The 71,168-nt window shown below is 51.9% G+C and overlaps 4 protein-coding genes and 1 long non-coding RNA gene across 8 annotated transcripts; 3 read left to right on the forward strand and 2 right to left on the reverse strand.

Moving 5' to 3' along the window:
- Positions 1-13,805: 13,805 nt before the first annotated feature.
- LOC131590047 (gap junction delta-2 protein-like) lies at positions 13,806-24,337 on the reverse strand. The gene is made up of 3 exons (XM_058859888.1): positions 24,219-24,337; positions 16,670-17,087; positions 13,806-14,252 (listed from the first exon to the last, which is right to left on the reverse strand). Exons 1-3 carry the CDS (start codon positions 24,287-24,289, stop codon positions 13,896-13,898), a joined length of 846 nt encoding a protein of 281 aa, XP_058715871.1. The 5' UTR covers positions 24,290-24,337; the 3' UTR covers positions 13,806-13,895.
- Positions 24,338-28,206: 3,869 nt separating this feature from the next.
- SELENOW (selenoprotein W) lies at positions 28,207-35,182 on the forward strand. The gene is made up of 5 exons (XM_058859892.1): positions 28,207-28,262; positions 28,924-28,948; positions 29,523-29,576; positions 32,749-32,823; positions 34,393-35,182. The coding sequence occupies exons 1-5, from the start codon at positions 28,231-28,233 to the stop codon at positions 34,465-34,467; spliced, it is 261 nt and encodes an 86-aa protein (XP_058715875.1). The 5' UTR covers positions 28,207-28,230; the 3' UTR covers positions 34,468-35,182.
- A 167-nt stretch (positions 35,183-35,349) lies between these two features.
- On the reverse strand, positions 35,350-36,267 carry LOC131590051 (uncharacterized). Of its 2 annotated transcripts, none has more exons than XR_009279941.1 (2): positions 36,237-36,267; positions 35,350-35,586 (listed from the first exon to the last, which is right to left on the reverse strand). It is a non-coding gene; the product is annotated as an uncharacterized LOC131590051 (long non-coding RNA). The 2 variants fall into 2 exon arrangements; XR_009279940.1 differs by lacking the exon at positions 36,237-36,267 and adding an exon at positions 36,083-36,105.
- A 2,006-nt stretch (positions 36,268-38,273) lies between these two features.
- Positions 38,274-45,648, forward strand: LOC131590048 (histone H3.3A). 3 transcript variants are annotated; one of them, XM_058859891.1, is made up of 5 exons: positions 38,309-38,439; positions 38,892-39,035; positions 41,433-41,586; positions 45,403-45,547; positions 45,605-45,648. In XM_058859891.1, exons 2-4 carry the CDS (start codon positions 38,908-38,910, stop codon positions 45,529-45,531), a joined length of 411 nt encoding a protein of 136 aa, XP_058715874.1. In that variant the 5' UTR covers positions 38,309-38,439; positions 38,892-38,907; the 3' UTR covers positions 45,532-45,547; positions 45,605-45,648. The 3 variants fall into 3 exon arrangements, with proteins under 3 accessions (XP_058715872.1, XP_058715874.1, XP_058715873.1); XM_058859889.1 differs by lacking the exon at positions 45,605-45,648 and having other exon boundaries at positions 38,274-38,412; positions 45,403-45,562; XM_058859890.1 differs by lacking the exon at positions 45,605-45,648 and having other exon boundaries at positions 45,403-45,562.
- Positions 45,649-66,335: 20,687 nt separating this feature from the next.
- On the forward strand, positions 66,336-68,819 carry LOC131590012 (homeobox protein otx5-like). The gene is given in 4 exon segments (XM_058859803.1): positions 66,336-66,417; positions 67,510-67,661; positions 68,315-68,436; positions 68,438-68,819. Coding segments are annotated over 4 exon segments (738 nt in total).
- The last annotated feature ends 2,349 nt before the right edge of the window (positions 68,820-71,168 follow it).

A 71,168-nucleotide genomic window follows, 5' to 3' on the forward strand; every position in this document is an offset into this window, starting at 1 on the left:
AAATCCATTTTTGGGGGGATTAAAGCCATTTTTGGGGGGGTTAAATCCATTTCTGGGGGGTTTAAACTCATTTTTGGGGGGTTTAAAGCCATTTTTGGGGGGGGGTTAAATGCATTTTTGGGGGATTAAATCCATTTTTGGGGGGGTTAAACTCATTTTTGGCGTTAAATCCATTTTTGGGGGGTTTAAATCCATTTTTGGGGGATTAAATCCATTTTTGGGGGATTAAATCCATTTTTGGGGGGTCTGAACCCATATTTTATGGGGTTTGAACCAATTTTTGGGGGTTTAAACCCATTTTTTGGGGTTTAAATCCATTTTTGGGGGGTTTAAAGCCATTTTTGGGGGGGTTTAAATCCATTTTTGGAGGGTTTAAAGCCAATTTTGGGGTTTAAAGCCATTTTTGGGGGGTTAAGTCCATTTTTGGGGGGTTAAATTCATTTTTGGGGGAATAAATCCATTTTTGGGGAATTAAATCCATTTTTGGGGGGGTTAAACTCATTTTTGGGGGGTTTAAATCCGTTTTTGGGGGGATTAAATCCATTTTTGGGTAGTTAAATCCATTTTGGGGGGGTTAAACTCATATTTTATGGGGTTTAAACTCATTTTTGGGGGGATTAAATCCATTTTTGGGGGATTAAATCCATTTTTGGGTCTTTAAACCCATTTTTTGGGGTTTTAATCCCATTTTTTGGGTTTTAAACCCATTTTTTGGGTGTTTTAACCCATTTTGGGGTGTTTTAACCCATTTTGGGGGGGTTTAAATCAATTTTGGGGGGTTTAAATCCATATTTTATGGGATTTGAACCAATTTTTGTGGGTTTAAACCCATTTTTTGGGGGTTAAATCCCATTTTTGGGGAGTTTAAATCCATTTTTGGGGGTTTTAAACCCATTTTTTGGGGTTTTAATCCCATTTTTGGGGTGTTTTAACCCATTTTTGGGGTTTTAAACCCATTTTTGGGGTGTTTTAAACCCTTTTTTTGGGGGTTTAATCCCATTTTTTGGGGTTTTAATCCCATTTTTGGGGGTGTTTTAACCCATTTTGGGGTGTTTTAACCCATTTTTGGGGGTTTAAATCCATATTTTATGGGGTTTGAACCAATTTTGGGGTGTTTTAATCCATTTTTTAGGGGTTAAATCCCATTTTTTGGGGTTTTAATCCCATTTTTGGTGGTTAAATCCCATTTTTGGGGTTTTAATCCCATTTTTGAGTGTTTTAAACCCATTTTGGGGTGTTTTAACCCATTTTTGAGTGTTTTAAACCCATTTTTTTGGGTTTTAAACCCATTTTTGGGGTGTTTTAACCCATTTTTGAGTGTTTTAAACCCATTTTGGGGTGTTTTAACCCATTTTGGGGGTTTTAAATCAATTTTGGGGGTTTAAATCCATATTTTATGGGGTTTAAACCAATTTTTGTGGGTTTAAACCCATTTTTGGGGGGTTAAATCCCATTTTTGGGGGTTAAATCCCATTTTTTGGGGTTTTAACCCATTTTGGGGGTGTTTTAACCCATTTTTGGGGGGTTAAATCCCATTTTTTGGGGTTTTAAATCCATTTTTGAGTGTTTTAAACCCATTTTTGAGTGTTTTAAACCCATTTTTTGGGGTTTTAACCCATTTTTGGGGTTTTAAACCCATTTTTGGGGTGTTTTAAACCCATTTTTGGGGTGTTTTAACCCATTTTTGAGTGTTTTAAACCCATTTTGGGGTGTTTTAAACCCATTTTTTGGGGGGTTAAATCCCATTTTTTGGGGTTTTAATCCCATTTTTGGGGGTTTTAACCCTTTTTTTGGGGTTTTAAACCCATTTTTGGGGGTTTTAATCCCATTTTTTGGGGGTTTTAAACCCATTTTTGGGGGTTTAAATCAATTTTTGAGGTCTTTTAAACCCATTTTTTGGGGGTTAAATCCCATTTTTGGGGTTTTAATCCCATTTTTGAGTGTTTTAAACCCATTTTTTTGGGTTTTAATCCCATTTTTGGGGGTGTTTTAAACCCATTTTGGGATGTTTTAACCCATTTTTGAGTGTTTTAAACCCATTTTTGGGGTTTTAATCCCATTTTTGGGGGTTTTAAACCCATTTTTGGGGGTTAAATCCCATTTTTTGGGGATTTAAATCCATTTTTGGGGGTTAAATCCCATTTTTTGGGGTTTTAAACCCATTTTTGGGGGTTTTAACCCTTTTTTTGGGGTTTTAATCCCATTTTTGGGGGTTAAATCCCATTTTTGAGTGTTTTAAACCCATTTTTTGGGGTTTTAATCCCATTTTTTGGGGTTTTAAACCCATTTTTGGGGTGTTTTAACCCATTTTTGAGTGTTTTAAACCCATTTTTTGGGGTTTTAATCCCATTTTTTGGGGTTTTAAACCCATTTTTTGGGGTTTTAATCCCATTTTTGGGGGTTAAATCCCATTTTTTTGGGTTTTAATCCCATTTTGGGGTGTTTTAACCCATTTTTGAGTGTTTTAAACCCATTTTTTTGGGGTTTTAATCCCATTTTTGGGGGTTTTAACCCTTTTTTTGGGGTTTTAAACCCATTTTTGGGGGTTTTAATCCCATTTTTGGGGGTTAAATCCCATTTTTTGGGGGTTTTAATCCCATTTTTGGGGGTTTTAAACCCATTTTTGGGGGTTAAATCCCATTTTTTGGGGTGTTTTAACCCATTTTTTGGGGTGTTTAAATCCATTTTTTGGGGTTTTAATCCCATTTTTTGGGGTTTTAATCCCATTTTTTGGGGGTTTTAATCCCATTTTTGGGGTGTTTTAAACCCATTTTTTGGGGTTTTAAACCCATTTTTGGGGTGTTTTAACCCATTTTTTGGGGGTTTTAATCCCATTTTTGGGGTTTTAAACCCATTTTTTGGGGTTTAAATCCATTTTTTGGGGGTAAAATCCCATTTTTGGGGTTTTAATCCCATTTTTGGAATTCTTTCCCCCAGGAAATTTGGAGAAACTCCTCATCTCTCTGTGACCCCTTTATTTACAATTTTTTGGGGGGGCTCTGCCCCCCTCACAGCACCTCTGATCCCCCCTCCCCAAAATCAAATATCCCCAAATAAACCCAAACTTCCTTAAATTAACCCTCCCTAAAATAAATAAAAATTTCTCTAAATTAAATACAATTTTTCCTAAAATAAATACAATTTTTTCTAAATTAAATACAAATTTTTCCTAAAATAAACACAAAATTTCCTAAAATAAATACATTTTTTCCTAAAATAAATACAATTTTTTCTAAAATAAATACAATTTTTCCTAAAATAAATACAATTTTTTCTAAATTAAATACAAATTTTCCTAAAATAAACACAAATTTCTCTAAAATAAACACAAATTTCCTAAAATAAACACAAATTTCTCTAAAATAAATACAAATTTTCTAAAATAAATACAAATTTCTCCAAAATAAATACAAATTTTCCTAAAATTAACATAAATTTTCCTAAAATTAACATAATTTTTCCTAAAATTAGCATAAATTTTCCTAAAATTAACATAATTTTTCCTAAAATAAATAAAAATTTCTTTAAAATAAATACAAATCTTCCTAAAATAAATACAAATTTGCCTAAAATAAATACAATTCCCCCCAAAATAAATAGAAATCCCCCAAATAAATATAAATCCCCCCAAATAAATACAAATTTGTCTAAAATAAATACAAATTTGCCTAAAATAAATACAAATTTCTCCAAAATTAACCCACCCCAAATAAATACAAACCCCCCCTTAAATAAAATCTACCCCCAAAATAAATTCAAATTCATCAAATTAACAAAATCTGCCCCAATAAATATTAAATTTCTCCCTGAATAAATAAAATTTTCTTGAATTAATACAAATTCAGGCAAAATTAATAGAAATTAATCCCAAAATAAATGAATTCACCCCAAAATAAACAAATTTACCCCAAAATAAACATAAATTTACCCCAAATAAACGAATTCACCCCAAAATAAATGAATTCACCCCAAAATAAATACAAATTTACCCCAAAATAAACAGATTTCACCCAAAATAAATAAAAATTTGCCCAAAATAAATGAATTCACCCCAAAATAAATACAAATTTACCCCAAATAAATACAAATTCAACCCAAAATAAACAAATTTACCCCAAAATAAACAAATTTACCCCAAATAAATACAAATTCACCCCAAAATGAACAAATTTCACCCCAAATAAACAAAAATTCACCCTAAATAAACAAATTCACCCCAAAATAAACAAATTTACCCCAAAATATATAAAAAATTGCCCAAAACAAATATAAATTCACCCAAAATAAGCAAATTCACCCCAAAATAAATGAATTCACCCCAAAATAAACAAATTTCACCCAGAATAAATAAAAATTTGCCCCAAATAAACAAAAATTCACCCAAAATAAACACAAATTCAGCCAAAATAAAAATTACCCAAAATAAATACAAATTCACCCCAAAATAAACCTAAATTCACCCCAAAATAAATAAAAATTCACCCCAAAATAAACGAATTTACCCCAAAATAAACAAATTTACCCCAAAATAAATACAAATTCACCCCAAAATAAACAAATTTACCCCAAAATGAATGAATTTACCCCAAAATAAATACAAATTCACCCCAAAATAAATGAATTCACCCCAAAATAAATAAAAATTTACCCCAAAATAAATGAATTCACCCCAAAATAAATACAAATTCACCCCAAAATAAACAAATTTGCCCCAAAATAAATACAAATTCAACCCAAAATGAACAAATTCACCCCAAATAAAAACAAATTCACCCCAAAATAAATACAAATTCACCCAAAATAAACAAATTCACCCCAAAATAAACAAATTTCACCCACAATAAATAAAAATTTGCCCAAAATAAACATAAATTCACCCAAAATAAACATAAATTCACCCAAAATAAACACAAATTCAGCCAAAAGAAATAAAAATTCACCCAAAATAAACAATTTCACCCAAAAATAAATACAAATTCAACCCAAAATAAACAAATTTACCCCAAAATAAATAAAAGTTACCCAAAATTAACAAATTCACCCCAAAATCTCCACCTGGGGGGGCCCCAAAATGAAACTCAGGGGAATAAAATGGGGGAAAAACCCCAAAATTTGGGAAAAGCAGCAGCAACTTTTGGGGTGAAACCCTGAAATTTGGAGATTTTGGAGGAGAGAGAAGCCCTGGGAATTTTGGGTCCAAATCCCAAATTTTGGGGATTTTTGGGGGAAAAATTCCCTGGGAATTTTGGGTCCAAATCCCAAATTTTGGGGATTTTTGGGGGAAAAATTCCCTGGGAATTTTGGGTCCAAATCCCAAATTTTGGGGATTTTTGGGGGATGAATTCCCTGGGAATTTTGGGTCCAAATCCCAAATTTTGGGGATTTTTGGGGGATGAATTCCCTGGGAATTTTGGGTCCAAATCCCAAATTTTGGGGATTTTTGGGGGGATGAATTCCCTGGGAATTTTGGGTCCAAATCCCAAATTTTGGGGATTTTTGGGGGAAAAATTTCCTGGGAATTTTGGGTCCAAATCCCAAATTTTGGGGATTTTTGGGGGATGAATTCCCTGGGAATTTTGGGTCCAAATCCCAAATTTTGGGGAATTTTGGGGGATGAATTCCCTGGGAATTTTGGGTCCAAATCCCAAATTTTGGGGATTTTTGAGGGGATGAATTCCCTGGGAATTTTGGGTCCAAATCCCGAATTTTGGGGATTTTTGGGGGAAAAATTCCCTGGGAATTTTGGGTCCAAATCCCAAATTTTGGGGATTTTTGGGGGATGAATTTCCTGGGAATTTTGGGTCCAAATCCCAGATTTTGGGGATTTTTGGGGTGAGGACGAATTCCCTGGGAATTTTGGGTCCAAATCCCAAATTTTGGGGGGAAAAACTCCCTGGGAATTTTGGGTCCAAATCCCAAATTTTGGGGATTTTTGAGGGAATGAATTCCCTGGGAATTTTGGGTCCAAATCCCAAATTTTGGGGATTTTTGGGGGATGAATTCCCTGGGAATTTTGGGTCCAAATCCCAAATTTTGGGGATTTTTGGGGGGATGAATTCCCTGGGAATTTTGGGTCCAAATCCCAAATTTTGGGGATTTTTGGGGGATGAATTCCCTGGGAATTTTGGGTCCAAATCCCAAATTTTGGGGATTTTTGGGGGGATGAATTCCCTGGGAATTTTGGGTCCAAATCCCAAATTTTGGGGATTTTTGGAGGGATGAATTCCCTGGGAATTTTGGGTCCAAATCCCAAATTTTGGGGATTTTTGGGGGATGAATTCCCTGGGAATTTTGGGTCCAAATCCCAAATTTTGGGGATTTTTGGAGGGAAAAATTCCCTGGGAATTTTGGGTCCAAATCCCAAATTTTGGGGATTTTTGGGGGAAAAATTCCCTGGGAATTTTGGGTCCAAATCCCAAATTTTGGGGATTTTTGGGGTGAGGATGAATTCCCTGGGAATTTTGGGTCCAAATCCCAAATTTTGGGGGAAAAATTCCCTGGAAATTTTGGGTCCAAATCCCAAATTTTGGGGGGAAAAATTCCCTGGGAATTTTGGGTCCAAATCCCAAATTTTGGGGGGAAAAATTCCCTGGGAATTTTGGGTCCAAATCCCAAATTTTGGGGGGAAAAATTCCCTGGGAATTTTGGGTCCAAATCCCAAATTTTGGGGGGAAAAATTCCTTGGGAATTTTGGGTCCAAATCCCAAATTTTGGGGATTTTTGGAGGGATGAATTCCCTGGGAATTTTGGGTCCAAATCCCAAATTTTGGGGATTTTTGGGGGATGAATTTCCTGGGAATTTTGGGTCCAAATCCCAAATTTTGGGGATTTTTGGGGGGAAAAATTCTCTGGGAATTTTGGGTCCAAATCCCGAATTTTGGGGATTTTTGGGGTGAGGATGAATTCCCTGGGAATTTTGGGTCCAAATCCCAAATTTTGGGGGGAAAAATTCCCTGGGAATTTTGGGTCCAAATCCCAAATTTTGGGGATTTTTGGGGGGATGAATTCCCTGGGAATTTTGGGGAGAAACTCCAGGGATTTGGGGACAAATCCTGGGAATTTGGGGAGAAATTTCAGGAATTTGGGGACAAATCCTGGGGATTTGGGGACAAACCCTGGAGATTTGGGGACAAACCCTGGGAATTTGGGGACAAATTCTGGAGATTTTGGGACAAATCCCGAGGATTTGGAGACAAACTCCAGGAATTTGGGGACAAACCCTGGAGATTTGGGGAGAAATTTCAGAGATTTGGGAACAAACCCCAGAGATTTTCCAGAGATTTGGGGACAAATCCTGGGGATTTGGGGACAAACTCCGGAGATTTGGGGACAAACTCTGGGAATTCGGGGAGAAATTTCAGGAATTTGGGGACAAACTCCAGGAATTTGGGGACAAATCCCAGGGATTTGGGGACAAACTCCAGAGATTTGGGAACAAACCCCAGGAATTTTGGGAGAAATTTCAGGAATTCGGGGACAAACCCTGGAAATTTGGGAACAAACTCCGGAGATTTGGGGACAAATCCTGGGAATTTGGGGACAAACTCCAGGAATTTGGGGACAAACCCTGGAGATTTGGGGAGAAATTTCAGAGATTTGGGAACAAACCCCAGAGATTTTCCAGAGATTTGGGGACAAACTCCAGGGATTTGGGGACAAACCCTGGAAATTCGGGGAGAAATTTCAGGGATTTGGGGACAAACCCCGGGAATCTGGGGACAAATCCCAGGGATTTGGGGACAAACTCCAGAGATTTGGGGACAAACTCTGGGAATTTGGGGAGAAATTTCAGGGATTTGGAGACAAACTCCAGGAATTTGGGGACAAACCCTGAAGATTTGGGGACAAACCCCAGAAAGAAACCCTGGAGATTTGGGGAGAAATTTCAGGAATTTGGGGACAAACCCCGGGAATTTGGGGACAAACCCCAGGAATTTGGGGAGAAATTTCAGGGATTTGGGGACAAACTCCAGGATTTGGGGACAAACCCCGGAGATTTTCCAAAGATTTGGGGACAAACCCCGGGAATTTGGGGACAAATTCTGGAGATTTTGGGACAAATCCCGAGGATTTGGAGACAAACTCCAGGAATCTGGGGACAAACCCTGGAGATCTGGGGACAAACCCCAGGATTTGGGGACAAACTCCAGAGATTTGGGGACAAACTCCAAAGATTGGGGACAAACCCTGGAAATTCGGGGAGAAATTTCAGGAATTCGGGGACAAACCCCGGGAATTTGAGGACAAATCCCAGGGATTTGGGGACAAACTTCAGGAATTTCGGGACAAACTCTGGGAATTCGGGGACAAACTCCAGGAATTTGGGGACAAATCCTGGGGATTTGGGGAGAAATTTCAGAGATTTGGGGACAAACTCCAGGATTTGGGGACAAACCCCAGGAATTTGGGGACAAATTCTGGAGATTTGGGGACAAACCCCAGCGATTTGGAGAGAAATTACAGGGATTTGGGGACAAATCCTGGGGATTCGGGGACAAACTCCAAAGATCTGGGGACAAACTCTGGAGATTTGGGGACAAACTCTGGAGATTTGGGGACAAATCCTGGGGATTTGGGAACAAACTCCAGAGATTTGGGGACAAACTCTGGGAATTTGGGGAGAAATTTCAGGGATTTGGGGACAAACCCCAGGAATTTGGGGAGAAATTTCAGGGATTTGGGGACAAACCCTGGAAATTTGGGAACAAACTCTGGAGATTTGGGGACAAATCCTGGGAATTTGGGGACAAACTCCAGGAATTTGGGGACAAACCCTGGAGATTTGGGGAGAAATTTCAGAGATTTGGGAACAAACCCCAGAGATTTTCCAGAGATTTGGGGACAAACTCTGGAGATTTGGGGACAAATCCTGGGGATTTGGGGAGAAATTCCAGAGATTTGGGGACAAACCCCAGGGATTTGGGGAGAAATTTCAGGGATTTGGGGACAAACCCTGGAGATTTGGGGACAAACTCCAAAGATTTGGGGACAAATCCTGGGGATTTGGGGAGAAATTTCAGAGATTTGGGGACAAACTCCAGGATTTGGGGACAAACTCCAGAGATCTGGGGACAAACCCTGGGAATTTGGGGACAAATTCTGGAGATTTTGGGACAAATCCCGAGGATTTGGAGACAAACTCCAGGAATTTGGGGACAAACCCAGGAATTTGGGGACAAACCCCGGGATTTTGGGGACAAATCCCGGGATTTTGGTGTTCCCTGCTCGTTTTGAGTCCGATTCCCGCTCGTGGCTCCGATCCCAGCAGTTCAGGGGTGAAATTCCGGCAGTTTTGGGGTGGAATCCCCAGGATTGCGGCTCCAGTTCCCGTCAGTTTTGGGGACAAAGTCCCAGCACTTTGTGACTCCAGAGCTCCCAATTCCAGAAATTCCCAATTACAGAAATTCCAAATTCCAGCAATTCCAGCAATTCCAAATTCCAAAAATTCCAGCAATTCCCAATTCCAGAAATTCCAAAAATTCCAGCAATTCCCAATTCCAGAAATTCCAAATTCCAACAATTCCAAATTCCAGAAATTCTGAATTCCAGCAATTCCAAAAATTCCAGCAATTCCCAATTCCAGCAATTCCAACAATTCCAAATTCCAGCAATTCTGAATTCCAGGAATTCCCAATTCCAGCAGATCTGAATTCCAGCAATTCCAACAATTCCAAATTCCAAAAATTCCAAAAATTCCGAATTCCAGCAGTTCTGAATCCCAGCAATTCTCAATTCCAGCAATTCCCAATTCCAGCAATTCCAAATTCCAGCAATTCCAACAATTCCAAATTCCAGAAATTCTGAATTCCAGCAATTCCCAATTCCAACAATTCCAAATTCCAGAAATTCTGAATTCCAGCAATTCCCAATTCCAGCAGATCTGAATTCCAGCAATTCCAACAATTCTGAATTCCAGAAATTCCAAATTCCAGCAATTCCAGCAATTCCGAATTCCAGCAGCTCCGAATTCCAAAAATTCCAAATTCCAGCAATTCCAAATTCCAGCAATTCCAAATTTCAGTAATTCCAAATTCCAGCAATTCCAAATTCCAGCAATTCCAAATTCCAGCAATTCCAAATTTCAGTAATTCCAAATTCCAGCAATTCCAGCAATTCCCAATTCCAGCAATTCCAGCAATTCTGAATTCCAGTAATTCCAAATTCCAGCAATTCCAAAAATTCTGAATTCCAGCAATTCCAAAAATTCCAGCAATTCCCAATTCCAGCAATTCTGAATTCCAGCAATTCCAAATTCCAGCAATTCCCAATTCCAGCAATTCACAATTCCAGCAATTCCAACAATTCCGAATTCCAGCAATTCCCAATTCCAGCAATTCCAACAATTCCCAATTCCAGCAATTCCCAATTCCAGCAGTTCCCAATTCCAACAATTCTGAATTCCAGAAATTCCAAATTCCAGTAATTCCAAAAATTCCAGAAATTCCCAATTCCAGCAATTCCAACAATTCCGAATTCCAGAAATTCTGAATTCCAACAATTCCCAATTCCAGCAGTTACAAATTCCAGCAATTCCCAATTCCAGCAATTCCCAATTCCAGCAATTCCCAATTCCAGCAGTTCCAGGATGAAACTCCGGAAATGTTTCCCGTCCCCGTTTTGGGATTAAAATCCTCAATTCTGGCTCCGGTCTGGGACTGAATTCTTGCTCGCTCCTTGTCCTGACCCCAATCCCAATCCCAATCCCATTTTATCCCAATCCCAAATTCACACATAATCCGACTCGCTGGACTGCGTCCTGCCCCAATCCCAATCCCAATCCCATTTTATCCCAATCCCAAATTCACACATAATCCGACTCGCTGGACTGCGTCCTGCCCCAATCCCAATCCCAATCCCATTTTATCCCAATCCCAATAAATTCACACATAAACCAACTCACTGGGCTGCGTCCTGCCCCAATCCCAATCCCATTTTACTCCAATCCCAATCCCATTTTATCCCATTTTATCCCAATCCCATTAAAATCACACGTAAGCCGACTCGCTGGATTGCGTCCTGCCCCAATCCCAATCCCATTTTATCCCAATCCCAATCCCAAAATCACACATAATCCGACTCGCTGGACTGCATCCAATCCCAATCCCAAATCCAATCCTAAATCCAAATCCCAATCCCAATATCACACATAATCTGACTCGTGGGACTGTGTCCTGCCCCAATCCCAAATCCAGATCCCAATCCAGATCCAAATCCAGATCCCAATCCCAATCCCAATCCCATTTTATCCCAATCCCATTAAATTCACACGTAAGCCGACTCGCTGGACTGCGTCCTGCCCCAATCCCAATCCCATTTTACTCCAATCCCAATCCCATTTTATCCCAATCCCAATCCCATTAAATTCACACGTAGGCCGACTCGCTGGACTGAGTCCAATCCCAATCCCAATCCCAATCCCATTTTATCCCATTTTATCCCATTTTATCCCAATCCCATTAAATTCACACGTAATCCGACTCGCTGGACTGCGTCCTGCCCCAATCCCAATCCCAATCCCAATCCCAATCCCATTTTATCCCATTTTATCCCAATCCCAAATCCCAAAATCACACATAAACCGACTCACTGGACTGCGTCCAATCCCAATCCATATCCCAATCCCATTTTATCCCATTTTATCCCAATCCCATTAAATTCACACGTAGGCCGACTCGCTGGACTGCGTCCTGCCCCAATCCCAATCCCATTTTACTCCAATCCCAATCCCAATCCCATTTTACCCCAATCCCATTAAATTCACACGTAGGCCGACTCACTGGACTGCGTCCTGCCCCAATCCCAATCCCAATCCCATTTTACTCCAATCCCAATCCCATTTTATCCCAATCCCAAAATCACACGTAGGCCGACTCGCTGGACTGAGTCCAATCCCAATCCTAATCCCATTCCCATTTTATCCCAATCCCAATCCCAATCCCATTAAATTCACACGTAGGCCGACTCGCTGGACTGCGTCCTGCCCCAATCCCAAATCCAAATCCCAATCCAAATCCAGATCCAGATCCAAATCCAAATCCCAATCCCAATCCCATTAAATTCACACATAAACCGACTCGCTGGACTGCGTCCTGCCCCAATCCCAATCCCAATCCCATTTTATCCCATTTTATCCCAATCCCATTAAATTCACACGTAGGCCGACTCGCTGGACTGAGTCCAATCCCAATCCCAATCCCAATCCCATTTTATCCCATTTTATCCCATTTTATCCCATTTTATCCCAATCCCATTAAAATCACACGTAAGCCGACTCGCTGGATTGAGTCCTGCCCCAATCCCAATCCCATTTTATCCCAATCCCAAATCCCAAAATCACACATAAACTGACTCGCTGGACTGCATCCAATCCCAATCCCAAATCCAATCCTAAATCCCAATCCCAATCCCAAAATCACACATAATCCGACTCGCTGGACTGCATCCTGCCCCAATCCCAATCCCAATCCCATTTTATCCCATTTTATCCCAATCCCATTAAAATCACACGTAGGCCGACTCGCTGGATTGAGTCCTGCCCCAATCCCAAATCCAAATCCCATTTTATCCCAATCCCAATCCCATTAAATTCACACGTAGGCCGACTCGCTGGGCTGCGTCCTGCTCCAATCCCTAATCCAAATCCCATTTTACTCCAATCCTAAATCCCAAATTCACACATAATCCGACTCGCTGGACTGAGTTCTGCCCCAATCCCAAATCCAAATCCCAATCCAAATCCAGATCCAAATCCAAATCCCAATCCCATTTTATCCCAATCCCAATCCCATTAAAATCACACGTAGGCCGACTCGCTGGACTGCGTCCTGCCCCAATCCCATTTTATCCCAATCCCAATCCCAATCCCAATCCCATTAAATTCACACGTAGGCCGACTCGCTGCACTGCATCCTGCCCCAATCCCAATCCCATTTTACTCCAATCCCAATCCCATTTTATCCCAATCCCAATCCCATTAAATTCACACGTAGGCCGACTCGCTGGACTGCGTCCTGCCCCAATCCCAATCCCATTTTATCCCATTTTATCCCAATCCCATTAAATTCACACGTAGGCCGACTCGCTGGGCTGAGTCCAATCCCAATCCCATTTTATCCCATTTTATCCCATTTTATCCCATTTTATCCCATTTTATCCCATTTTACTCCAATCCCAATCCCATTAAATTCACACGTAGGCCGACTCGCTGGACTGCGTCCTGCCCATGGCGGGCGCGGGCGCCGCCGGCTCCTTCCTGCGCGCCTCCCCCAGGGATTTGCGGCGCGCCCGGGCCCCGCGCACGGCGGCGCGCACCTTGCGCCAGCCCAGGTGGTTGAGCTCGGCCAGGTTGAGCAGGACGCAGACGCCGGAGACGGCGAACATGAAGACGAGGAAGACGCTCTTCTCGGTGGGCCGCGACACGGGGCAGCACGCGGAAACCGACCCGCTGGACTGAGTCCTGCCCCAATCCCAATCCCAAATCCCAAATCCCAAATCCAAATCCAAATATCACACGTAAACCGACCCGCTGGACTGAGTCCTGCCCCAATCCCAATCCCAATCCCAAATCCCAAATTCCAAATATCACACATAAATCAACCCGCTGGACTGAGTCCTGACCCAATCCCAATCCCAAATCCCAGTCCCAATCCCATTTTATCCCAATCCCAAAATCACATATAAACCAACTCGTGGGACGGTGTCCTGCCCCAATCCCAAATCCAATCCCAATCCCATTAAAATCACACATAAACTGACTCGCTGGACTGCGTCCTGCCCCAATCCCAATCCCATTTTATCCCATTTTATCCCAATCCCATTAAATTCACACGTAGGCCGACTCGCTGGACTGCGTCCTGCCCCAATCCCAATCCCATTTTATCCCAATCCCATTAAATTCACACGTATGCCGACTCGCTGGACTGCGTCCTGCCCATGGCGGGCGCGGGCGCCGCCGGCTCCTTCCTGCGCGCCTCCCCCAGGGATTTGCGGCGCGCCCGGGCCCCGCGCACGGCGGCGCGCACCTTGCGCCAGCCCAGGTGGTTGAGCTCGGCCAGGTTGAGCAGGACGCAGACGCCGGAGACGGCGAACATGAAGACGAGGAAGACGCTCTTCTCGGTGGGCCGCGACACGTAGCACTCCACCTCCTTGACGCACGGGTAGCGGTCGCACTCGAAGATGGCCGGCACGCGGAATCCGTACAGGAAGTACTGACCGCCCAGGAAGCCGATCTCCAGAGCGTTCCGGAACACCACCTGCGGCCGCGGGGACGGGGACGGGGGGAAATGATGGAGTTAATCGTGGGATCTGTCGTGGGATCCGTCATGGGATCCGTCATGGGATCCGTCATGGGATCCGTCATGGGATCCGTCATGGGATCCGTCATGGGGCCAGGACAGGGATAAATGATGTAATTAATCATGGGATCAATCATAGGATCCATCATGGGATCCATTATGGTATCAATCATGGGATCCATCATGGTATCAATCACGGGATCAATCATGGGATCAATCACGGGATCAATCATGGGATCGATCACGGGGCAGGGACGGGGATAAATGATGTAATTAATCAAGGGATCCATCATGGGATCCGTCATGGGGTCAAACACGGGGTGGGGACGGGGGTAAATCATGTAATTAATCATATAATCGATCATGGGATCGATCACGGGGTCGATCACGGGGCAGGGACGGGGATAAATGATGTAATTGATCATGGGATCCGTCATGGGATCCATCATGGGATCGATCACAGGGCAGGGATGGGGATAAATGACACAGTTAATCATGGGATCAATCATGGGATCGATCACGGGGCCAGGACGGGGATAAATGACACAGTTGATCATGGGATCCATCATGGGATCAATCATGGGATCAATCATGGGATCGATCATGGGATCGATCATGGGATCGATCACAGGGCAGGGATGGGGATAAATGACACAGTTGATCGTGGGATCCATCATGGGCTCCATCATGGGATCGATCATGGGATCCATCATGGGATCAATCATGGGATCCATCATGGGCTCCATCATGGGATCGATCATGGGATCCATCATGGGATCAATCATGGGATCCATCATGGGATCAATCACGGGGTGGGGACGGGGATAAATGACACAATTGATCATGGGATCCATCGTGGGATCGATCATGGGATCAATCATGGGATCCATCATGGGATCAATCATGGGATCAATCACGGGATCAATCATGGGATCGATCGTGGGATCAATCACGGGGCAGGGACGGGGATAAATGACACAGTTAATCATGGGATCAATCATGGGATCGATCATGGGATCCATCATGGGATCCATCACGGGGCAGGGACGGGGATAAATGACACAGTTGATCATGGGATCAATCATGGGATCGATCATGGGATTAATCATGGGGCAGGGACGGGGATAAATCATATAATTAATAATATAATTGATTATGGGATCAATCATGGGATCAATCATGGGATCCATCATGGGATCCATCATGGGATCGATCATGGGATCGATCACGGGGCGGGGACGGGGATAAATGACACAGTTGATCATGGGATCAATCATGGGATCAATCATGGGGTCAATCACGGGGCGGGGACGGGGATAAATGATGTAATTAATCATGGGATCAATCATGGGATCGATCATGGGGTCGATCATGGGATCCATCATGGGGCGGGAATGGGGATAAATGACACAGTTGATCATGGGGTCAATCATGGGATCGATCATGGGGTCTATCACGGGGCGGGGACGGCGGTAAATGACACAGTTGATCATGGGATCGATCACGGGGCGGGGACAGGGATAAATGACACAGTTAATCACGGGATCAATCGTGGGATCAATCATGGGATCAATCATGGGATCAATCACGGGATCAATCATGGGGTGGGGACAGGGCAGGGACAGGGATAAATGACACAGGTGATCATGGGATCAATCACGGGATCAATCACGGGGTCAATCATGGGGGCAGGAAGGGGATCAATCACAGGATCAATCACGGGATCAATCACGGGGCGGGGACGGGGATAAATGACACAGTTAATCACGGGATCAATCGTGGGATCAGTCATGGGATCAATCATGGGATCAATCACGGGGTCAATCACAGGGTCAATCATGGGGCAGGGAGGGGATAAATCACACAATCGATCATGGGATCAATCACGGGATCAATCACGAGATCAATCATGGGATCATCCATGTGATCAATCACAGGGTCAGGTATGGGGTCAATCATGGGATCAATCACAGGATCAATCCCAATCCCAGGATCCCAACCCCAGGATCCCAATCCAGGGATCCCAACCCCAGGATCCCAATCCCGGGATCCCAATCCCAGGATCCCAATCCCGGGATCCCAATCCCAGGATCCCAATCCCGGGATCCCAACTCCAGGATCCCAACCCCAGGATCTCAATCCCAGGATCCCAACCCCGGGATCCCAATCCAGGGATCCCAATCCCAGGATCCCAGCCTTTCTTTTATGCAATTTTCACCCCCAACCCTTCCTCTGATCAATTTTTCACCCCTCAGACCCTTTTTTTATGCATTTTTCACCCCCCACACCCTTTTTTTACACAATTTTCACCCTCAGACCCTTTTTTAATACCATTTTTCCCCCCCTCCCCCCTCTCCCCGCTCTCTCCCGCACACCTGGATCACGTAAAACCTGGAGATCCCCTCCTGCCTCTTGGCCTTGGCGCTGCGGGGCGGCCGCGCCGTCGCCTCGGGCTCGGTACCGCCGGCGGTTCCGGCTGTGCCGGCGGTTCCGGCGGCGCCGGCGCGGCGCGCGTCCAGCAGCGGCTGCAGGAAGGAACAGCGTCGCTCGCGCTGTTTGGCCGCCTGATGCACGGAGTAGGTGATGAAGCAGAGGCTGGGGGTGCAGACCAGAATGATCTGGAACACCCAGTAGCGGATGTGCGAGATGGGGAAGGCGCGGTCGTAGCAGGCCTGGTTACAGCCGGGCTGGAGGGTGTTGCACATGAACATGGTCTGCTCGTCCTCGTACACCGTCTCGCCCACGATGGCCACGATCAGGATGCGGAAAATCACCACCACCGTCAGCAGGATCCTGTCAGGCGGAGGAAAACACCGCCACTGTCAGCAGGATCCTGTCAGGGTGTAGGGAAAATCACCACCACCGTCAGCAGGATCCTGTCAGGGTGTAGGGAAAATCACCACCACTGTCAGCAGGATCCTGTCAGGGTGTAGGGAAAATCACCACCACCGTCAGCAGGATCCTGTCAGGCGGAGGAAAAACACCGCCATCATCAGCAGGATCCTGTCAGGTGGACAAAATCACCGCCACTGTCAGGAGGATCCTGTCAGGGTGTAGGGAAAATCACCACCACAGTCAGCAGGATCCTGTCAGGTGGAGGAAAACACCGCCACCGTCAGCAAGATCTGATTGTTGTGTGGGGAAATCACTGCCACCATCAGCAGGATCCTGTCAGGCGGAGGAAATCACCGCCACCGTCAGCAGGATCCTGTCAGGCGGAGGAAAACACCGCCATCATCAGCAGGATCCTGTCAGGCGGAGGAAAAACACCGCCACAGTCAGCAGGATCCTGTCAGGGTGTAGGGAAAATCACCACCACAGTCAGCAGGATCCTGTCAGGGTGTAGGGAAAATCACCACCACAGTCAGCAGGATCCTGTCAGGCGGAGGAAAAACACCACCATCGTCAGCAGGATCCTGTCAGGCGGAGGAAAACACCACCATCATCAGCAGGATCCTGTCAGGTGGACAAAATCACCACCATCATCAGCAGGATCCTGTCAGGCGGAGGAAAACACCACCACCGTCAGCAGGATCCTGTCAGGTGGACAAAATCACCACCAGTGTCAGCAGGATCCTGTCAGGGTGTAGGGAAAATCACCGCCACTGTCAACAGGATCCTGTCAGGCGGAAAAAATCACCACCACCGTCAGCAGGATCCTGTCAGGCGGACAAAATCACCACCACCGTCAGCAGGATCCTGTCAGGTGGACAAAATCACCACCACAGTCAGCAGGATCCTGTCAGGCGGAGGAAAACACCACCATCATCAGCAGGATCCTGTCAGGCGGAGAAAATCACCACCACAGTCAGCAGGATCCTGTCAGGCGGACAAAATCGCCGCCACCATCAGCAGGATCCTGTCAGGCGGAGGAAAACACCGCCACCGTCAGCAGGATCTGATTGTTGTGTGGGGGAAATCACCACCACAGTCAGCAGGATCCTGTCAGGCGGAGGAAAACACCGCCACCATCAGCAGGATCCTGTCAGGCGGAGGAAAACACCGCCATCGTCAGCAGGATCCTGTCAGGCGGAGGAAATCACCACCACCGTCAGCAGGATCCTGTCAGGCGGAGGAAAACACCACCACCGTCAGCAGGATCCTGTCAGGCGGACAAAATCACCACCACCGTCAGCAGGATCCTGTCAGGCGGAGGAAAACACCACCACCATCAGCAGGATCCTGTCAGGGTGTAGGGAAAATCACCACCAAAGTCAGCAGGATCTGATTGTTGTGGGGGAAAATCATCACCACCGTCAGCAGGATCCTGTCAGGCGGAGGAAAACACCGCCACAGTCAGCAGGATCCTGTCAGGTGGACAAAATCACCACCACAGTCAGCAGGATCTGATTGTTGTGTGTGGGAAATCACCACCACCATCAGCAGGATCCTGTCAGGCGGAGGAAAACACCGCCATCGTCAGCAGGATCCTGTCAGGCGGACAAAATCACCGCCACAGTCAGCAGGATCCTGTCAGGCGGAGGAAAACACCGCCACTGTCAGCAGAATCCTGTCAGGCGGAGGAAAACACCGTCACCGTCAGCAGGATCCTGTCAGGCGGAGGAAAACACCGCCACCGTCAGCAGGATCCTGTCAGGCGGAGGAAAACACCGCCACCGTCAGCAGGATCCTGTTAGGCGGAGGAAAACACCGTCACCATCAGCAGGATCCTGTCAGGGTGTAGGGAAAATCACCACCACCGTCAGCAGGATCCTGTCAGGTGGAGGAAAACATCGCCACTGTCAGCAGGATCCTGTCAGGCGGACAAAATCACCACCACAGTCAGCAGGACCCCGTTGTGGGGTGGTACCGAGTGTGGTACCAGGGATGGGGTACTGGGGTGGGACCAGGGTGGTACCAGGGTTGTACCGGGGGTGGTACCGGGGGTGGTACTGGGGGTGGTACTGGGGGTGGTACTGGGGGTGGTATTGGGGTGGTATCGGATGGTACCGGGGGTGGTACCGGGGATGGGGTACTGAGGTGGTACCGGGGGTGGTACCGGGGGTGGTACTGGGGATGGTACCAGGATGGTACCGGGGGTGGTATCGGGGGTGGTACCGGGGATGGGGTACTGAGGTGGTACTGACGTGGTACTGGGGTGGTACCGGGGATGGTACTGGGGATGGTACCAGGATGGTACTGGGGGTGGTACTGGGGGTGGTACTAGGGTGGTATCGGATGGTACCGGGGGTGGTACCGGGGATGGGGTACTGAGGTGGTACTGGGGTGGTACTGGGGTGGTACCGGGGGTGGTACTGAGGGTGGTATTGGGGTGGTATCGGATGGTACCGGGGGTGGTACCGGGGATGGGGTACTGAGGTGGTACTGGGGTGGTACCGGGGGTGGTACTGGGGGTGGTACTGGGGGTGGTACTGGGGATGGTACTGGGGATGGTACCGGGGGTGGTACCGGGGATGGGGTACTGAGGTGGTACTGAGGTGGTACTGGGGTGGTACCGGGTTGGGAACAGGGTGGTTCTGGGGGTAGGACAGGGGGTGGTACCTGGATGGTACCGGGGGTGGTATCGGGGATGGTACCGGGGATGGTACTGGGGGTGGTACCGGGGGTGGTATCGGATGGTACCGGGGCGGTACTGGGGTGGTACCAGGGGTGGTACCGGGGTTGGTATCGGGGCTGGGGTACTGGGATGGTACCGGGATAGTACCGGGATGGTACCAGGGGTGGTACTGGGGGTGGTACCGGGGTGGTATCAGATGGTACCGGGGCGGTACTGGGTTGGTACCAGGGTTGGTATCGGGGCTGGGGTACTGGGATGGTACTGGGATGGTACCGGGATAGTACCGGGATGGTACCAGGGGTGGTACTGGGGGTGGTACCGGGGCTGGGGCACCTGGGGGGCACCTGGGAGGAACCTGGGGGTGCCTGGGGACGCCTGGGGGCACCTGGGGACATGGGGCACCCCTTGGGGACACAAGAGCCTCACCTGGGGCTCACCTGGGGGACAGGGGGCTCACCTGGGGACATGAGAGCCTCCCCTGGGGACACGAGAGCCTCACCTTGGGGACACGAGAGCCTCCCCTGGGGCTCACCTGGGGACAGGGGGCTCACCTGGGGACAGGAGAGCCTCACCTTGGGGACACGAGAACCTCCCCTGGGGACACGAGAGCCTCCCCTGGGGACATGAGAGGCTCCCCTGGGGACACGAGAGCCTCACCTGGGGCTCACCTGGGGACAGGGGGCTCACCTGGGGACAGGAGAGCCTCACCTTGGGGACACGAGAACCTCCCCTGGGGACATGAGAGGCTCCCCTGGGGACATGAGACCCTCACCTGGGGCTCACCTGGGGCTCACCTGGGGACACGAGAGCCTCACCTTGGGGACAGGAGCCTCCCCTGGGGACACGTGGCTCACCTGGGGACAGGGGGCTCACCTGGGGCTCCCCTGGGGACAGGAGCCTCCCCTTGGGGACACGAGAGGCTCCCCTGGGGACATGAGAGGCTCCCCTGGGGACACGAGAGCCTCACCTGGGGCTCACCTGGGGACAGGGGGCTCACCTGGGGACAGGAGAGCCTCCCCTTGGGGACACGAGAGGCTCCCCTGGGGACATGAGAGGCTCACGTGGGGACATGAGACCCTCACCTAGGGCTCCCCTTGGGGACAGGTGCCTCACCTTGGGGACACATGGCTCACCTTGGGGACATGAGACCCTCACCTGGGGCTCACCTTGGGGACAGGAGCCTCACCTTGGGGACACGAGAGCCTCCCCTGGGGACACGTGGCTCACCTGGAGCTCCCCTGGGGACACGTGGCTCACCTTGGGGACGTGACCCTCCCCTGGGGACACGTGGCTCACCTTGGGGACACGTGGCTCACCTTGGGGACACGTGGCTCACCTGGGGACACCTAGCTCAGCCGGGGCTCACCCGGGGACAGCGCAGCCCGTGGGCGGCCCTGAGCCAGCGGCTCACCTGGCCCTGAGGTCACACCTGGCCTGGAGGGTGACACCTGGCCCTGAGGGTGACACCTGGCCCTGGGGTCACACCTGGCCCTGGGGGTCCCTGGGGGTCACACCTGGCCCTGAGGGTGACACCTGGCCCTGGGGGGTCACACCTGGCCTGGGGGTGACACCTGGCCCTGGGGGTCACACCTGGCCTGGGGGTGACACCTGGCCTGGAGGGTGACACCTGGCCCAGGGGGTGATACCTGGCCCTGAGCCAGCGGCTCACCTGGCCCTGAGGTCACACCTGGCCTGGGGGTGACACCTGGCCCTGGGGGTGACACCTGGCCTGGAGGGTGACACCTGGCCCTGGGGGGTCACACCTGGCCTGGAGGGTGACACCTGGCCCTGGGGGGGTGACACCTGGCCCAGGGGGTGACACCTGGCCCTGGGGGGTCACACCTGGGCCTGGGGGTGACACCTGGCCTGGAGGGTGACACCTGGCCCTGGGGGTCCCTGGGGTGTCACACCTGGCCCTGGGGTCACACCTGGCCCTGGGGGTGACACCTGGCCCTGAGGGTGACACCTGGCCCTGGGGGTCCCTGGGGTGTCACACTTGTCCTGGGGGTGTCACACCTGGCCCTGGAGGGTGACACCTGTCCTCCCCCCGCGGCTGTCCCAGTGCCACCAGTGTCCCCTGTGTCCCCAATGTCCCCAGTGCCACCAATGTCACCAGTGTGTCCCCAGTGTCCCCAGTGTCACCAGTACCTCCAGTGTCCCCAGTGTCACTGGTGCCACCGGTGTCCCCAGTGTCCCCAATGTCCCCAGTGTCCCCAGTATCCCCAGTGTCCCCAATGTCCCCAATGTCCCCAATGTCCCCAGTGTCCCCAGTGTCCCCAATGTCCCCATTGCCACCGGTGCCACCAGTGTCCCCAGTATCCCCAGTATCCCCAGTATCCCCAGTATCCCCAGTGTCCCCAGTGTCCCCAGTATCCCCAGTATCCCCAGTGTCCCCAGTGTCCCCAGTGTCCCCAGTGTCACCAGTGTCACCAGTGGATTTGGGGGTCCCGGGGGGATTTGGGGGATCCAGGGGGGGTCCCAGGATGGGGGGGGAGGGGAGGGGACACCTCAGGGGACACCCTGGGGACACCCTGGGGACACCTCAGGGGACACCTCAGGGGACACCCTGGGGACACCCTGGGGACACCCTGGGGACACCTCAGGGGACACCCCTGGGGACACCCTGGGGACACCGGGGGAGCCTGGAGGAATCCGGAGGTCGGGGGGGGATCCGGGGGGATCTGGGAGGATTTGGGGGATCGCGGGGTGATTTTGGGGGGGTTCAGAGGGATTTTGGGGGGTCCCTGGGGGATCTGGGGGTGATTTTGGGGGGGGTCCTGGTGGGATTTTGGGGTCCCGGGGGGGTCTGGGGGATCTCGGGGTGATTTTGGGGGGGGTTCAGAGGGATTTTGGGGTCCCTGGGGGATCTCGGGGTGATTTTGGGGGGGGTTCAGAGGGATTTTGGGGTCCCTGGGGGGGTCTGGGGGATCTCGGGGTGATTTTGGGGGGGGGTCCTGGTGGGATTTTGGGGTCCCGGGGGGATCTGGGGGATCTCAGGGTGATTTTGGGGGGGGTCCAGAGGGATTTTGGGGGGTCCCGGGGGGATCTGGGGGATCTCGGGGTGATTTTGGGGGGGGTTCAGAGGGATTTTGGGGTCCCTGGGGGATCTCGGGGTGATTTTGGGGGGGGTCCAGAGGGATTTGGGGGGTCCCTGGGGGATCTGGGGGATCTCAGGGTGATTTTGGGGGGGGTTCAGAGGGATTTGGGGGTCCCGGGGGGATCTGGGGGATCTTGGGGTGATTTTGGGGGGGTTCAGAGGGATTTGGGGGTCCCGGGGGGGTCTGGGGAGATTTGGGGGATCTCGGGGGGATTTTTGGGGGGGTCCTGGTGGGATTTTGGGGTCCGGGGGGGTCTGGGGGATCTCGGGGGGATCTGGACGGACTTGTGGGATCCTGAGGTGATTTTGGGGAGGGGTCCAGGTGGATTTGGGGGGTCCCGGGGGGATCTGGGGGGATCTGGGGGATCTCGGGGTGATTTGGGGGGGGGGTCCAGGTGGGATTTTGAGGTCCGGGGGTGATTTGGGGGGGGTCCCGGTGGGATTTTGGGGTCCGGGGGGGGATCCAGGTGGGATTTTGGGGTCTCGGGGTGATTTGGGGGGGATCCAGGTGGGATTTTGGGGTCTCGGGGTGATTTGGGGGGGGTCCTGGTGGGATTTTGGGGTCTGGGGGGGTTTGGGGGAATCCAGGAGGATTTTGGGGGGGGTCCTGGTGGGATTTTGGGATCTCGGGGTGATTTTTGGGGGGGGTCCCGGTGGGATTTTGGGTTCCGGGGGGGGTCCCGGTGGGATTTTGGGGTCCGGGGTGATTTGGGGGGGGGTCCAGGTGGGATTTTGGGGTCGGGGGTGATTTGGGGGGGGTCCCGGTGGGATTTTGGGATCTCGGGGTGATTTTGGGGGGGGTCCTGGTGGGATTCTGGGATCTCGGGGTGATTTGGGGGGGTCCCGGTGGGATTTTGGGATCTCGGGGTGATTTGGGGGGGGGTCCCGGTGGGATTTTGGGGTCCGGGGGGGTCTCGGGGGGGTCCTGGTGGGATTTTGGGGTCGGGGGTGATTTTGGGGGGGTCCAGGTGGGATTTTGGGATCCGGGGGTGATTTTGGGGGGGGTCCCGGTGGGATTTTGGGATCTCGGGGTGATTTTGGGGGGGTCCCGGTGGGATTTTGGGGTCTGGGGGGGGTTGGGGGGATCCAGGAGGATTTTGGGGGGGGGTTCTGGTGGGATTTTGGGATCTCGAGGTGATTTTGGGGGGGTCCAGGTGGGATTTTGGGGTCTCGGGGTGATTTGGGGGGGGTCCCGGTGGGATTTTGGGATCTCGGGGTGATTTGGGGGGGGTCCCGGTGGGATTTTGGGGTCCGGGGGGGCCTGGGGGGGGGTCCAGGTGGGATTTTGGGGCGGGGGTCGCAGCCTGACCTGCCGATCATGGTTGAGTGCTGCTGCACCGCCGCCTCCAGCAGCCGCTCCAGGATGGTCCATTCGCCCATGGCTCCGGGCCGGGGGGCGCCGGGACCCCCCCGGGACCCCCCCGGGACCCCCCCGGGACCCCCCCGATCCCCCGGGATCCCCCCGGGATCCCCCGGGATCCCCCCTGGATCCCCCCGGGCCCCCCCGCCTCAGCAGCGCCGCCCCCCCCGCCCCCCGGGATCGGGCGGATCCAGCGGATCCCCGGGATCCATCGGCGCGGCCGCCCCGGCCGGGCGGGAGGGGCGGGACTGGGAGGGACTGGGAGGGACTGGGAGAACTGGGGGAGGGACTGGGAGGGACTGGGAGCACTGGGGGAGGGACTGGGAGAGACTGGGAGCGCTGGAGGTGGGGCTGAGAGGGACTGGGCGGGACTGGGAGGGACTGGAAGGGACTGGGAGGGACTGGGAGGGACTGGGAGGGACTGGGAGCGCTGGGGGAGGGACTGGGAGGGACTGGGAGCGCTGGAGGTGGGGCTGAGAGGGACTGGGAGGGACTGGGAGGGACTGGGAGCACTGGGGGAGGGACTGGGAGAACTGGGGGAGGGACTGGGAGGGACTGGGAGGGACTGGGAAGGACTGGGGGAGGGACTGGGGGAGGGACTGGGAGGGACTGGGGGGGACTGGGGGGGACTGGGAGGGACTGGGAGGGATTGGATGGGACTGGGAGGGAACTGGGAGGGACTGGGAGCACTGGGGGAGGGACTGGGAGGGACTGGGAGGGACTGGGAGGGACTGGGAGGGACTGGGGGGGACTGGGGGGGACTGGGAGGGACTGGGAGGGATTGGATGGGACTGGGAGGGAACTGGGAGGGACTGGGAGCACTGGGAGGGACTGGGGGCGGGACTAGGGGTAACTGGGAGGGACTGGGAGAGCTGGAGGGGGGGCTGGGAGGGACTGGGAGGGACTGGGACCGGACTGGGAGGGACTGGGAGCACTGGAGGGGGGGCTGGGGGGGCTGGGAGGAACTGGGCGGGACTGGGAGAACTGGGGGAGGGACTGGGAGAACTGAGGGGGGGGACTGGGAGGGACTGGGCGGGACTGGGAGCACTGGGGGAGGGACTGGGGAACTGGGGGAGGGACTGGGAGGGACTGGATGGGACTGGGAGCGGGGATATTGGCGGGGTTATACTGGTTATACTGGGGGGTTACACTGGGAGTACTGGGGGGTTATACTGGTTATACTGGGGGGCTATACTGGGGGATTATACTGGTTATACTGGGGGGCTATACTGGGTGTACTGGGGGGTTATACTGGTTATACTGGGGGGTTACACTGGGAGTACTGGGGGGTTATACTGGTTATACTGGGGGGTTACACTGGGTGTACTGGGGGGCTATACTGGTTATACTGGGGGGCTGTACTGGGGGCAGGTACTGGTTATACTGGGGGGTTACACTGGGTGTACTGGGGGGTTACACTGGGTGTACTGGGGGGTTATACTGGTTATACTGGGGCAAGTACTGCTTATACTGGGGGCAGGTACTGGTTATACTGGAGGGCAGAACCTCCACTAAAACCAGTTCTGGTGTCACTGGTCCCGTACTGGTGTCACTGGTCCCGTACTGGTGTCACTGGTCCCGTACTGGTGTCACTGGTGTCACTGGTCCCGTACTGGTGTCACTGGTGTCACTGGTCCCATACTGGTGTCACTGGTGTCACTGGTCCCATACTGGTGTCACTGGTCCCGTACTGGTGTCACTGGTCCCTTACTGGTCCCATACTGGTGTCACTGGTCCCATACTGGTGTCACTGGTCCCGTACTGGTGTCACTGGTCCCATACTGGTGTCACTGGTCCCATACTGGTGTTACTGGTCCCATACTGGTGTCACTGGTGTCACTGGTGTCACTGGTCCCGTACTGGTGTCGCTGGTCCCGTACTGGTGTCACTGGTGTCACTGGTCCCATACTGGTGTCACTGGTCCCGTACTGGTGTCGCTGGTCCCTTACTGGTGTCACTGGTGTCACTTGTCCCATACTGGTGTCACTGGTCCCGTACTGGTTTCACTGGTGTCGCTGGTCCCTTACTGGTGTCACTGGTGTCACTGGTCCCATACCAGTCCCATACTGGTGTTACTGGTCCCATACTGGTGTCACTGGTCCCATACCAGTCCCCTACTGGTGTCACTGGTGTCACTGGTGTCACTGGTCCCGTACTGGTTTCACTGGTCCCATACTGGTGTCACTGGTCCCGTACTGGTGTCACTGGTCCCGTACTGGTGTCACTGGTCCCATACTGGTCCCATACTGGTGTCACTGGTCCCATACTGGTGTCACTGGTCCCATACCAGTCCCGTACTGGTGTCACTGGTGTCACTGGTGTCACTGGTCCCGTACTGGTTTCACTGGTCCCGTACTGGTTTCACTGGTCCCGTACTGGTCCCGTACTGGTCCCGTACTGGTCCCATACTGGTTTCACTGGTCCCGTACTGGTCCCGTACTGGTCCCATACCAGTCCCATACTGGTTTCACTGGTCCCGTACTGGTGTCACTGGTCCCGTCCTGGTGTCACTGGTGTCACTGGTCCCTTACTGGTCCCTTACTGGTGTCACTGGTCCCATACCAGTCCCGTACTGGTGTCACTGGTCCCGTACTGGTCCCATACTGGTGTCACTGGTCCCTTACTGGTCCCATACTGGTGTCACTGGTGTCACTGGTCCCTTACTGGTCCCATACTGGTTTCACTGGTCCCGTACTGGTGTCACTGGTCCCGTACTGGTGTCACTGGTTTCACTGGTCCCGTACTGGTCCCATACTGGTTTCACTGGTCCCGTACTGGTGTCACTGGTCCCATACCAGTCCCGTACTGGTGTCACTGGTCCCGTACTGGTCCCATACTGGTGTCACTGGTCCCATACTGGTGTCACTGGTCCCGTACTGGTGTCACTGGTCCCTTACTGGTCCCATACTGGTGTCACTGGTCCCGTACTGGTGTCACTGGTCCCTTACTGGTCCCGTACTGGTGTTACTGGTCCCATACTGGTGTCACTGGTCCCGTACTGGTGTCACTGGTCCCGTACTGGTGTCACTGGTCCCATACCAGTCCCGTACTGGTGTCACTGGTCCCGTACTGGTCCCATACTGGTGTCACTGGTCCCATACTGGTGTCACTGGTGTCACTGGTCCCATACCAGTCCCGTACTGGTGTCACTGGTCCCGTACTGGTCCCATACTGGTGTTACTGGTCCCATACTGGTGTCACTGGCCCCATACTGGTCCCGTACTGGTGTCACTGGTCCCGTACTGGTCCCATACTGGTGTCACTGGTCCCTTACTGGTCCCATACTGGTGTCGCTGGTCCCATACTGGTGTCACTGGTCCCTTACTGGTCCCATACTGGTTTCACTGGTCCCGTACTGGTGTCACTGGTGTCACTGGTCCCGTACTGGTCCCGTACTGGTCCCATACCAGTCCCGTACTGGTGTCACTGGTGTCACTGGCCCCATACTGGTCCCATACTGGTGTCACTGGTGTCACTGGTGTCACTGGTCCCATACCAGTCCCGTACTGGTGTCACTGGTCCCATACTGGTGTCACTGGTGTCACTGGTGTCACTGGTCCTGTACTGGTGTCACTGGTCCCTTACTGGTGTCACTGGTGTCACTGGTCCCATACCAGTCCCATACTGGTTTCAGTGGTCCCATACTGGTGTCACTGGTCCCTTACTGGTCCCATACCAGTCCCATACTGGTGTCACTGGTCCCTTACTGGTGTCACTGGTGTCACTGGTCCCATACCAGTCCCATACTGGTGTCACTGGTCCCATACTGGTGTCACTGGTGTCACTGGTCCCATACCAGTCCCATACTGGTGTCACTGGTCCCATACTGGTGTCACTGGTGTCACTGGTCCCATACCAGTCCCATACTGGTGTCACTGGTCCCTTACTGGTGTTACTGGTGTCGCTGCTGTCGCCGGTCCCGTCCTGGCCCCGCCCCTCCCGCGCATGCGCAGTTGCCGCAATGGCGCCGCTCCGGGTCCATGTCCTTTACTGGTACCGGGGGGCCCCAAACTGGGGGGGCCCAAATTGGGGGGGGGGTCCCTGATCCAGGGGGGGGTCCCCAAAATCGGGGGGGGGGGGTCCCTGATCCAGGGGGGGGTCCCCAAAATCGGGGGGGGGGGTCCCTGATCCCGGGGGGGGTCCCCAAAATGGGGGGGGGTCCCCAAACTGGGTGGGGAGGGTCCCCAAACTGGGGGGGTCCCCAAATTGGGGGGTTCCTGTGCCCGGGGGGGTCCCTGATTTGGGGGGGGTCCCAAACTGGGTGGGGGTCCCCAAACTGGGGGAGGGTCCCCAATTCTGGGGGGGGTCCCCAATTCCGGGTGGGGGTCCCCAAACTGGGTGGGGGTCCCCAATTCTGGGTGGGGGTCCCCAATTCCGGGGGGGGTCCCCAAACTGGGTGGGGGTCCCCAATTCTGGGTGGGGGTCCCCAATTCCGGGGGGGGTCCCCAAACTGGGTGGGGGTCCCCAATTCTGGGTGAGGGTCCCCAATTCCGGGGGTGTCCCCAATTCCGGGTTTGTCCCCAATTCCGGGGGGGGGTCCCCAATTCTGGGTGGGGGTCCCCAATTCCTGGTGGGGGTCCCCAAACTGGGGGGGGGTCCCCAATTCCGGGGGGGGTCCCCCCTTTTTAGCCCCCTCCTCATTTTCCATCCCCAGCGGAGCCTGAGGCTACAAACCCAAGGTGAGACCCCTCCCCAATTTGTGACCCCCCAGAACAATCAGGGGGAGCCCCCTCCCCATTTTTTGACCCCCCCAAACCCCGGGGGGGGGGTCCAGAGGACCCCCTCCCCAATTTGTGACCCCCAAAAACCCAGGGGGGTGTCCAGGGGAGCCCCCTCCCCAATTTGTGACCCCCCAGAACACTCGGGGGGGTCCAGGGGAGCCCCCTCCCCAATTTGTGACCCCCCCAAACCCCCGGGGAGGGTCCAGAGGAGCCCCCTCCCCAATTTGTGACCCCCCAGAACACTCGGGGGGAGCCCCCTCCCCATTTTTTGACCCCCCAAACCCCGGGGGGAGGGTCCAGGGGAGCCCCCTCCCCAATTTGTGACCCCCCAAACCCCGGGGGAGGGTCCAGAGGAGCCCCCTCCCCAATTTGTGACCCCCAAACCCCGGGGGAGGGTCCAGAGGACCCCCTCCCCAATTTGTGACCCCCCAGAACAATCAGGGGGAGCCCCCTCCCCAATTTGTGACCCCCCAAAAAACCCAAGGGGGGTCCAGAGAAGCCCCCTCCCCAATTTGTGTCCCCCCCATCCCAGTTTGAGCAGCTCAGGCGGGAGCTGGAGCGGCGCTTCCCGGGAGCTCTGGACGTGGTGGGTTTTGGGGAGGGGTCCCCAAATTTGGGGAGGGGGCTCAAGATTTTGGGGGGGGCTGCGGGGTTTGGGGAGGGTCTTGAATTTGGGGTGGGGTCCTCAGGATTTTGGGGAGGATCCCGGGATTTTTGGGGTGGGATTCTCAGGATTTTGGGGTGGGAGTCCCAGGATTTTTGGGGTGGGGGTCCCGGGATTTTTGGGGTGGAATCCTCAGGGGTTTGGGGTGGGGGTCCCGGGATTTTTGGGGTGGGATCCTCAGGGTTTTGGGGTGGGGGTCCCAGGATTTTTGGGGTGGAATTCTTAGGATTTGGGGTGGGGTCCTCAGGATTTTGGGGTGGGGGTCCCCAGGTTTTGGGGTGGGGGGTCCCAGAATTTTTGGGGTGGGGGTCCTCAGGATTTTTGGGGTGGGATCCTCAGGATTTTTGGGGGTGGAATCCTCAGGATTTTTGGGGTGGGGGTCCCGGGATTTTTGGGGTGGGATCCTCAGGATTTTGGGGTGGGGATCCCAGGATTTTGGGGTGGGATCCTCAGGATTTTTGGGGTGGGGGTCCCAGGATTTTTGGGGTGGGATCCTCAGGTTTTGGGGTGGGGGTTCCGGGATTTTTAGGGTGGAATCCTCAGGATTTTTGGGGTGGGGGTTCCAGGATTTTTGGGGTGGAATCCTCAGGATTTTGGGGAGGATCCCGGGATTTTTGGGGTGGGGGTCCTGGGAATTTTGAGGTGGGGGTCCCAGGATTTTTGGGGTGGGATCCTCAGGATTTGGGGTGGGGGTCCCGGGATTTTTGGGGTGGGATCCTCAGGATTTTTGGGGTGGGGGTCCCAGGATTTTTGGGGTGGGATCCTCAGGATTTTTGGGGGTGGTCCCAGGATTTTTGGGGTGGAATCCTCAGGTTTTGGGGTGGGGGTTCCGGGATTTTTAGGGTGGAATCCTCAGGATTTTTGGGGTGGGGGTTCCAGGATTTTTGGGGTGGAATCCTCAGGATTTTGGGGAGGATCCCGGGATTTTTGGGGTGGGGGTCCCGGGATTTTTGGGGTGGGGGTCCCGAGATTTTTGGGGTGGGATCCTCAGGATTTTGGGGTGGGGGTCCCAGAATTTTTGGGGTGGAATCCTCAGGTTTTGGGGTGGGGGTCCCGGGATTTTTGGGGTGGGATCCTCAGGATTTTTGGGGTGGGGGTCCCAGGATTTTTGGGGTGGGATCCTCAGGATTTTGGGGTGGGGGTTCCGGGATTTTTAGGGTGGAATCCTCAGGATTTTTGGGGTGGGGGTTCCAGGATTTTTGGGGTGGAATCCTCAGGATTTTGGGGAGGATCCCGGGATTTTTGGGGTGGGGGTCCCAGAATTTTTGGGGTGGGATTCTCAGGTTTTGGGGTGGGGGTCCTGGGAATTTTGGGGTGGGGGTCCCAGAATTTTTGGGGTGGGGTTCCCCAGGTTTTGGGGTGGGGGTCCCGAGATTTTTGGGGGTGATCCCAGGACTTTTGGGGTGGGATCCTCAGGATTTTGAGGTGGAGTCCTCTGGTTTTGGGGAGGATCCCAGGATTTTGGGGTGGGGTTCCCCAGGTTTGGGGTGGGTTTCTCAGGTTTTGGGGTGGGGGTCCCAGGATTTTGGGTGGGTTCCCCAGGATTTTGGGGTGGGGTCCCGGAATTTTTGGGGGTGGGTTCCCCAGGATTTTGGGGTGGGGGTCCCAGGATTTTGGGGGGGTTCCCCAGGGTTTTTGGGGTGGAATTCTCAGGATTTTGGGGTGGGGGTCCCGGGATTTTTAGGGTGGAATCCTCAGGTATTGGGGAGAATCCCAGGATTTTTGGGGTGGGGATCCCGGGATTTTGGGGAGGATCCTGGGATTTTTGGGGTGGAATTCTTAGGATTTGGGGTGGAATCCTCAGGTTTTGGGGTGGGGATCCCCAGGATTTTGGGGTGGGGGTTCCAGAATTTTTGGGGTGGGGGTCCCGGGATTTTTGGGGTGGAATCCTCAGGTTTTGGGGTGGGGGTCCCAGAATTTTTGGGGGTGATCCCAGGATTTTTGGGGTGGAATCCTCAGGATTTTTAGGGTGGGGGTCCTGAGATTTTTGGGGTGGAATCCTCAGGATTTTGGGGAGGATCCTGGGATTTTTGGGGTGGAATTCTTAGGATTTGGGGTGGAATCCTCAAGATTTTGGGGGAGATCCTGGGATTTTTGGGGGGATTCCCCAGGATTTTGGGGGGGATCCCCAGGATTTTGGGTGAGGGTCCCAGGATTTTTGGGGTGGAATTCTCAGGATTTTGGGGTGGGGGTCCTAGGATTTTTGGGGTGGGATCCTCAGGATTTTGGGGTGGGGATCCCCAGGATTTTGGGGTGGGGTTCCCCAGGTTTTGGGGTGGGGGTCCCGGGATTTTTGGGGTGGGATCCTCAGGATTTTTGGGGTGGGGGTCCCGGGATTTTTAGGGTGGAATCCTCAGGATTTTTGGGGTGGGGGTCCCGAGATTTTTGGGATGGGATCCTCAGGATTTTGGGGTGGGGGTCCCCAGGATTTTGGGGTGGGGGTTCCGGGATTTTTAGGGGGAGTTCCCCAGGATTTTGGGGTGGGGATCCCCAGGATTTTGGGGTGGGGGTCCCGAGATTTTTGGGGGTGATCCCAGGACTTTTGGGGTGGAATCCTCTGGTTTTGGGGAGGATCCCAGGATTTTTGGGGTGGGGATCCCAGGATTTTTGGGGTGGGGTTCCCCAGGATTTTGGGGTGGGGTTCCCCAGGATTTTGGGGTGGGGTTCCCCAGGTTTTGGGTGGGTTCCCCAGGATTTTGGGGTGGATCCCAGGATTTTTGGGGTGGGGGTCCCAGGATTTTTGGGGTGGATTCCCCAGGATTTTGGGGGTCGGTTCCCCAGGATTTTTGGGATGGGTTCCCCAGATTTGGGGTGGGGATCCCCAGGATTTTGGGGTGGGGGTCCCAGGGTTTTGGGGTGGGGGTCTTGAGATTTTGGGGTGGGGTTCCCCAGGATTTTGGGGTGGGGGTTCCGGGATTTTTAGGGGGAGTTCCCCAGGATTTTGGGGTGGGGATCCCCAGGATTTTGGGGTGGGGTTCCCCAGGATTTGGGGGTGGGGATCCCCAGGATTTTGGTGGGGTTCCCCAGGATTTTGGGGTGGGGATCCCCAGGATTTTGGGGTGGGGGTCTCTCAGCTGCCCCCCTGCCCCCCCAGAGCGGCCAGGGCACCAAGGAGGTGACGGGATGGTTTGAGGTGACCGTGGGGGGACACCTGGTCCACTCCAAAAAGGTGAGTGAGCCCCCCCCCCCAAATCCCTGACCTGTTTTGGGGGTACCCCCAAATCCCTGACCCGTTTTGGGGGTACCCCCAAATCCCTGACCCACTTTGGGGGTCCCACCCAAATCCCTGACCCGTTTTGGGGGTACCCCCAAATCCCTGACCCGCTTTGGGGGTACCCCCAAATCCCTGACCCATTTTGGGGGTCCCACCCAAATCCCTGACCTGTTTTGGGGGTCCCACCCAAATCCCTGACCCGTTTTGGGGGTCCCATCCAAATCCCTGACCCGCTTTGGGGGTCCCACCCAAATCCCTGACCCGCTTTGGGGGTACCCCCAAATCCCTGCCCCACTTTGGGGGTCCCACCCAAATCCCTGACCCATTTTGGGGGTCCCACCCAAATCCCTGACCTGTTTTGGGGGTCCCACCCAAATCCCTGACCCATTTTGGGGGTCCCACCCAAATCCCTGCTCCATTTTGGGGGTACCCCCAAATCCCTGACCCATTTTGGGGGTCCCACCCAAATCCCTGCCCCATTTTGGGGGTCCCCCCCCAATCCCTTCCCATTTTGGGGGCTCTCTCCCCCATTTTGGGGGTCCCCCCCCCAATCCCTTCCCCATTTTGGGTTTCCCTTCCCCCAATCCCTGTCCCATTTTGGGGGTCTCCCCTATTTTGGGGTCCCCCCCTTTAATCCCTGCCCCATTTTGGGGGTCCCTGCCCCATTTTGGGGGTCCCTGCTCCATTTTGGGTTTCCCCTCCCCAATCCCTGTCCCATTTTAGGGTCCCCCCCTCAATCCCTGCCCCATTTTGGGGGTCCCTGCTCCATTTTGGGTTTCCCCTCCCCAATCCCTGCCCCATTTTGGGGTCCCCCCCCCAATCCCTTCCCATTTCGGGGGTCCCTGCTCCATTTTGGGGGTCCCTGCTCCATTTTGGGGGTCCCTGCTCCATTTTGGGGTCCCTCCCCAAATCCCTGCCCCATTTTTGGGGTTGCTCCCCCATTTTGGGGGTTCCTTCCCCATTTTGGGTTTTCCCTCCCCAATCCCTGTCCCATTTTAGGGTCCCCCCCTCAATCCCTTCCCATTTTGGGGGGTCCCTGCCCCATTTTGGGGGGTCCCTGCCCCATTTTGGGGGTCCCCACCCAAATCCCTGCCCCATTTTGGGGGTCTCTCCCCCATTTTGGGGGTTTCCCCCTCAATCCCTGCCCCATTTTGGGGTCCCCCCTGCCCCATTTTGGGGGTCCCTGCTCCATTTTGGGTTTCCCTTCCCCCAATCCCTGCCCCATTTTGGGGTCTCCCCTTCAATCCCTTCCCATTTTGGGGCTCCCTGACCCATTTTGGGGGGTCCCTGCCCCATTTTGGGGTTTCCCCCCCCAATCCCTCCCCATTTTGGGGGCTCCCTGCCCCATTTTGGGGGTCCCTGCCCCATTTTGGGGGTCCCCCCTCAATCCCTTCCCATTTTGGGGGGGGTCTCTCCCCCATTTTGGGGGTCCCTGCCCCATTTTGGGGGTCCCCCCTCAATCCCTTCCCATTTTGGGGGGGGTCTCTCCCCCATTTTGGGGTCCCCCCTGCTCTTTCCCCCCAGAACGGCGATGGTTTCGTGGACAGTGACCCCAAGCTGCGCAGGATCGTGGCCGCCATCGAGTCCCAGCTGGCCTAGGCCCCTCTAGGGGGGCCCCTGTCGCGACATGTCGCCGATATCGCGGGAGATATCGCGGGAGATATCGCGGGATTTGGCGGGATATCGCGGGATATCGGGACATGTCGCGACAGCGCTGACCCCTCCCCCGGCCCCCCCGGGCCCTCCCCGCGCTCCATGACGGGAATCGCCGAAACGCCGCCGGCACCGGGCGAGTCCCAGAGCCCGCACGGGCGGCTCCGGGGGCTGGGGAGGGGTCGGAGACCACCCCAAATCCCCCCAAATTCACCCCAAAATCATCAGATTTTACCCCAAATCCCTTTGTCCCACCCCAAATCCCCCAAATTTCAACCCAAATTCCTTTATCCCACCCCAAATCCCCCAAATTTCACCCCAAATTCCTTTATCCCACCCCAAATCCCCCAAAATTCACCCCAAATTCCTTTATCCCACCCCAAATCCCCCAAAATTCACCCCAAATTCCTTTATCCCACCCCAAATCCCCCCAAATTCACCCCAAAATCATCAGATTTCATCCTAAATCCCTCAAAATTCACCCCAAATTCATCAGATTTCACCCCAAATCCCCCAAATTTCAACCCAAATTCATCAAATTTCACCCTAAATCCCTTTGTCCCACCCCAAATCCCCCAAATTTCACCCCAAATTCCTTTATCCCACCCCAAATCCCCCAAATTTCACCCCAAATCCCTCAAAATTCACCCCAAATTCATCAGATTTCACCCCAAATCTCCCAAATTTCACCCCAAATCCATCAGATTTCACCCTAAATCCCCCAAAATTCACCCTAAATTCCTTTATCCTACCCCAAATCCCCCAAAATTCACCCCAAAATCATCAAATTTCACCCTAAATCCCTTTGTCCCACCCCAAATCCCCCAAATTCCAACCCAAATCCCCTAAAATTCACCCCAAAATCATCAAATTTCACCCCAAATCCATCAGATTTCACCCCAAATGCCTCAAAATTCACCCCAAATTCATCAGATTTCACCCTAAATCCCTCAAAATTCACCCCAAATTCATCAGATTTCACCCCAAATCCCCCAAATTTCACCCCAAAATCATCAGATTTCATCCTAAATCCCTTTGTCCCATCCCAAATCCCCCAAATTTCCCCTTAAATCCCTTCATCCCACCCCAAATCCCTCGGATTTCGCCCCGAATCCCCCAGATTTCACCCTAAATCCCTTTGTCTCACCTCAAATCCTCCATATTTCACCCCAAATCCATCAGATTTCACCCCAAATCCATCAAATTTCAACCCAAATCTGTCAGATTTCAACCCAAATCCCTTCAGCTCACTCCAAATCCCTCAAATTTCACCCCAAATCTCTCAAATTTCACCCCAGATCCCACAGGTCCTGCCCCAAATCCATCAAATTTCAATCCAAATCATCAAATTTCATCCCAAATCCCTCAAATTCCCCCTAAATCCCTTCATCCCACTCCAAATCCCACAGATCCCACCCCAAATCCCACAAATTTCACCCCAAATCCCACAAATTTCAACCCAAATCCCTTCATCCCACCCCAAATCCTTCAAATTTCACCCTAAATACCTCAAATTCCACCTCAAATCCCTCAAATTTCACCCTAAATCCCTTTGTCCCACTCCAAATCCATCAAATTTCACCCTAAATCCTTCAAATTTCACCCCAAATCCCTTCACCCCACCCCAGATCTTTCAATTTTCACTCCAAATTCCTTCATCCCACCCCAAATCCCTCAAATTTCACTCCAGATCCCCCAAATCCCTCAAATTTTACCCAAAATCCCACAGGTCCTGCCCCAAATCCCTCAAATTTCACCCCAAATCCTCCAAATTTCACCCAAATCCCTCAAATTTCACCCAAATCCCTCAAATTTCACCCAAATCCCCCAAATTTCACCCCAAATCCCTCAAATTTCACCCAAATCTCTCAAATTTCACCCCAAATCCCTCAAATTTCACTCCAAATCCCCCAAATTTCACCCAAATCCTTCAAATTTCACCCCAAATCCCTCAAATTTCACCCAAATCCCTCAAATTTCACCCAAATCCCTCAAATTTTACCCCAAAGCCCTCAAATTTCACCCCAAATCCCCCAAATTTCACCCCAAATCCCCCAAATTTCACCCAAATCCCCCAAATTTCACTCCAAATCCCTCAAATTTCACCCCAAATCCCTCAAATTTCACCCAAATCCCCCAAATTTCACTCCAAATCCCCCAATTTCACCCCAAATTCCTTCATCTCACCCTAAATCCCCCAAATTTCACCCAAATCTCTCAAATTTCACTCCAAATCCCCCAAATTTCACCCAAATCCCTCAAATTTCACCCAAATCCCCCAAATTTCACTCCAAATCCCTCAATTTTCACCCCAAATTCCTTCATCTCACCCTAAATCCCCCAAATTTCACCCAAATCTCTCAAATTTCACTCCAAATCCCCCAAATTTCACCCAAATCCCTCAAATTTCACCCCAAATCCCCCAAATTTGCCCCTAAATCCCTTTATCCGACCCCAAATCTATCAAATTTCACCACAAATCCATCAAATTTCAACCCAAATCCATCAAATTTCAACCCAAATCCCTTCATCCCACCCCAAATCTTCCAATTTTCAACCCAAATTCCTTCATCCCACCCCAAATCCCCCAAATTTCACCCAAATCCCCCAAATTTCACCCAAATCCCCCTAATTTCACCCAAATCCCTCAATTTTCACCCCAAATCCCTTCATCCCACCCTAAATATTTCATTTCTCCCCAAATCCTTCCTATCCCCCCCCCAGAACGCATCAAATCCCACCCCAAAATCTTTATTCCCACCCCAAAAATTCTTCTTTTACCTCCCAAACCCCTTCCCCTCACTCCAATTTTTTTGAGTTTTAACGAAAATTCGTTGTTTTATTGAAAATTTACAGTTTTAATGAAAACTCGCAGTTTAAATGTAAACTCACTGTTTTTCATTAAGCGTTTTCAGCCAAATTCTGCTTTTTTCAGAGGATTTTTCTCCCACAGAAGCAGCCTAAAAAAATGAGAAAAAAAACTTTAAAACACTGGAAATACCTAAGGATTTTATTAACACCCCATTTATTTGTTTTCCACCCTCCCAATTCCAGTTGCCTTCCGTGACTCGGTGGCCTTTTGGAAATAAAAATGTTGGAAATTTGGAGCCAGATTTGGGTGATTTTGGGGTTGTTTCGTGAGGGGTTTGAGGGAGGAGGAATGAGGGCTCTGTGTGCTTTGGAAATTCCATTTTTTTGTTTAATCCTAAAAACCGGCACGGTGGAAAAGGAAAATTGTGAATTTATTCATTTCCTGAAGGAAATAAAAGGAAAATTGGGTTGGGTTTTGTGGTGTTTGAGGGGATTTTTTGGGATCAACACACTCTGAGCTCTTCCGAGCTTCTTCTCCATATTTAATCCTAAAAAAGCGTCATGAAGTGATGGAATTATGACGCAGTTTTCCTCCTGGGAATAAAAGATGGAAAATTCAGACGGAATTCTTTGGTTTTGTGGGTTTTTTTTGGGATTCTTATTGGGCCTTCTCATGGGAGGAACAAAGGCGGTGATGCCTCACTCCAAGCTCTCCCAAACTCCGTCCTGTTGGTTTAAACCCCAAATTCCACCATCCCGGAATTCAGAAATTAGGGAATTACGGAATCCGGAATTTAAAAATGAGGGAATTATGGAATCAGGAGGCGGAAAAAACCCTCGGAGCGCCTCAGGCCCGGCCTCCCCCTCAGGGCTCCCAAGATGGCGGCGCCGCCTCACCTCAGCCGACCCCCCCCCCCCCCTCCCGTTCCCGCCCCGCGCCGCGCGGGGCACGACGGGAACCGCCCTCAGCCGGGACCCGCCATTTTCTGCCGGGAAAGGCGGGAAGGGGGAGACCGAAGCCGCCGCAGCTGCACCGCGGGACCCCCACGGCTCCAGCGCCGCCGCCAGCGCCGCTAGCAGGTACCGGCAGCGCGGCGGCTCTCGGGGGTCGCTACCGGGGAGCGGTGAGGGGGAAGTACCGGGAAGGCTCCGGTGTTCTGGAAGGGGGGGGGGTGTGGGGGGGGCGGCCGGGGTCGCCTGAGGAGACGCTTCTCCTTAGTCCCGCCTTCCGTGCGTTGCCGCGCGCTGATTGGCCAGGAAGCCGGGACGTGATTGGTTGCGAGGCACGTCCGTCAAAGAGAGGGCGCGTGGACGCCGCCGTCCCTGCCAATCCGCGAGGGCCGCGCGGGGGCTTCTGGGTGCGGTAGTTCGGGGCGGCGCCGCCGTTGGGCTCAGCCAATCGTGCGCTGCGTGCGTGATGACGTCACGCGGCGCGCGGGGCCTGACGGTAGTTGTAGTCGCTTAGGCCGCGCGAGGTTTTTTTTTTTTCCCTCCGGTTTTCCCGGTTTTTCTTCCCGGTTTTTTTCGTTATTCCCGGTTTTTTTCCCGGTTGTTCCCAGGCTGTGACGGCCCGGGATGGCGCGCACCAAGCAGACGGCTCGGAAATCCACCGGCGGCAAGGCGCCGCGGAAGCAGCTCGCCACCAAGGCCGCCCGGAAGAGCGCGCCCTCTACCGGCGGCGTCAAGAAACCGCATCGCTACCGGTAACTGGGGATACTGGGGGATACTGGGAGGATATTGGGGATACTGGGGGGTACTGGGGATACTGGGAGGCACTGGGGGATACTGGGAGGCACTGGGGGGATACTGGGAGGCACTGGGAGGATACTGGGGGATACTGGGGACACGGGGCACTTGGGATACAGGGGATACTGGGGGAATATTTGGGGTACTGGGAGGCACTGGGGGATACTGGGAGGATACTGGGGATACTGAGAGGCACTGGGGGATACTGGGGGGATGCTGAGGGATACTGGGGCATACTGGGATGGGGGGCACTGGGGATACTGGGACGCACTGGGGGGATACTGGGGATACTGAGAGGCACTGGGGGGATCCTGGGAGGATACTGGGGGATACTGGGAGGATACTGGGAGGATATTGGGGATACTGGGGGGTACTGGGGATACTGGAAGGATACTGGGGGGATATTGGGAGATACTGGGGACACGGGGCACTTGGGATACTGGGGATACTGGGGGGATATTTGGGGTACTGGGAGGCACTGGGGGATACTGGGAGGTACTGGGAGGCACTGGGAGGATACTGGGGATACTGAGAGGCACTGGGGGATACTGGGGGGATGCTGAGGGATACTGGGGGGATACTGGGGCATACTGGGATGGGGGGCACTGGGGATACTGGGACGCACTGGGGGGATACTGGGGATACTGAGAGGCACTGGGGGGATACTGGGAGGATACTGGGAGGATATTGGGGATACTGGGGGATACTGGGGATACTGGGAGGCACTGGGGGATACTGGGGGATACTGGGGACACGGGGCACTTGGGATACTGGGGATACTGGGGGGATATTTGGGGTACTGGGAGGCACTGGGGGATACTGGGAGGATACTGGGAGGTACTGGGAGGCACTGGGAGGATACTGGGGATACTGAGAGGCACTGGGGGATACTGGGGGGATGCTGAGGGATACTGGGGGGATACTGGGAGGATATTTGGGATACTGGGGGGTACTGGGGATACTGGGAGGCACTGGGAGGATACTGGGGGATACTGGGGACACGGGGCACTTGGGATACAGGGGATACTGCAGGAATATTTGGGGTACTGGGAGGATACTGGGGGACACTGGGAGGTACTGGAGATACTGGGAGGATACTGGGGGGATACTGGGAAGCACTGGTGCTATACTGGGGGATACTGGGAGGCACTGGGGCTATACTGGGGGATACTGGGAGGCACTGGGGGATACTGGTGTAACCCATTCCCGTCCCCCCACCCCCGGCACGGTGGCGCTGCGCGAGATCCGGCGTTACCAGATCCAGGGGGGATACTGGGAGGCACTGGGGGATACTGGGAGGCACTGGGGGGATACTGGGGGATACTGGGAGGCACTGGGGGATACTGGGGCTGTACTGGGCGATACTGGGCTATACTGGTGTAACCCATTCCCATCCCCAGCCCCGGCACGGTGGCGCTGCGCGAGATCCGGCGTTACCAGAACCAGGGGGGATACTGGGAGGCACTGGGGGATACTGGGAGGCACTGGGAGGATACTGGGGGATACTGGGGACACGGGGCACTTGGGATACTGGGGATACTGGGGGGATATTTGGGATACTGGGAGGCACTGGGGGATACTGGGAGGTACTGGGAGGCACTGGGAGGCACTGGGGGATACTGAGAGGCACTGGGGGATACTGGGGGGATGCTGAGGGATACTGGGGCATACTGGGATGGGGGGCAGTGGGGATACTGGGGGTACTGGGAGATACTGGGGATACTGAGAGGCACTGGGGGGATACTGGGAGGATACTGGGGATACTGGGAGGCACTGGGGGATACTGGTGTAACCAGTATCCCATCCCCATCCCCGGCACGGTGGTGCTGCGCAAGATCCGGCGTTACCAGAACCAGGGGGGATACTGGGAGGATACTGGGGGATACTGGGAGGCACTGGGGGGATACTGGGAGGCACTGGGGGATACTGGGGGGATACTGGGAGGCACTGGGGGGATACTGGGAAGCACTGGGGGGATACTGGGCTATACTGGGCTATACTGGGGGATACTGGTGTAACCCATGCCCATCCCCCCAGCCCCGGCACGGTGGCGCTGCGCGAGATCCGGCGTTACCAGAACCGGGGGGGATACTGGGAGCACTGGGGGGATACTGGGGGATACTGGGGCTATACTGGGAGGCACTGGGGCTATACTGGGCTATACTGGGGAATACTGGTGTAACCCATTCCCATCCCCCCAGCCCCGGCACGGTGGCGCTGCGCGAGATCCGGCGTTACCAGAACCAGGGGGGATACTGGGGGATACTGGGGGATACTGGGAGGCACTGGGGGGATACTGGGGGATACTGGGCTATACTGGGAGGCACTGGGGGTAACCAGTATCCCATCCCCAGCCCCGGCACGGTGGCGCTGCGCGAGATCCGGCGTTACCAGAAATCCACGGAGCTGCTGATCCGGAAGCTTCCGTTCCAGAGACTCGTCCGGGAAATCGCCCAGGACTTCAAAACCGACCTGCGCTTCCAGAGCGCCGCCATCGGAGCCCTGCAGGTGAGGGGACACCTGGGGACACCTGGGGACACCTGGGGACACCTGGGGGCACACCTGGGACAGGTGAGGGGACAGCTGGGGACACCTGGGGACACCTGGGACAGGGGAGGGGACACCTGGGGACACCTGGGGACACCGGGGACACCTGGGGACACCTGGGGACACACCTGGGGACACACCTGGACAGGGGAGGGGACACCTGGGGACACACCTGGGACACACCTGGGGACACCTGGGGACAGCTGGGGACACCTGGGGACACCTGGGGACACCTGGGGGGACACCTGGGACACACCTGGGGACAGCTGGGACACCTGGGGACACCTGGGACAGGTGAGGGGACACCTGGGGACACACCTGGGGACACCTGGGGACAGCTGGGGACAGCTGGGGACACACCTGGGGACACCTGGGGGGACACCTGGGAACACCTGGGGACACCTGGGGACAACTGGGGACACACCTGGGGACACACCTGGGGCACACCTGGGGAGACACCTGGGGACAGGTGAGGGGACACCTGGGGACACTTGGACAGGTGAGGGGACACCTGGGACACACCTGTCACACACCTGTCACACACCTGTCACACACCTGTCACACACCTGTCACTCACCTGTCACACACCTGTCACACACCTGTCACTCACCTGTCACACACCTGTCACTCACCTGTCACACACCTGTCACACACCTGTCACCTGTCACACATCTGTCACACACCTGTCACACACCTGTCACTCACCTGTCACACACCTGTCACACACCTGTCACACACCTGTCACCTGTCCCTCACCTGTGTCACACACCTGTCACACACCTGTCACACACACCTGTCACACACACCTGTCACACACCTGTCACACACCTGTCACCTGTCACACACACCTGTCACTCACCTGTCACACACCTGTCACACACCTGTCACTCACCTGTCAGACACACCTGTCACACACCTGTCAGTCACCTGTCACCTGTCACACACCTGTCACACACCTGTCACACACCTGTCACTCACACCTGTCACACACCTGTCACACACACCTGTCACACACCTGTCACACACCTGTCACCTGTCACACACCTGTCACACACCTGTCACCTGTCACTCACCTGTCACACACCTGTCACACACACCTGTCACACACCTGTCACACACCTGTCACACACACCTGTCACACACCTGTCACCTGTCACACACACCTGTCACACACCTGTCACCTGTCACACACCTGTCACACACCTGTCACCTGTCACTCACCTGTCACACACCTGTCACACACACCTGTCACACACCTGTCACACACCTGTCACACACACCTGTCACACACACCTGTCACACACCTGTCACTCACCTGTCACTCACCTGTCACTCACCTGTCACACACCTGTCACACACACCTGTCACACACCTGTCACACACCTGTCACCTGTCACACACCTGTCACACACCTGTCACCTGTCACTCACCTGTCACACACACCTGTCACACACCTGTCACACACCTGTCACACACCTGTCACACACACCTGTCACACACCTGTCACACACACCTGTCACACACACCTGTCACACACCTGTCACACACCTGTCACTCACCTGTCACACACCTGTCTCACACCTGTCACACACACCTGTCACACACCTGTCACTCACCTGTCACACACACCTGTCACACACCTGTCACACACCTGTCACCTGTCACACACCTGTCACACACCTGTCACCTGTCACTCACCTGTCACACACCTGTCACACACACCTGTCACACACCTGTCACACACCTGTCACCTGTCACACACACCTGTCACACACCTGTCACACACCTGTCACACACCTGTCACTCACCTGTCAGACACACCTGTCACACACCTGTCAGTCACCTGTCACCTGTCACACACCTGTCACACACCTGTCACACACCTGTCACTCACACCTGTCACACACCTGTCACACACACCTGTCACTCACCTGTCACACACCTGTCACACACACCTGTCACACACCTGTCACCTGTCACACACCTGTCACACACCTGTCACCTGTCACTCACCTGTCACACACCTGTCACACACACCTGTCACACACCTGTCACTCACCTGTCACTCACCTGTCACTCACCTGTCACACACCTGTCACACACACCTGTCACACACCTGTCACACACCTGTCATACACCTGTCACACACCTGTCACACACACCTGTCACACACACCTGTCACACACCTGTCACCTGTCACACACCTGTCACACACCTGTCACCTGTCACTCACCTGTCACACACACCTGTCACACACCTGTCACACACACCTGTCACACACCTGTCACACACACCTGTCACACACACCTGTCACACACCTGTCACACACCTGTCACTCACCTGTCACACACCTGTCTCACACCTGTCACACACACCTGTCACACACCTGTCACACACCTGTCACCTGTCACACACCTGTCACACACCTGTCACCTGTCACTCACCTGTCACACACCTGTCACTCACCTGTCACACACACCTGTCACACACCTGTCACTCACCTGTCACACACCTGTCACACACACCTGTCACACACCTGTCACACACACCTGTCACACACCTGTCACACACCTGTCACACACCTGTGACATACCTGTCACACACCTGTCACTCACCTGTCACACACCTGTCACACACACCTGTCACCTGTCACACACCTGTCACACACCTGTCACACACACCTGTCACACACCTGTCACACACCTGTCCCTCACCTGTGTCACACCTGTCGGCAGGAGGCGAGCGAGGCGTATCTGGTGGGGCTGTTTGAGGACACCAACCTTTGTGTCACACACCTGTCACACACCTGTCACCTGTCACACACCTGTCACACACCTGTCACATACCTGTCACACACCTGTCACACACCTGTCACACACCTGTCACACACACCTGTCACACACCTGTCACACACCTGTCACACACACCTGTCACACACCTGTCACACACCTGTCACACACACCTGTCACACACACCTGTCACACACCTGTCACACTCACCTGTCACACACCTGTCACACACCTGTCACTCACCTGTGTCACACACCTGTCACACACACCTGTCACTTGTCTCACACCTGTCACACACCTGTCACACACCTGTCACACACCTGTCACACACCTGTCACTCACCTGTCACACACACCTGTCACCTGTCACCTGTCCCACACCTGTGTCACACCTGTCCCCAGGAGGCGAGCGAGGCGTACCTGGTGGGGCTGTTTGAGGACACCAACCTTTGTGTCACACACACCTGTCACACACCTGTCACACACACCTGTCTCACACCTGTCACACACACCTGTCACACACACCTGTCACACACACCTGTCACACACACCTGTCACACACACCTGTCACACTCACCTGTGTCACACACCTGTCACACTCACCTGTGTCACACCTGTCCCCAGGAGGCGAGCGAGGCGTACCTGGTGGGGCTGTTTGAGGACACCAACCTTTGTGTCACACACACCTGTCACTCACCTGTCACACACCTGTCACACACCTGTCACACACCTGTCACCTGTCACACACCTGTCACTCACCTGTCACCTGTGTCACACCTGTCGGCAGGAGGCGAGCGAGGCGTACCTGGTGGGGCTGTTTGAGGACACCAACCTTTGTGTCACACATACCTGTCACACACACCTGTCACCTGTCACACACCTGTCACACACCTGTCCCTCACCTGTGTCACACCTGTCACACACCTGTCCCACACCTGTGTCACACCTGTCACACACCTGTCCCACACCTGTGTCACACCTGTCGGCAGGAGGCGAGCGAGGCGTACCTGGTGGGGCTGTTTGAGGACACCAACCTTTGCGCCATCCACGCCAAGCGCGTCACCATCATGCCCAAGGACATCCAGCTGGCGCGGCGCATCCGCGGGGAGCGCGCCTGAACACCCGGAACGACACCCGGAACGACAACCGGAATGACAACCGGAATCACCACCGGAATGACGGGAATGACAACCGGAACGACGGGAACGACCACCGGAATCACCACCGGAATCACCACCGGAATAACAACCGGAATAACAACCAGAATGACGGGAATAACAACCAGAATGATGGGAATCACCACCAGAATAACAACCAGAATAACAACCGGAATCACCACCAGAATAACAACCGGAATGACAACCGGAATGACGGGAATAACCACCGGAATCATCACCGGAATCACCACCAGAATAACAACCGGAATAACCACCGGAATGACGGGAATAACAACCAGAATGATGGGAATCACCACCAGAATAACAACCGGAATAACAACCGGAATCACCACCAGAATAACAACCGGAATGACAACCGGAATGACGGGAATAACCACCGGAATAACGGGAATAACAACCGGAATAACGGGAATCCTGGGGTTCCGGGAGATTCTGGGGATCCTGGGATCCGGGGGAATCCCAAAAATCCTGGGAATGCTGGGGATCCCAGGAATTCTGGGAATGCCGGGGATCCTGGGAACTCTGGGAATGCTGGGGATCCCGGGAGTTCTGGGGATCCTGGGAATCACAGGGATTCCAGGGATCCTGGGGATCCCAACAATCCTGGGGATCCTGGTGATCCCAACAGTCCTGGGGATCCTGGGAGTTCTGGGGATCCCGGGAATCACGGGAATTCTGGGGATCACGGGGATTCCGGGAATGCTGGGGATCCCAACAGTCCTGGGGATCACGGGTCTCACGGGAATGCTGGGGATCCTGGGAATGCTGGGGATCCTGGGAGTTCTGGGGATCCCGGGAATCACGGGAATGCTGGGGATCCGGGGGATTCCGGGAATCCAGGTGATCCCAACAGTCCTGGGGATCCCGGGAATCACGGGAATGCTGGGGATCCCAACAATCCTGGGGATTCCAGGGATCCTGGTGATCCCAACAGTCCTGGGGATCCTGGGGGTTCTGGGGATCCCGGGAATCACGGGAATGCTGGGGATCACGGGGATTCCGGGGATCCTGGGGATCCCAACAATCCTGGGGATCCCGGAGATCCTGGTGATCCCAACGGTCCTGGGGATCCCGGGAGTTCTGGGGATCCCGGGAATGCTGGGGATCCCAACAATCTTGGGAATCCCAGGAATCCAGGTGATCCCAACAGTCCTGGGAATGCTGGGAATCCGGGAATCCTGGGGATCCTGGGAATCCAGGTGATCACAGCAATCCCGGGAGTTCTGGGGATCCTGAGGAATTCTAGGGATCCCAGGGATCCGGGTGATCAAAGCAATCCTGGGAATGCTGGGGATCCAGGGGATTCTGGGGATCCTGGGGATTCTGGGGATCCCAGGAATTCTGAGAATCCGGAGGGATCCTGGGAATTCTGGGGATCCTGGGAGTTCTGGGAACGCCAGGAGTTCCGGGGATCCCAGAGATCCAGGTGATCCCAACATTTCTGGGGATTCTGGAAATGCTGGGGATCCCATGAGTTCTGGGGATTCCGGGGGATTCTGGGGTCTGGGTGATCCCAACAATCCTGGGGATCCCGGGAATTCAGATGATCCCAACAATCCTGGGGATCCCGGGAATTCTGGGATCTCGGTGATCCCAACAATCCTGGGGATCCTGGGAATCCCAATGATCCCAGGAATCCTGGGAATCCCAGGAATCCCAGCGATACCAGCATTCCCAATGATCCAAACGATCCCGGCAATCCTGGCGATCCCGATGATCCCAGGAATCCAAACAATCCCAGGAATCCTGGCAATCCCACCGATCCCAGTGATCCCGGGCGATCCCAGGGATCCCAGCGATACCGGCATTCCCAATGATCCAAATGATCCCAGGAATCCTGGGAACCCTGGGAATCCCAGCAATCCCAGCGATCCCAACGATCCCGGGAATCCCAACGATCCCAATGATCCCAACAATCCCAGGAATCTCAGCAATCCCGGCAATCCTGATGATCCCAGGAATCCAAACGATCCCAGGAATCCCAACAATCCCGGGAATCCTGGGAATCCCAACAATCCCAATGATCCCAACGATCCAGGTGATCCCAGGAATCTCGGGAATCCCAGGAATCCAAACGATCCCAGGAATCCCAACGATCCAAATGATCCCAGGAATCCCAGGAATCCCAGCGATCCAAATGATCCCAGAAATTCCAGGAATCCTGGCAATCCTGACGATCCCAGGAATCCCAGCGATCTCGGGAATCCTGGGAATCCCAATGATCCAAATGATCCCAACAATCCCAGGAATCCCAGCGATCCCAGGAATTCTGGGAATCCCAATGATCCCAGGAATCCCAACGATCCAAATGATCCCAGAAATTCCAGGAATCCCAACAATCCCAGTGATCCAAACAATCCCAGGAATCCCAACGATCCCGGGAATCCCAACAATCCCAATGATCCCAACAATCCTAGGAATCCCAGCGATCCTGGGAATCCCAGGAATCCCAACAATCCCGGGAATCCTGGGAATCCCAGCGATCCAAATGATCCCAACGATCCCAGGAATCCCAACAATCCCAGCAATTCCAACGATCCCGGGAATCCCAACAATCCAAATGATCCCAGGAATCCCAGCGATCCAAATGATCCCAGAAATTCCAGCAATCCCAACAATCCCAGGAATCCCAACGATCCCAGGAATCCAAACAATCCCAGGAATCCCAACGATCCCGGGAATCCCAACGATCCAAATTATCCCAGAAATTCCAGGAATCCCAACAATCCCAGAAATCCCAACGATCCCAGGAATCCCAACGATCCCAGCGATCCTGGGAATCCCAACGATCCAAATTATCCCTGAAATCCCAGGAATCCCAACAATCCCAGGAATCCCAAGAATTCCAGCAATCCTGACGATCCCAGGAATCCCAACAATCCCGGGAATCCTGGGAATCCCAGCGATCCAAATGATCCCAGCGATCCCAGGAATCCCAACAATCCCGGGAATCCTGGGAATCCCAACAATCCAAATGATCCCAGCGATCCCGGGAATCCTGGGAATCCCAGTGATCCCAACGATCCAAATGATCCCAACGATCCCAGGAATCCCGGGAATCCCAACGATCCCAGGAATCCCAACTATCCAAATGATCCCAGGAATCCCAGAAATTCCAGCAATCCCGGCAATCCTGACGATCCCAGGAATCCCAACAATCCCAGGAATCCCAACAATCCAGATGATCCCAGAAATCCCAGGAATCCCAGGAATCCCAACAATCCCAGGAATCCCAGCGATCCCAGGAATCCCGGGAATCCTGGAAATCCCAGCGATCCAAATGATCCCAGAAATTCCAGGAATCCCAACAATCCCAGGAATCCCAGCGATCCCAGGAATCCCAGCAATCCTGACGATTCTAGGAATCCCAACGATCCCGGGAATCCCAACGATCCAAATTATCTCAGAAATTCCAGGAATCCCAGCGATCTCAGGAATCCCAGGAATCCCAGCAATCCTGGGAATCCTGGGAATCCCAGCGATCCAAATGATCCCAGCGATCCCAGGAATCCCAACAATCCCAGAAATCTCAACAATCCCAGGAATCCCAGGAATCCCAACGATCCCGGGAATCCCAGCAATCCTGGGAATCCTGGGAATCCCAGCGATCCAAATGATCCCAGAAATTCCAGGAATCCCAACAATCCCAGGAATCCCAGCGATCCTGGGAATCCCAACAATCCAAATTATCCCAGCGATCCCAGGAATCCTGGGAATCCCAACGATCCCAGGAATCCCAACAATCCAAATGATCCCAGGAATCCCAGAAATTCCAGCAATCCCGACAATCCTGACAATCCCAGGAATCCAAACGATCCCAGGAATCCCAACAATCCTGGGAATCCCAACAATCCAAATGATCCCAGGAATCCCAACGATCCTGGGAATCCCAACAATCCCGGGAATCCTGGGAATCCCAGCGATCCAAATGATCCCAACAATCCCAGGAATCCCAACAATCCTGGGAATCCCAGGAATCCCAACAATCCCAGGAATCCCAACGATCCCGGGAATCCCAACGATCCAAATGATCCCAGGAATCCCAGAAATTCCAGCAATCCCGGCAATCCTGACTATCCCAGGAATCCCAACAATCCCAACAATCCTGGGAATCCCAGCAATCCCAGGAATCCCGGCAATCCTGACGATCCCAGGAATCCCAACGATCCCGGCATTCCCGTCATTCCCGTCATTCCCGTCGTTGCCGCCGATCCGGCCGCGTTTTTGGGGCGATTTCCTCCCTTTTTTGTACTCTCGGGGTCCCGCTGGGGGAGGGGGAGGGGGGAGGGGCCATTCCCGCTTTTCTACGCGAGGTTTTGGGGGGAAAAATGGGAATTTTGGGGATTTTGGGGAGGGGAGGGGAGGGGGGGTCGCTGTCGCCCCGTCTCCGTCGGAATAAAGGAAATCCCGCGGGAATTCCGGCTGCCTTTGGAATTCTTCCCGGGTTCTTGGGGGGTCCCTCGGATTCACCGATTTTATCCCAAAATTCCAAAAAAATTCACCCCAAATTCCCCAAAATTCACCCCAAATTCCCAAAGATTCCCAAAAATTCTCCCCAAATTCCCAGATTCCCAAAGATTCTCCCAAATTCCCAAAGATTCTCCCCAAATTCCCAAAAATTCCCAAAGATTCACCCAAATTCCCAGAGATTCCCAAAAATTCTCCCCAAATTCCCAAAGATTCCCAAAAGTTCCCCCCAAATTCCCAAAGATTCTCCCCAAATTCCCAAAGATTCTCCCACATTCTGGAAGATTCTCCTGAAATTCCCAAAGATTCGCCCCAAATTCCCAAAGATTCACCCAAAGATTCCCAAAGATTCGCCCAAATTCCCAAAGATTCCCAAAAATTCTCCCCAAATGCCCAAAGATTCGCCCCAAATTCCCAAAAATTCCCAAAGATTCACAAAAATTCCCCAAAAATTCTCCCAAATTCCCAAAGGTTTTCCCACATTCTGGAAGATTCTCCCGAAATTCCCAAAGATTTGCCCCGAATTCCCAAAAATTCACCCAAATTCCCAAAGATTCCCAAAGATTCGCCCCAAATTCCCAAAGATTCCCGAAGATTCGCCCCAAATTCCCAAAGATTCCCAAAAATTCTCCCCAAATGCCCAAAGATTCTCCCCAAATTCCCAAAAATTCCCAAAGATTTACCCAAATTCCCAAAAATTCTCCCAAATTCCCAAAGATTCCAAAAAGTTCCCCCCAAATTCCCAAAAATTCTCCCCAAATTCCCAAAAAATTCACCCAAATTCCCAAAGGTTTTCCCACATTCTGGAAGATTCTCCCGAAATTCCCAAAGATTCCCAAAAATTCTCCCAAATTCACAAAGATTCTCCCAAATTCTGGAAGATTCTCCTGAAATTCCCAAAGATTCGCCCCAAAATTCCCAAAATTCACCCAAATTCCCAAAAATTCACCCCAAATTCCCAAAGATTCCCAAAATTCACCCCAAATTCCCAAAATTCACCCCAAATTCCCAAAATTCACCCCAAATTCCCAAAAATTCACCCAATTTCCCAAAGATTTTCCCAAAATTCCCAAAGATTCCCAAAAGTTCCCCCCAAATTCCCAAAAATTCTCCCCAAATTCCCAAAAAATTCACCCAAATTCCCAAAGGTTTTCCCACATTCTGGAAGATTCTCCCGAAATTCCCAAAGATTCGCCCCGAATTCCCAAAGATTCCCAAAAATTCTCCCAAATTCCCAAAGATTTTCCCCAAATTCCCAAAAAATTCACCCAAATTCCCAAAAGTTCTCCCAAATTCCCAAAGATTCTCCCAAATTCTGGAAGATTCTCCCCAAATTCCCAAAGATTCTCAGCAAATTCCCAAAAATTCACCCAAATTCCCAAAGATTCTCCCCAAATTCCCAAAGATTCCCCAAATTAGCCCCAAATTTCCCAAAATTCACCCCAAATTCCCAAAGATTCTCCCAAATTCCCAAAAAATTCACCCAAATTCCCAAAGGTTTTCCCACATTCTGGAAGATTCTCCTGCAATTCCCCAAGATTCACCCCGAATTCCCAAAGATTCCCAAAAATTCTCCCAAATTCTCAAAGATTCTCCCCAAATTCACAAAAATTCACAAAATTCACCCCAAATGCCCCAAGATTCTCCCCAAATTCCCAAAAATTCCCAAAGATTTACCCAAAAATTCTCCCAAATTCCCAAAGATTCCCAAAGATTCACCCAAATTCCCAGAGATTTCCCCAAAAATTCACCCCAAATTCCCAAAAATTCCCAAAATTCACCCAAATTCCCAAAGATTCTCCTGAAATTCCCAAAGATTCGCCCCAAATTCCCAAAGATTCACAAAAATTCCCCAAAATTCACCCAAATTCCCAAAGATTCCCCAAATTCCCGTTTTTCCTCCCAGATTTCTTTGGGAATTCCCCAAATTCCCATTTTTCATCCCAAATTTTGGGGAGAATTCCTCAAATTCCTCAGATTTTCACTTTTCATCCCAAATTTTGTGTGGAAATTCCTCAAATTTTTGCTTTTTATCCCAAATTTTGGGGAGAATTCCCCAAATTCCCAAAAATTCCCAAATATTCCAGAGTTTTTTGGGTTGAATTCCTGAAATTTTTGCTTTTTATCCCGAATTTCTTTGGGAATTCCCCAATTTCTCTCTTTTCATCCCAAATTTTTGGGGATAATTCCCCAAATTTCCGATTTTTCTCCCAGATTTCATTGGGAATTCCCCAAATTCCTGTTTTTTCTCCCGGATTTCTTTGGGAATTCCCCAATTTCTCTCTTTTTATCCCAAATTTTGTTGGGAATTCCTCAAATTCCCGATTGTTATCCCAAATTTTTGGGGGAATTCCCCAATTTCTTGTTTTTCTCCCAAATTTTGTTGGGAATTCCTCAAATTTTCACTTTTCATCCCAAAATTTCTTTGGGAATTCCCCAAATTCCCGTTTTTTCTCCCAGATTTCTTTGGGAATTCCCCAAATTCCCATTTTTATCCCAAATTTTGGGCAGAAATTCCCCAATTTCTCTCTTTTCATCCCAAGTTTTTGGGGATAATTCCCCAAATTCCCGTTTTTCCTTCCAGATTTCTTCGGGAATTCCCCAATTTCCCGTTTTTTCTCCCAGATTTCGTTGAGAATTCCCCAAATTCCCATTTTTTATCCCAAATTTTTGGGGATAATTCCCCAAATTCCCGTTTTTTCTCCCAAATTTTGTTGGGAATTCCTCAAATTCCCGCTTTTTATCCCAAATTTTGGGCAGAAATTCCTCAAATTTTTGCTTTTTATCCCAAATTTTTGGGGGAATTCCCCAATTTCTCTCTTTTTATCCCAAATTTAGGGGAGAATTCCTCAATTTTTTGCTTTTTATCCCAAAATTTCTTTGGGAATTGCCCAAATTCTCTCTTTTTATCCCAAATTTTTGCAAAAATTCCTCAAATTCCCTCTTTTTATCCGAAATTTTGGGGAGAATTCCTCAAATTCCCACTTTTCATCGAAATTTTTGGGGGAATTCCCCAATTTCTCTCTTTTTATCCCAAATTCTGGGGGAAAATTCCTCAAATTTTTGCTTTTTATCCCAAATTTTTGGGGATAATTCCCCAAATTCCCCCTTTTTATCCCGAATTTTTGGGGGAATTCCCCAATTTCTCTCTTTTCATCCCAAGTTTTTGGGCAGAAATTCCCCAAATTCCCGATTTTTATCCCAAATTTTTCGGGATAATTCCCCAAATTCCCGTTTTTTCCCCCAGATTTCTTTGGGAATTCCCCAAATTCCCGTTTTTCCTCCCAGATTTCTTTGGGAATTCCCCAAATTCCCGTTTTTTCTCCCAAATTTTTCGGGATAATTCCCGAAATTCCCGTTTTTTCTCCCAGATTTCTTCAGGAATTCCCCAAATTCCCATTTTTTCATCCCAAATTTTTGGGGATAATTCCCCAAATTCCCATTTTTCATCCCAGATTTTTGGGGATAATTCCCCAAATTCCCGTTTTTTCTCCCAGATTTCTTTAGGAATTGCCCAAATTCCCGTTTTTTCCCCCGGATTTCTTTGGGAATTCCCCAAATTCCCGTTTTTTTCCCCCGGATTTTTTTGGGAATTGCCCTAATTCCCGTTTTTTCTCCCAAATTTTTGGGGGAATTCCCCAGTTTTTCTCTTTTTATCCCAAATTTTTGGGGATAATTCCCCAAATTCCCATTTTTTCCCCCAGTTTTTGTTTGGAATTCCCCAAATTCCCGTTTTTTCCTCCCAGATTTCTTCAGAATTTCCCCAAATTCCCGGTTTTTCTCCCAGATTTCGTTGGGAATTCCCCAATTTCTCTCTTTTTATCCCAAATTTTGTTGGGAATTCCTCAAATTCCCGCTTTTCATCCCAAATTTTGGGCAGAAATTCCCCAAATTTTTGCTTTTTCTCCCAGATTTCTTTGGGAATTCCCCAAATTCCCAATTTTTATCCCAAACTTTGTTGGGAATTCCCCAATTTCTCTCTTTTTATCCCAAATTTTGGGGAGAATTCCTCAAATTCCCACTTTTCATCCCAAATTTTTGGGGGAATTCCCCAATTTCTCTCTTTTTATCCTAAATTTTGGGGAAAATTCCTCAAATTTTTGCTTTTTATCCCGAATTTTTTGGGGAATTCCCCAAATTCCCATTTTTTCTCCCGGATTTCTTCAGGAATTCCCCAAATTCCCATTTTTTCATCCCAAATTTTTGGGGATAATTCCCCAAATTCCTGTTTTTTCTCCCGGATTTCTTTGGGAATTCCCCAAATTCCCATTTTTTCCCCCAGATTTCTTCAGGAATTCCCCAATTTCTCTCTTTTTATCCCAAATTTTGGGCAGAAATTCCTCAAATTCCCGCTTTTTATCCCAAAATTTGTTGAGAATTCCTCAAATTCCCACTTTTCATCCCAAATTTTTGGGGATGATTCCCCAAATTCCCATTTTTTCCCCCAGTTTTTGTTTGGAATTCCCCAAATTCCCGTTTTTTCCTCCTGGATTTCTTCAGGAATTCCCCAAATTCCCATTTTTTCATCCCAAATTTTTGGGGATAATTCCCCAAATTCCCATTTTTTCTCCCAGATTTCTTTGGAAATTCCCCAAATTCCCAATTTTTATCCCAAACTTTGTTGGGAATTCCCCAATTTCTCTCTTTTTATCCCAAATTTTGTTGGGAATTCCTCAAATTCCCGCTTTTTATCCCAAATTTTGGGCAGAAATTCCTCAAATTTTTGCTTTTTATCCCAAATTTTTGGGGATAATTCCCCAAATTCCCGTTTTTTCTCCCAGATTTTGTTGGGAATTCCCCAATTTCTCTCTTTTTATCCCAAATTTTGGGGAGAATTCCTCAAAGTTTCATTTCTTATCCCAAAATTTAGGGGAGAATTCCTCAATTTTTCGCTTTTTATCCCAAATTTCTTTGGGAATTCCTCAAATTCTCTCTTTTTATCCCAAATTTTTGCAAAAATTCCTCAAATTTTCACTTTTTATCCCAAATTTTGGGCAGAAATTCCCCAATTTCTCTCTTTTTATCCCAAATTTTGGGCGGAAATTCCTCAAATTTTCACTTTTCATCCCAAAATTTCTTTGGGAATTCCCCAAATTCCCGTTTTTCCTCCCGGATTTCTTTTGGAATTCCCCAAATTCCCATTTTTATCCCAAATTTTGGGCAGAAATTCCCCAATTTCTCTCTTTTTATCCCAAGTTTTTGGGGATAATTCCCCAAATTCCCGTTTTTTCTCCCAGTTTTTGTTTGGAATTCCCCAAATTCCCGTTTTTTCTCCCAAATTTCTTCGGGAATTCCCCAAATTCCCGTTTTTTCCCCCAGTTTTTGTTTGGAATTCCCCAAATTCCCATTTTTTATCCCAAATTTTTGGGGATAATTCCCCAATTTCTCTCTTTTTATCCTAAATTTTGGGGAAAATTCCTCAAATTTTCGCTTTTTATCCCAGATTTTTGGGGATAATTCCCCAAATTCCCGTTTTTTCCCCCAGATTTCTTCGGGAATTCCCCAAATTCCCATTTTTTCTTCCAAATTTCATTGGGAATTCCCCAATTTCTCTCTTTTTATCCCAAATTTTGGGCAGAAATTCCCCAAATTCCCTCTTTTTATCCCAAAATTTGTTGGGAATTCCCCAATTTCTCTCTTTTTATCCCAAATTTTGGGGAGAATTCCTCAAAGTTTCGTTTCTTATCCCAAAATTTAGGGGAGAATTCCTCAATTTTTCGCTTTTCATCCCAAATTTCTTTGGGAATTCCTCAAATTCCCATTTTATATCCCAAATTTTTGGGGATAATTCCCCAAATTCCCGTTTTTCATCCCAAATTTTTGGGGAGAATTCCCAAAATTCCCTCTTTTTATCCCAAATTTTGGGCAGAAATTCCTCAAATTTTTGCTTTTTATCCCAAATTTTTGGGGGAATTCCCCAATTTCTCGTTTTTATCCCAAATTTTGGGCAGAAATTCCTCAAATTTTCACTTTTCATCCCAAAATTTCTTCAGGAATTCCCCAAATTCCCATTTTTTCTCCCCAATTCCGTGCTCTGAGCTGGGGGCGGGGCGGGATCCGGGGATGATCCCGGGTTATTGATCGCTCCTGACATCCCGGGATAAATTTATCCCGATAATCGGGATTAGGGGGGGGAGGGGCGGCCGCAGCAGCTCCCGGGAGGGGGGGGAGGGGCGGGGGGGGGGAGGGGCGGGAAAATCCAGCGGGTGGGGGAGGGGTTCGAGATCAAAATCCAATGATTTGATAGAAAATTCCCGATTTTTGATAAAAAATTCCCATTTTTTATATAAAATTCCCGATTTTTGATAAAAAAATTCCCATTTTTGATATCAAATTTAAGATTTTTGATAACAAATTCCCGATTTTTGATATCAAAATCCAATTATTTGGTATAAAATTCCCGATTTTTGATTAAAAAAATCCCATTTTTGATATCAAATTTAAGATTTTTTATAAAAAATTCCCATTTTTTATCAAAAATTCCCGATTTTTGATATCAAAATCTAATTATTTGATATAAAATTCCCGATTTTTGATAAAAAAATTCCCATTTTTTATATCAAATTCCCGATTTTTGATATCAAATTTCCCATTTTTGATATAAAATTCACGGTTTTTTATATCAAAATCCAATGATTTGATAAAAAATTCCCGATTTTTGATTTAAAAAAATCCCATTTTTGATATCAAATTTAAGATTTTTTATATCAAATTTCCCATTTTTTATAACAAATTCCCGATTTTTGATAAAAAATTCCCATTTTTGGTATAAAATTTAAGATTTTTGATAACAAATTCCCGGTTTTTGATATCAAAATCCAATGATTTGATATAAAATTCCCGATTTTTGATAAAAAAATCCCATTTTTGATATAAAATTCCCGATTTTTGATATCAAATTTTCATTTTTGATATCAAATTCCCGATTTTTGATATCAAAATCCAATTATTTGGTATAAAATTCCCGATTTTTGATTAAAAAAATCCCATTTTTGATATCAAATTTAGGATTTTTTATAACAAATTCCCATTTTTTATTAAAAAATCCCGGTTTTTGATATCAAAATCCAATTATTTGATATAAAATTCCCGATTTTTGATAAAAAATTTCCGGTTTTGATATAAAATTCCCGATTTTTGATTTAAAAATTTCCCATTTTTGAGATCAAAATCCAATGATTTGATATAAAGTTCCCGATTTTTGATTTAAAAATTCCCATTTTTGATATCAAATTTAAGGTTTTTGATAACAAATTCCCGATTTTTTATTACAAATTCCAAATTTTGACAACAAATTCCCATTTTTGATATCAAATTTAAGATTTTTGATAACAAATTATAATTTTTTATCAAAAATTCCCGATTTTTGATATCAAAATCCAATGATTTTATATAAAATTTAAGATTTTTGATAAAAAAATTCCCATTTTTGATATAAAATTCCCGATTTTTGATAACAAATTCCCGATTTTTGATATCAAAATCCAATTATTTGATATAAAATTCCCATTTTTGATTTAAAAATTCCCATTTTTGATATAAAATTCCCGATTTTTGATAAAAAAATTCCCATTTTTGATATCAAATTTAAGATTTTTGATAAAAAATTCCCGGTTTTGATATAAAATTTAAGATTTTTGATATCAAATTCCCATTTTTTATCCAAAATTCCCGATTTTTGATAAAAAATTCCCGATTTTTGATTAAAAAATCCCATTTTTGATATGAAATTTAAGATTTTTGATAACAAATTCCCATTTTTTATAAAAAATTCCCGGTTTTTGATATCAAAATCCAATGATTTGATATAAAATTCCCGATTTTGGATAAAAAATTCCCATTTTTGATATCAAATTTAAGATTTTCGATAACAAATTCCCGATTTTTGATATCAAATTCCCGATTTTTAATAACAAATTCCCCATTTTGATAACAAAATTCCGATTTTTGATTAAAAAATTCCCCATTTTTGATAAAAAATTTGCGGGTTTTAATATAAAATTCCCGATTTTTTATATCAAATTCCCATTTTTAATATCAAATTCCCGATTTTTGATAACAAATTCCCGATTTTGAGTAAAAATTTCCGATTTTTGATATCAAAATCCAATTATTTGATATAAAATCCGGGATTTTTGAACACCAAGAGGATTTTCCATGGAATTTTCCAAGTTTTTATCCCAAAAATTGAATAATTTTGGTATAAAAATCCAATTTTTCCCAATTTGAGACAGATTTTGATAAGAATTTCCCGATTTTTGATAAAAAATTCCCGATTTTTAATAATAAAATTCCGATTTTTGATAAAAAATTCCTGATTTTCATTAAAAAATCCCATTTTTAATAAGAAATTCCCGATTTTTAATAATAAAATTCCAATTTTTGATAAAAAATTCCCCATTTTGATAAAAAATTTGCGGGTTTTAATATCAAATTCCCGATTTTTTATATCAAATTCCCCATTTTTAATAACAAATTCCCCATTTTTGATAAAAAATTCCCCATTTTTGATAACAAAATTCCGATTTTTTATAAAAAATTCGCGATTTTTCATAACAAATTCCCAATTTCGGTTACAAATTTCCCATTTTTGATAACAAAATTCTGATTTTTGATAAAAAATTCCCGATTTTGAGAACAAATTCCCCATTTTTGATAATAAAATTCCGATTTTTTATAAAAAAATCCCGATTTTGATAAAAAATTCCGATTTTTTATTTAAAAATCCCGATTTTTGATTAAAAATTCCCCATTTTTGATAACAAAATTCCGATTTTTTATAAAAAATTCGCGATTTTTCATAACAAATTCCCAATTTCGGTTACAAATTTCCCATTTTTGATAACAAAATTCTGATTTTTGATAAAAAATTCCCGATTTTGAGAACAAATTCCCCATTTTTGATAATAAAATTCCGATTTTTTATAAAAAAATCCCGATTTTGATAAAAAATTCCGATTTTTTATTTAAAAATCCCGATTTTTGATTAAAAATTCCCCATTTTTGATAACAAAATTCCGATTTTTTATAAAAAATTCGCGATTTTTCATAATAAATTCCCAATTTCGGTTACAAATTTCCTTTTTTTGATAACAAAATTCTGATTTTTGATAAAAAATTCCCGATTTTGATAACAAATTCCCCATTTTTGATAATAAAATTCCGATTTTTTATAAAAAAATCCCGATTTTTGATAAAAAATTCCCGATTTTGATCACAAATTTTCCATTTTTGATATCAAATCCCCGATTTTGATATCCAATTCCCGATTTTTGATAACAAATTCCATATTTTTATATCAAAATTCCAATTTTTGATATAAAACTCCCCATTTTTGATAAAAAGTTCCCATTTTTTATATCAAATTCCCGGTTTTTTATATCAAATTCCCATTTTTAATATCAAATTCCTGATTTTTGATAAAAAATTCCCCATTTTTGATAACAAATCATTGATTTTTCCCCATAATTAATGAGATTTTGGCACAAATAATCAATTTTTTACCATAATTAATGAGATTTTGGCACAAATAATTGATTTTTCCTTGCTAATTAATGAGATTTTAGCACAAATAATTAATTTTTAACTGCTAATTAATGAGATTTTAGCACAAATAATCAATTTTTTCCCATAATTAATGAGATTTTGGCACAAATAATTAATTTTTTCCCCATTATTAATGACATTTTGGCACAAATAATTAATTTTTCCCCATAATTAATGAGATTTTGGCGCAAATAATCAATTTTTCCACATTAATTAATGAGATTTTAGCACAAATAATTAATTTTTTCCTGCTAATTAACGAGATTTTGGCACAAATAATTAATTTTTCCCCATAATTAATGAGATTTTAGCACAAATAATTAAATTTTTCCTGCTAATTAATGAGATTTTGGCACAAATAATCCATTTTTCCACGTTAATTAATGAGATTTTGGGACAAATAATCAATTTTTCCCCATAATTAATGAGATTTTAGCACAAATAATTAATTTTTTCCTGCTAATTAATGAGATTTTAGCACAAACAATCAATTTTTTCCTGCTAATTAATGAGATTTTGGGACAAATAATCAATTTTTCCCCATAATTAACGAGCTTTTAGCACAAATAATCCATTTTTCCACGTTAATTAATGAGATTTTAGCACAAATAATTATTTTTTTCCCCATAATTAATGAGATTTTGGGACAAATAATCAATTTTTCCATGTTAATTAATGAGATTTTGGCACAAATAATTAATTTTTTCCCTGCTAATTAATGAGATTTTGGCACAAATAATCAAATTTTCCCCATAATTAATGAGATTTTAGCACAAATAATTAATTTTTCCACGTTAATTAATGAGATTTTAGCACAAATAATCCATTTTTCCCCATTATTAATGAGATTTTGGCACAAATAATTAATTTTTTCCTGCTAATTAACGAGATTTTAGCACAAATAATCAATTTTTCCACGTTAATTAATGAGATTTTAGCACAAATAATTAATTTTTCCACGTTAATTAATGAGATTTTAGCACAAATAATTAATTTTTTCCTGCTAATTAATGAGATTTTAGCACAAATAATTAATTTTTTCCTGCTAATTAATGAGATTTGGGGACAAATAATCAATTTTTCCCCATAATTAATGAGATTTTGGCACAAATAATCAAATTTTCCCATTGAAATTCCCAGAATTCCCGAAATTCCCGTGGATTTGGGGGGATCATTCCCGAAATTCCCGAAATAATTCCCGAAATTCCCGAGGTTTTGGGGGATCATTCCCGAAATTCCCGAAATTCCTGAAATTCCCGCGGTTCTGGGGGGGTCATTCCCGAAATTCCCGAAATTCCCGAAATTCCCAGAATTCCCGTGGTTTTGGGGGGATCATTCCCAAAATTCCTGAAATTCCCGCGGTTTGGGGTGGATCATTCCCGAAATTCCCGGAATAATTCCCGAAATTCCCGAGGTTCTGGGGGATCATTCCCGAAATTCCCGGAATTCCCACGGTTCCGGAGGCCCCTCCCCCCCCCCCCCGTGTCCCCCCCATTGTCCCCTCATTGTCCCCTCATTGTCCCCCCCATTGTCACCTTCATTGTTCCCTCATTGTCCCCCCACTGTCCCCCCATTGTCCCCCCCATTGTCCCCTCATTGTCACCCTCATTGTCCCTTGGTGTCCCCTCATTGTCACCTTCATTGTCACCTTCATTGTCCCCTCATTGTCCCCTCATTGTCGCCTTCATTGTCCCCTCATTGTCACCTTCATTGTCACCCCCGTGTCACCCTCATTGTCACCTTCATTGTCCCCTCCATTGTCCCCCCACTGTCCCCTCATTGTCACCCTCATTGTCACCCTCATTGTCACCCCCCACTGTCCCCTCATTGTCACCCTCATTGTCACCCTCATTGTCACCCTCATTGTCACCTTCATTGTCACCCTCATTGTCACCCTCATTGTCACCCTCATTGTCCCCTCGTTGTCACCCTCATTGTCACCTTCATTGTCACCCTCATTGTCACCCTCATTGTCACCCTCATTGTCACCTTCATTGTCCCCTCATTGTCACCCCCGTGTCACCTTCATTGTCCCCTCATTGTCCCCTCATTGTCACCTTCATTGTCACCCCACTGTCCCCCCATTGTCACCTTCATTGTCCCCTCCGTGTCCCCCCATTGTCCCCCCATTGTCCCCTCATTGTCACCCTCATTGTCACCTTCATTGTCCCCTCCATTGTCCCTTGGTGTCCCCTGTGTCCCCCGGTGCCACCCCCGGTGCCACCCCCCGTGTCCCCCCATTGTCCCCCCCATTGTCCCTTGGTGTCCCCCCGGTGTCCCCCTCATTGTCCCCCCATTGTCACTCCCGTGTCCCCCCCATTGTCACCTTCATTGTCCCCCATTGTCCCCTCCGTGTCCCCCCATTGTCCCCTCATTGTCCTCCCCGTGTCCCCTCCATTGTCCCCCCGTGTCCCCCCATTGTCCCCCCCGTGTCCCTTGGTGTCCCCCCGTGTCTCCCCCGTGTCCCTCTCATTGTCCCCTCATTGTCCCCCCCATTTTCCCCCCCATTGTCCCCTCCATGTCCCCCCGGTGCCACCCCCCGTGTCCCCCCATTGTCCCTTGGTGTCCCCCCGGTGTCCCCCTCATTGTCCCCCCATTGTCACTCCCGTGTCCCCCCCATTGTCATCTTCATTGTCCCCCATTGTCCCCTCCGTGTCCCCCCATTGTCCCCTCATTGTCCCCCCATTGTCCCCCCCGTGTCCCTTGGTGTCCCCCCGTGTCTCCCCCGTGTCCCCCCCATTGTCCCCTCATTGTCCCCCCCATTGTCCCCCCGTGTCCCCCCATTGTCCCCTCATCGTCTCCCATTGTCCCCCCCGTGTCACCCTCATTGTCCCCTCATTGTCCCCTCATTGTCCCCTCATTGTCCCCCCCATTTTCCCCCCCATTGTCCCCTCCATGTCCCCCCGGTGCCACCCCCGGTGTCCCCCCCGTGTCCCCCCGGTGTCCCCGCGTGTCCCCGCGGCCCAGACGTGGCAGCTGGCCCGGGATTAGTGTCCCCTCCCCTCCCCTCCCCCACCCCGAGGGGACAGCGCGGCTCGGGACCCCCCAAATGTCCCCCGAGAGCCGCGGCCGTGTCACCCCCGTGTCACCCCCGTGTCACCCTCATTGTCACCCCATTGTCACCCCCCTGTCACCCCCCTGTCACCCCCCTGTCACCCCCGTGTCCCCCCATTGTCCCCTCATTGTCCCCTCATTGTCACCCCCGTGTCACCCCCCTGTCACCCCCGTGTCACCCCCGTGTCCCCCATTATCCTCCCAGTCACCCCATTGTCACCCCCGTGTCACCCCCCTGTCACCCTCATTGTCACCCCCATTGTCACCCCCGTGTCCCCCCATTGTCACCCTCATTGTCACCCCCGTGTCACCCTCATTGTCCCCTCATTGTCCCATCATTGTCACCCCCGTGTCCCCCCATTGTCCCCCCATTGTCCCCCCCGTCACCCCCGTGTCACCCTCATTGTCCCCTCATTGTCCCCTCATTGTCACCCCCGTGTCACCCCCCTGTCCCCCCATTGTCCCCCCATTGTCCCCCCCATCACCCCCGTGTCACCCTCATTGTCCCCTCATTGTCACCCCCGTGTCACCCCCCTGTCACCCTCATTGTCACCCCCGTGTCACCCTCATTGTCATCCCCGTGTCACCCCCATTGTCACTCCCGTGTCCCCCCATTGTCCCCCGTGTCACCCTCATTGTCACCCCCGTGTCACCCCCCTGTCACCCTCATTGTCCCCTCATTGTCACCCCCCTGTCACCCTCATTGTCCCCTCATTGTCCCCTCATTGTCAGCCCCCTGTCACGCTCATTGTCCCCTCATTGTCACCCCCCTGTCACCCCCGTGCCACCCTCATTGTCCCCCCCGTGTCACCCCCATTGTCACCCCCGTGTCCCCCATTGTCCTCCCCGTGTCACCCCCGTGTCCCCCCATTGTCCCCTCATTGTCATCCCAGTGTCACCCCCGTGTCACCCTCATTGTCACCCCCGTGTCCCCCCATTGTCCCCTCATTGTCACCCCGGTGTCCCCCCCCCGTGTCCCCCCATTGTCTCCCCCATTGTCCCCCCATTGTCCCCCCATGTCCCCCCCGTGTCCCACCCCCATGTCCCCCCGTGTCCCCTGGTGCCACCCCCCGTGTCCCCCCCATTGTCCCTCCATGTCCCCCCCATTGTCCCCCCATTGCCCCCCCCCGTTGTCCCCCCCGTGTCCCCCAATGTCCCCCCCCAATGTCCCCCCCGTGTCCCCCCCAATGTCCCCCCCGTGTCCCCCAATGTCCCCCCCCAATGTCCCCCGGTGTCCCCCCCAATGTCCCCCCCGTGTCCCCCGGTTTCCCCCCCGGTGTCCCCCAATGTCCCCCCATGTCCCCCAATGTCCCCCCCGTGTCCCCCGGTGTCCCCCCCGTGTCCCCCCCGTTAATTGGCGCGTTCGGGATTATCGGTCCCTGGCCAATGTCACCTTTGTCCCCCGGATTAGGGGGTGACATCACGCGGGTGCTACTTAAGGCTCCCCCCGCGGCGGGGGTGCCTCCCCTGCTGCCACCGCCGCTGTCCCCTGTCCCCTGTCCCCTGCTGCCACCGCCGCTGTCCCCTGTCCCCTGTCCCCTGCTGCCACCGCCGCTGTCCCCTGTCCCCTGTCCCCTGTCCCCAACGCCGCTGTCCCCTGTCCCCTGTCCCCTGTCCCCTGTCCCCTGCTGCCACCGCCGCTGTCCCCTGTCCCCTGTCCCCTGTCCCCAACGCCGCTGTCCCCTGTCCCCTGTCGCCACCGCCGCTGTCCCCTGTCCCCAACGCCTCTGTCCCCTGTCCCCTGTCCCGTCCCCTGTCCCCATCACCGCTGTCCCCTGTCCCCTGTCCCCATCACCGCTGTCCCCTGTCCCCATCACCGCTGTCCCCTGTCCCCTGTCCCCATCACCGCTGTCCCCTGTCCCCATCACCGCTGTCCCCTGTCCCCTGTCCCCATCACCGCTGTCCCCTGTCCCCAGCACTGCTGGCTCCGTGTCACCAGGACAGGTACGGCCGGGCGGGGGTGGCTGGGGGGGGGACACGGGGACAGGGCCACCGCAGCCCTGGGGACACGGGGACAGGGCCACCGCAGCCCTGGGGACACGGGGACAGGGCCACTGCAGCCTTGGGGACACGGGGACAGGGCCACCACAGCCATGGGGACATCACTGGGGTGGGGACAGCGCCACCGCAGCCCTGGGGACATCGCTGGGGTGGGGACAGGGCCACCGCAGCCTTGGGGACATCTCTGGGGTGGGGACAGCGCCACCACAGCCATGGGGACATCCCGGAGTGAGGACAGGGCCACCACAGCCCTGGGGACACGGGGACAGGGCCACCACAGCCATGGGGACATCCCGGAGTGGGGACAGGGCCACCACAGCCCTGGGGACACGGGGACAGGGCCACCGCAGCCCTGGGGACACGGGGACAGGGCCACTGCAGCCTTGGGGACACGGGGACAGGGCCACCACAGCCCTGGGGACACGGGGACAGGGCCACCGCAGCCCTGGGGACATCGCTGGGGTGGGGACAGCGCCACCGCAGCCCTGGGGACACGGGGACAGGGCCACCGCAGCCTTGGGGACACGGGGACAGGGCCACCGCAGCCCTGGGGACATCCCGGAGTGGGGACAGGGCCACCGCAGCCTTGGGGACACGGGGACAGCGCCACCGCAGCCCTGGGGACACGGGGACAGGGCCACCACAGCCCTGGGGACATCGCTGGGGTGGGGACAGGGCCACCACAGCCCTGGGGACACGGGGACAGGGCGGTGGCCCCGGGGCGATGTCCCCTGGCAGGGGTGGCCCTGTCCCCCGGGCTGTCCCCAAGGCCGTGCCGGTGCCACCCTGTCCCTCTGTCCCCGGGGACCGTGGGGGACACAGGGACACGGCGGGGGGGTGGCACCCAGGTGTGCCAGGAGGGGCTTGGGGACACCGGGGGGACACCGGGGGGACACTGGGGGGACACTGGGGGGACACTTGGGGGGACATCGAGGGGCTTGGGGACACTGGGGGGACTCCAGGGGACACCGGGGGGACAGCGGGGGACACGCGGCCCTGGGGGTTGGCGGGGGTGACGGGGACAGCTCGGTGTCCCCCCGGTGCCATCGCTGTCCCCGAGCTGTCCCCCCGGTGCCATCGCTGTCCCCCCCTGTCCCCGAGCTGTCCCCCCGGTGCCATCGCTGTCCCTTCTGTCCCCGCGGTGCCATCGGTGTCCCCCGGGTGCCATCGGTGTCCCCTCCTGTCCCCGCAGCCCCCCGGGTGCCATCGGTGTCCCCTCCTGTCCCCTCTGTCCCCGCAGCCCCCCGGGTGCCATCGGTGTCCCCTCCTGTCCCCTCTGTCCCCGCAGCCCCCCAGGTGCCATCGGTGTCCCCCGGTGCCATCAGTGTCCCCCCCGTGTCCCCCCCTGTCCCCGCTGTCCCCCCGGGTGCCATCGGTGTCCCCCGGTGCCATCAGTGTCCCCCCGTGTCCCCTCTGTCCCCTCCTGTCCCCGCAGCCCCCCGGGTGCCATCGGTGTCCCCCCGTGTCCCCTGTGTCCCCGCAGCCCCCCGGTGCCATCGGTGTCCCCCGGGTGCCATTGGTGTCCCCCCGTGTCCCCTCTGTCCCCTGTGTCCCCGCAGCCCCCCGGGTGCCATCGGTGTCCCCCCGTGTCCCCTCCTGTCCCCGCAGCCCCCCCGGTGCCATCGGTGTCCCCCCGTGTCCCCCCGTGTCCCCTGTGTCCCCGCAGCCCCCCGGCCATGATGTCGTACCTGAAGCAGCCGCATTACGGAGTCACCGGGCTGGGCCTGGAGCTGCTGCCCCCGCCCGTGGGGTACCCGGGTACCCCAAAACCGGGGGGACCCCAAAACCGGGGGGATGGGGGAACCCGGGGACCCCAAAACCGGGGGGACCCCAAAACCGGGGGACCCCAAAACCGGGGGGACGGGGGACCCCAAAACCGGGGGGATGGGAACCCCGGGTACCCCAAAACCGGGGGGACAGGGAACCCCAACACCGGGGGGAGGAGGGACCCTGGGGACCCCAAAACCGGGGGGATGGGGGGTGAAGGGGACCCCAAAACCGGGGGGAGGAGGGACCCTGGGGACCCCAAAACCGGGGGATGAGGGACCCCAAAACCGGGGGATGGGGGGCGGAGGGACTCCCCCGTGGGGCACCCCAAATCCCGGGGGTCTCTCCCGATTCCCGGGGGTTTTCCTCCCCAAATCCCGGGGGTCCCTCCCCACTCCCGGGGGTCCCGGGGGTCCCTGCCCAACACGGGGGTCCCTCCTGGGGGTCCCGGGGGTCCCTCTCCAAATCCCGGGGGTCCCGGGGGTCCCTCCCCACTCCAGGGTCCCCTCCCCACTCCCGGGGGTCCCGGGGCTCCCTGCCCAAATTCCGGATGTCCCGGGGGTCCCGGAGGTCCCAGGGGTCCCTGCCCAACACGGGGGTCTCTCCTTCTCCGGGGGTCCCTCCCGGGGGTCTCGGGGGTCCCGAGTGTCCCTCCCCAAATCCCGGGGGTCCCTGCCCAACACGGGGGTCTCTCCTCACTCCCGGGGGTCCCTGCCCAACACGGGGGTCCCTCCTGGGGGTCCCGGGGGTCCCTCTCCAAATCCCGGGGGTCCCTGCCCAACACGAGGGTCCCTCATGGGGGTCCCGGGGGTCCTTCTCCAAATCCCGGGGGTCCCGAGTGTCCCTCCCCACTCCCGGGGGTCCCTGCCCAACACGGGGGTCTCTCCCCACTCCCGGGGGTCCTGGGGGTCCCTGCCCAACACGGGGGTCTCTCCCCACTCCTGGGTGTCTCGGGGGTCTCTCCCCACTCCCGGGGGTCCCGGGTGTCCCGGGGGTCCCTTCCCAAATCCCGGGGGTCCCGGGGCTCCCTGCCCAAATTCCGGATGACCCGGGGGTCCCTGCCCAACGCGGGGGTCTCCGCAGGGACCCCCCGCAAGCAGCGGCGGGAGCGCACAACCTTCACCCGGGCACAGCTGGACGTGCTGGAGGCGCTGTTCGCCAAAACTCGGTACCCGGACATCTTCATGAGAGAGGAGGTGGCGCTGAAAATCAACCTGCCCGAGTCCCGCGTGCAGGTGAGGGGACACCTGGGGACACCTGGGGACACCTGGGGACACCTGGGGACACCGGGACATTGGGGACATTGGGGACATTGGGGACACGGTACCCGGACATCTTCATGAGAGAGGAGGTGGCGCTGAAAATCAACCTGCCCGAGTCCCGCGTGCAGGTGAGGGACACCTGGGGACACCTGGGACAGCTCTGGGGACACTGGGGACATTGGGGACACGGGGGGGGGGGGGGGGGCTCATTATGGCCGCGTGTCCCCGTGTCCCTTTGTCCCCCCCGTGCCTCAGTTTCCTCCCAGTGCCTCAGTTTCCCCATGTCCCCCCCCGTGCCTCAGTTTCCCCGTGTCCCCCCGTGCCTCAGTTTCCCCGTGTACCCCCGTGCCTCAGTTTCCCCGTGTACCCCCGTGTCCCCCCGGGTGCCTCAGTTTCCCCCCGGTGCCTCCGTTTCCCCGTGTCCCCCCCGTGCCTCAGTTTCCCCCCATGCCTCAGTTTCCCCCCTGTGCCTCAGTTTCCCCCCAACCTGAGTTTTCCCGTGTCCCCCCGTGTCCCCCCTGTGCCTCAGTTTCCCCATGTCCCCCCCGTGCCTCAGTTTCCCCTCGTGCCTCAGTTTCCCCCCGGTGCCTCAGTTTCCCCCCGTGTGTCCCCCCCTCCCCCTCCAGGTGTGGTTCAAGAACCGCCGCGCCAAATGCCGCCAGCAGCAAGCCCAGGGCTCGGGCCCCCCCAAACCGCGCCCACCCCCCAAAAAGAAGAACTCCCCCCCTCGGGACCCCCCCCCCGGAACCCCCCCCGGGCCCTTTCACCCCTCCCCCCCCCGCCCCTCCCCCCGTCTCCATCTGGAGCCCCGCCGCCCTCTCCCCCCTCCCCCTCCCCGACCCCGCCGCCTTCCGCGCCTTCGGGGGCTCGGGGGGCTTCGCCCAGAGCTACCCCCCCTATTTCGGGGGGCTCGACCCCTACCTGTCCCCCCTGGGACCCCCCCAGGTGGGCGGGCTCAGCCCCCTGGGACCCCCCCCCGGGAGTTTCGGGGGGACCCCCGGGCTGGGCTTCGGGGGGGCCGCGGATTGCCTGGAGCTGAAGGAGCCGGGCGGAGCCTGGAAGGTGAATTTGGGGGGCGCCGATTGCCTGGAGTACAAGGAGCAGAGCACCTGGAAGTTCCAGGTGTTGTAGGGAGGAGCCTGGGGGAATTCCCGGGAACACCGAAAATTCCCGGGAACACCGAAAATTCCCGGGAACACGGACAATTAATTACCGGGGGCGCGGATAATTAATTCCCGGGACCACCGACAATTCCATGGACCGACCACGGACAATTCCCGGGACACGAACAATTCCCGGGACACCGATAATTAATTCCCGAGGCGCGGAAAATTCCCGGGGGTGCGGATAATTAATTACCAAGACACCGATAATTAATTACCGAGACACCGATAATTGAATCCCGGGACCACGGACAATTCCCGGGATAATTAATCCCCAGGACCACCGAAAATTCCCGGGAACACGGACAATTAATTACCGGGGGTGCGGATAAATAATTCCCGGGACCACCGACAATTCCATGGACCAACCACGGACAATTCCCGGGACACCGATAATTAATTCCCCAGGCGCGGAAAATTCCCGGGGGCGCGGATAATTAACTACCGGGGCGCGGATAATTAATTACCGGGACCGCGGACAATTCCCGGGGGTGTGGATAATTCCGGGGGTGCGGATAATTAATTCCCGGGGGGCCGATAATCAATTCCCGGGACCACGAACAATTCCCGGCGCATGGATAATTAATCCCCGAGACACCGATAATTAAATCCCGGGACCACGGACAATTCCCGGGGCGCGGATAATTAATCCCCGGGGGGCCGATAATTAATTCCCGGGACCACCGACAATTCCCGGGACCACCGAAAATTCCCGGGAACACGGACAATTAATTACCGGGGGCGCGGATAATTAATTACCGGGGCGCGGATAATCAATTACCGCGACCACGGACAATTCCCGGAGCGCGGACAATTCCCGAGGCGCGGATAATTAATTCCCGAGACACCGATAATTAATTCCCGGGAGCACGAACAATTCCCGGGGCATGGATAATTAATTCCCGAGACACCGATAATTAATTCCCGGGACCACGGACAATTCCCGAGGCATGGATAATTAATTCCCCAGGCGCGGAAAATTCCCGGGGGCGCGGATAATTAATTACCGGGGCGCGGATAATTAATTCCCGAGACACCGACAATTAAATCCCGGGACTACAGACAATTCCCGGGACCACGGATAATTCCCGGGGCACGGATAATTAATTCCCGAGGCACCGATAATGAATTCCCGGGAGCACGGACAGTTCTGGGGGACCCCCGGGCTGGGGTTCGGGGGGGCCGCGGATTGCCTGGAGTACAAGGAGCAGAGCACCTGGAAGTTCCAGGTGTTGTAGGGAGGAGATTTTGGGGGGAAATTCCGAGAAATCCGGGAAATTCCCGGGAACACGGACAGTTAATTACCGGAGCGCGGATAATTAATCCCTGGGATGCGGATAATTAATTACCGGGACCACCGACAATTCCCAGGACCACCGAAAATTCCCGGGAACATGGACAATCAACTCCTGGGGGCGCGGATAATTAATTACCGTGACATGGATAATTAATTCCCGGGACCACCGACAATTTCCGGGAACACCGAAAATTCCCGGGAACACCGAAAATTCCAGGGAACACGGACAATTAATTACCGGGGTGCGGATAATTAATTCCCGGGACCACCGACAATTCCATGGACCGACCACGGACAATTCCCGGGACACCGATAATTAATTCCCCAGGCGCGAAAATTCCCGGGGGCGCGGATAATTAACTACCGGGGCGTGGATAATTAATTACCGGGACCGCGGACAATTCCCGGGGGTGCGGATAATTCCGGGGGTGCGGATAATTAATTCCCGGGGGGCCGATAATCAATTCCCGGGACCACGAACAATTCCCGGCGCATGGATAATTAATCCCCGAGGACACCGATAATTAATTACCGGGACCACGAACAATTCCCGAGGCGCGGATAATTAATCCCCGGGGGGCCGATAATTAATTCCCGAGGCGCGGAAAATTCCCGGGGGTGCGGATAATTAATTACCGAGACACCGATAATTAAATCCCGGGACCACAGACAATTCCCGGGACCTCGGACAATTCCCGAGGCATGGATAATTAACTACCGAGGGGCTGATAATTAATTACCGGGACCACGGATAATTCCCGAGACACCGCTAATTAATTCCCGGGACCACGGACAATTCCCGGGGCGCGGATAATTAATTACCGGGGCGTGGATAATTAATTCCCGAGCCACCGATAATTAATTCCCGGGACCACGGACAATTCCCGGGGCACGGATAATTAATTCCCGAGACACCGATAATTAATTCCCGAGGCATCGATAATTAATTCCCGAGGCACCGATAATTAATTCCTGGAGCGTGGATAATTAATTCCCAAGGCACTGACAATCGGACAATTA

Source organism: Poecile atricapillus, chromosome 31 (assembly GCF_030490865.1).
Source record: "Poecile atricapillus isolate bPoeAtr1 chromosome 31, bPoeAtr1.hap1, whole genome shotgun sequence".
Classification (NCBI taxonomy): domain Eukaryota; kingdom Metazoa; phylum Chordata; class Aves; order Passeriformes; family Paridae; genus Poecile; species Poecile atricapillus.

Coding starts and splice junctions, on each gene's coding strand:
- LOC131590047 (XM_058859888.1), bottom strand. CDS start 24,289: ATGGGCGAATGGACCATCCTGGAGCGGCTGCTGGAGGCGGCGGTGCAG. Junction 17,088..24,218: donor CACTCAACCATGATCGGCAG/GTCAGGCTGCGA, acceptor TCCGCCTGACAG/GATCCTGCTGACGGTGGTGG. Junction 14,253..16,669: donor CCAGGTTTTACGTGATCCAG/GTGTGCGGGAGA, acceptor CCGCGGCCGCAG/GTGGTGTTCCGGAACGCTCT.
- LOC131590048 (XM_058859889.1), top strand. CDS start 38,908: ATGGCGCGCACCAAGCAGACGGCTCGGAAATCCACCGGCGGCAAGGCG. Junction 39,036..41,432: donor AAGAAACCGCATCGCTACCG/GTAACTGGGGAT, acceptor TCCCATCCCCAG/CCCCGGCACGGTGGCGCTGC. Junction 41,587..45,402: donor CCGCCATCGGAGCCCTGCAG/GTGAGGGGACAC, acceptor ACCTGTCGGCAG/GAGGCGAGCGAGGCGTACCT.